This window comes from Neomonachus schauinslandi, chromosome 3 (genome assembly GCF_002201575.2).
Source record: "Neomonachus schauinslandi chromosome 3, ASM220157v2, whole genome shotgun sequence".
Classification (NCBI taxonomy): domain Eukaryota; kingdom Metazoa; phylum Chordata; class Mammalia; order Carnivora; family Phocidae; genus Neomonachus; species Neomonachus schauinslandi.
In genome coordinates this window covers 89,504,987-89,577,075 of record NC_058405.1, presented here as the reverse complement: position 1 = coordinate 89,577,075, position 72,089 = coordinate 89,504,987, and positions in this window count along the sequence as shown.

Sequence of the window (72,089 nt, the reverse complement as noted above, 5' to 3'; positions counted from 1 at the left end):
CCCTTCCTTGTGCTTTTGATTCCATCTTTTGTTCAGAAGAGCTACTTGTTTTTTTTTTAAGATTTACTTATTGGGCGCCTGGGTGGCTCAGTCAGTTAATCGGCTGCCTTCGGCTCAGGTCATGATCCCGGGGTCCTGGGATTGAGTCCTGCGTCGGGCTCCCTGCTCAGCGGGGAGCCTGCTTCTCCCTTTCCCTCTGCCTGCCTCTCTGCCTACTTGTGCTATCTCTCTGTCAAATAAATGGATAAAATCTTTAAAAAAAAAGATTTATTTATTTTAGAGAGAGATAGAGAACCTGAGTGTGGGGAGGGGCAGAGGAAGAGGGAGAGAGAGAGCATTTCAAGCAGACTTTATGCTAAGCGTGGAGCCTGACATGGGGCTCGATCCCAGGACCCTGATATCATGACCTGAGCCAAAATCAAGAGTCGGACGTTTAACTGACTGAGCCACCCAGGTGCCCCCACAAGAGCTACTTTTAATAAAGTTTTTCTCTCCCTCCTTCCCTCACCAACCTAACTCTCTGGACTAAATTTGCTTACTCCTAATTTTCATTTGATACTCATTATTTTAGTAAGAAGTCTGTAGGTTTACACTTACTTGGTATTTTATATCTGACATTGTTTTGATTTTAGCCTTACATTTGAATGACTGTTTGTCCTGACAGGGAATTCTAGGTTGACAGTTGTTTTCTCTAAACCCTTTGGTTCAATTGTTCCATTTTCTTCTGGCATTTACTTTTGGTGATAAGACAGCTACTTTTCTTGGTGATGCACATTCTAATTATCATTCACTGGTAAGTAACATGTCTTTTCTCCATGGGATGTTAAATATTTTTTGTTTTTCTTTTATCTTGTAGGTTTTTTTTTTTATCATTGATGTTCTGTAATTTTATTAGTATGTGTTTATCTTAGGCTTATTTAGATTTATCTTCTTTAATACTCAGCATGTTCTTTCAATCTAAGCCCCATGATTCTTGTACCTTCTAGAAATTCTCTGTCAAAAACCCATTTTGAATATTGATTTTCTGTTATTACCTTCACTATCTTCTTCTGGAATTCTCATTAGGCAGATGTAAAGTCTCTTGGTCTTTCAGTTTTGTATCTTCCTTTTCATAATTTTTATCCTTTTAGTTTTCAGATGGGATTTTGCAGATTGCTATTTATATATTCTAAATTTTACATTATCCTTTGGCTATTTTGGTTTGGGTCATGCTTTTCTTTTCCAGATTTCTCTTTGGCTGGCTTTCTTCTTTTGTTCTGGTCATTTCTCACATCACCATCTCAGGGAGAACTTTTCTTAAAGCCTTTTCTGGAGACCAAAACTTTCATCTCCCATCACTTTTTTTTTTTTGCTTTATTTTTCTTCATAGCTCTTCCTACTACATGAAATGCTTTTTCTTAATTTTCTTCTTTCCTTCCTTCCTTTTTTCCCTTCCTTTCACCCTCCTTCCTTTTTTCTTTCCTTTCTTCCTTTCCTCCCTTCTGTCTTGACTTTCTCCCTCACTACAAGTCATTACTAATAGACTTCTCTGTTTTATTCATGGTTACATTTCTAGCACCCGGAACAAGTGCCTGATAGTAGATAGTCAATATTTAATAAATATTTGAAGAATGGATGGTTCCCTTTTATTTTCCTTTCCACTGGGTCAAATCTGTCATTTTTGTTTTTAAATTTTATTTAAAAAATAATATTGATTTTTCTAACTTTTGGGGATTTACTCTTTTTAGATGTTTCTTTTATTTTTCACCTTTCTCTCTCTCTCTCTTTCTTTCTTCTTTTCTTTCTTTCCTTTTCAATTGAATTAATTTCCTGACTGAATTGGTTGGCTGTCTTACTTTGCCCAACCTTATCCAGTTAGGATACTTGGAATCCAGTTTGTATGCTCCCTGTAAGAATCTGTCCTTTTCTCCCTTGTTTCCTTTGTGCCCTCCTTTATCTCTGCGTAGTGGTCTAGTGATTCCAGACATATACCAGAATCAGGGTTTAGAGGGGCACTTTGGCCTTCCACCATCAGTGCCACCATAGTTCATTTGCTAATCCTGAGGGCACTTGGCAAGGGCCCAGTTATCAGGCTTCGTCAGCTATTTCTCACCATCCTGGTTGTGCAGGTTGATATGAAGCAGCCCTGACAGTAGTAACTACTTTTTCCTCCCACTTTTTCATGGATGGGAGCACTCATTTAGTTCCTCTTTAAGCTCTGAGTCTAGATCTCTTCTCCTTCATGCAGGAACTCCCAGTTACCTCTACCTACTTTGGGCTTCAACTCATTTACTGATGTTCATTTTAAGAGTAGTTCAGTCTTTAACAAAAAGACTACCTATCAGTGTTATGTGCTCAGAGAAGTTGGGGAAGCAGGGATTGAAAAGAAGAATTTATGCAAAGTTTAAAAATGTTACACATAAATAGGAGTGCATAACATATGTATACAGATTAGCAAGTTGTTATAATATGAACACCAGATTAAAGATCAATCAGAAGATAAAATACTGCCAGCACCCCAAGTCACTCTTGTGCCCCTTCTGTTTTCAGATAGAGTTATAATTTGCTTGCACTGCTGTCAACTACATCAGGGAAAACTATGGCCCTTGGGGCAAATCTACCCTAATACTTGTTTTTGTAAATAAAGCTTTATTGGAACATAACCATGCTTTTTCATTTACGTATTGTTTATGGCTGAAAATGTCAGAGTTGACTACTTTTGACAGAGATCATGTAGCTCAGAAGGCTGAAAATATTTGGTATCTAATCCTTTATAGGAAAAGTTTGTCAATCCCTTCATTACATGGTTACACTACAATATTTTATCCATTCTAATATTGATAGAGATAGGGATTGTTATTAACTTCTGATAGTTCAAGTAATGCTGTCATGAACATTCATCTATATTTCTCCTGGGTCACACATGCATGTCTCTGTAGGGGCATATTTAGGAGAATGAGTATATATACCTTCAGTGTTATGAGACAATGCACTTTTCCAAAGTGATTTATCAATTGGAATTCTACTATCAATGTGTTGGAGTTCCTTTTATTCTACATCTTTATAACACTTTCAGACCTTTATCTGTTTATCAGACCTTTATCAGACCTTTCACTGTTAGTCATTTTGATAGGTGTATAGTTTTAATTTGCATTTTTCTGAGAGCTAATGAGATTGATCATCTTTTCTTATGTTTATTGGCCAGTTGTTGGGGTTAATGTGGAGTATGAAACCAACCATAATATCTGGCTTAATAAAATGTAACACGGAGGCTGCTGAGGGCAGGAAAGGTTTCAGAGAAGGGTGTAGGGCTTTGGAATGCTGAGGTCTGCACGACCACTCTGGCCTAGGAATGCCGCAGGGAGTTACCTTCCCCGAAGCTTTCTTAGCCCAAACAGCTGCCCCGTGACCTAAGAGATGTACGCATTGTCCCCTAAAGCTATGTTTAGCAGAACTCATAGAACAAGCTGATCAATGCATTGTATCTTTCCCGTAATCAGACTTCTATTTTCTGTAAGACCCCTTGCCACACATCACTTTCTTGAGAAACAGAGTAATAAAGATTTATGATTATCCTGAAGTACGAATAAAGGTGAGAGTAAAGAAGAGCAAAGGGTGTTCTTCTCTGAGCGTTGACCCCCTTGCCTTCTCCTCTCTTTCACAGCAAATTTGGAGTCATCTTTCATCAGTCGGTACAGGGATTGCTGGCCATTCCCAGCAGCCACTTGCACACTCTCTTTTCTGAAGTCCATATTCGGATTTCTTGCCTACTTTTCATCTGGATTTTTCTTTTATTTCTAGGTTTTGAATGTGTAAGTTATTTGTTAGTTATATATATGACAAATATTGTATTCCATCTTTTCCATTGGCTTTTCATCTTTTAATAGTTTATTTTGATGAAAAAAATATTACAATTTTAATATTGCCCAATCGATCGAGATTTAAGATTATTGCATTCCATTTATTTCGTGTTCAAAAAATATTTCTCAATCTCAAAGTTATGAAAATAATCTTTTATGGTATGCTTTAGTTCTAGAAGCTGTGTTGCTTCACATCAAAACTTTCCCCCACTGTTCCATAATGTCACATTCCTAAAAAAATCACATGTACATAAATTCCTGGGCTCATCATAGTGTACTATATTCTGTTCCCATACCTCACTGTTTTAAGTCTTCATATTTAAGGGAGAAAATCCTCCTGACTTGTTCTTCTTTATGGGTACCTTGTATGTTCTTGAGTCTTTACTTTTCCAATTTAATTTTAGAATTAGCTTTTCAGTTTACACACACACACACACACACACAACCTTCTGTGGTTCTAATGTAGATTATATTTATAGACCATCTTGGGGAAAATGATCAAATTTGGGGAATATTTTCATCAACCTTTGTGCTTTAGCTTCCAGGAAACCCTTAGAATATTGTTTGATTTAATTTTAATCCACATATTTATTTGAACTTTCTCCCTGTCCTTGACCTTTTATTCCAGTTTTGCACATTTCCTTAAAGTTGCTTTAAATTATGTTTAAAATGAAGCAAGGCATATATGCAGTTAAAAATGGAACAAAGGGGTGTGGGGCAATGCACTACCATCCATGTTTATCTGATTAAGAAAATGGTACTCAAGTCCATGTCATTTTAGAAAATATAGATGTTATTTTTGGATTTGAGGCATAGAGATTCTAAATTATAGAGGCCTGCAATTCAACTGAGCTTTCAAAATTTTTATAAGCTTAGCAGGTATTTTTAATAAATAAGTCTAGGTTGAGCATTGCTGGTTTACGATGTTGTATGGAGAACAGGGACTCTTTAAATGCCAATAGCAGCATCCTTTCTAGCCTGGAACAATATATTGAGACTTGTGTTTGGAGTCATACTTAATTAATTTCCAAATAAATGAATCATGAGCCTATCTGCCTAAATCTTTGCATACCATCATAAAATTCTGCCACCCTATGGAGATGGATTGATGTGAACATGGCAGTTTAAGCTTGTTTTGCTTTGTTTTTCTTTTGTGTGTGCATGAATGTAGTTCTCACAAATAAATTCAGTCCTTGGTGAACAATTTTCCAGGTATGTGTCTGTTCTCACTGAACAAACAGAAGAAATATGCCAGGCTAAATTAATGAAGAGAAAACGCAACATATTTGATGCCTGCATAAATTTCCAAAAGTGGATTAAAACCCTTCTTTTCCTCCTTTTGTATCTTCAGATGTATCCGTACAAGAAAAACTCAAAGAGGAAGTTTCAAAGCACTTTGAAAGTAAAGTAATATTTGCTGGGTTTGTGTATCATATTGGGCATGCTATCTGTTACAATTTAATCCCTTCAAGCAGTCTATGTATTAAGCAGTTATTTCTATTTTTTTAAAATAAAGATATTGAAATCAGCAAACAAAGAAAAACTTAAAATCACGGAACAAGTGAGAACAGAGTCTGGATTTGCATCTTAGTTTTGGCCTTAGTCCGTGGCCCTCAGAGCACGTTGTGCTTTCCACCCCTTGTGCTCCAAAGGGACTTTGACGATGAAGGTGGGGGAGACCAGACCTATCTGTGGCATTGGACAATTATTTAACTTCAGTGTGAAACAGATAATAATTATTTCTATTCCCTTCACTGGAGTGTTATGGCTTAATTAACACTTGTAAAGATGTTATCTATGAAATCACTGTAATCTCTAACAGGCATTTATGTCCAACAATCTCTTTGGGCTTTTTGCCTTTTATCTTCCAACCTGCTATAGCAATGGTATTCATTGGATTTATGAACACATAAATGGCTTGGCTTCCTTTCCCTCTGCTTGTTGAGAACACCTACGTGGGAAATTGTCTTCATGCTGAATGAGGTTTGGCTTTTGTGGCAGAAAGGATGTGAATTAAATGAGCCAGAGACAAGTGGTGGCACAGAGAGGAGAGGCAGGCCGGCCTGCCTGGTAAATACACGAGGAAAGCTGTCCTGCTTATGACCACACTGTTAGACAGGGCTGTAGCTGTAAATACATGAGGTAAATACACGAGGAAAGCTGTCCTGCTTATGACCACACTGTTAGACAGGGCTGTAGCTGACATACTCAACCCCTGAAGGGGGGTCATTCTTACACCCTTCATCGTCTACACAGCAACAACCTGTTCAGTAATAATTATTTAGCTACCAGTAAAGATAATTTTTGGACTCATTATTTTGTTTTAAAATGACTAAGAACTTTTTAAAAAAGGGGGACCATTTAAAGAGAACATTCAGTAAAAATATTGCCTGCAGAATTAAACTTGCTAATTACCAAACAAAATTATTACATGTTGCAGTTTGCATTCTGCTTGACTGTGTGACATTTTAAACAGAAATAGAAATTTAAAATGGTCACGAAGAATGGCAGAATGAAAGTCACTTAGGTTCTATCTCTTCCTCTCCATAGTTCTGGGCTATCTGGTTTACTGGACTCTCCTGTTTAAATACAAGCGTATGGAGGGGCGGAGCAAGATGGCGGAGGAGTAGGAGACCTGGATTTCATCTCCTCTCAGGAATTCAGCTGGATAGGGATCAAACCATTCTGAACACCTACAAACTCAACAGGAGATCGAAGAAAAGAAGAGTAACAAATCTCTCATCAAAAAAGCGACCACTTTCTGGAAGGTAGGACGTGCGGAGAAGTGAATCCGAGGCAATATTGGGGAGGATAGATGGCGGGGGAGGGGCCTCTGTCGGCCGCTTCTGGCAAGTGATAGAACCACGGAGCACAAAATCGGAACTTTTAAAAGTCTGCTCCGCCGAGGGACGTCACTCTGGTGGCTAAGCGGGGGGTGGTACCCTCACCGGACAGTGTGGTCTCAGGACCCTCGGGGTCACAGAAAGACCGGGGGTGCCTGAGTGCGGCAGAGCTCCCAGGTAATGGAGCAGGGAAGCCGGCTGCAGAGGCAGAGCCCAGGTGCGGGCTCTCAGCTCAGGGTTGCCATAAACCGTGATCAGTGGCACAGTCGGGCCCCTGCTCCTCCAGCAGGGACCCAACAAGCGGCAGATCCGGGGAGACTCACCTTCCTCCCCCGGGAGGAGCTGCACGAGAGTGCACCGCAGGGATCTGCTGGGTTTGGAGACTCCACACGGGGTCGGGTGCCAGAGATAGAAACGCGCGGTCACAGGCCGGGTGAGTACGGAGTGCGGCCGGAGACCGGGGAGACGGGAGCGACTGACGGCTTTTCTCTGGGGGCTCACTGAGAAGCGGGGCCCCGAGTTCTCGGCTCCTCCAGGGCAGAGATTGGGAGGCCGCCATTTTCACTCTCCACCTCCAAAGCTGTACGGAAAGCTCGCAGGGAACAAAAGCCCCGGAGAGCAAACCCGAGCAGATTACTTAGCCGGGAGGGGGCAAGGGCGGGGCAATTCCGCCTCCGGCAGAGACATTTGGAAACCACGGCAACAGGCCCCTCCCCAGAAGATCAGCGAGAACAGCCAGCCAAGGCCAAGTTTACCGATCAATGAGAATGGCGGAACTCCAGCGCTAGGGGACTACTGCACATAGAATTCATGGCTTTTTTACCATGATTCTTTAGTCTTTGAAAGTTAATTTTTTTTTAACTGTCTTTTTTTCTTTTTTTTTCTTTTTGAATTTTTCTTTTTCCCTTTTTCAACCAACATCTTATCAATCCCTTTTTTTAAAAAAAACATTTTTATTTTTCATTCTTAGAGTCATATTCTATCCCTTCATAGTAGTTACCCGTATTTTTGGCTTATATATATAAGTTGTTCTCTCTTTAAAATTTTGAGATAGTTTCTTCTAACAGATTAAAATATACCCTAAATCTCTAGTATATGGTGTTTTCTATTCCCCTGCCTGATCACATCCTCTCCCTTTTTTCTTCTTTTTTTAAATCCTCTTCTTTCTTTTTTTCAAACAACTTCTTATCAATTCCTTTAATAAAATTTTTTATAATTTCCATCTTTACAGTCATATTCCATCCCTTCATCATATCAATCCTTATTTTTGTACATATATAAGTTTTTCTTTCTTTAACATTTTGGGAGGCACTTTCTTCTAAAAGACCAAAATACACCCCAAATCTAGTGTGTGGCACTGATCTATATACCAGCCTGATCATATTTGATCACATTCTGGTTTTTTTTTTGTTGTTGTTGTTGTTTTGTTTTGTTTATTTTGGTTTTTATCATTATCTTTTTCTTTTTTTCCTTTTTCTTTTTCTTTTTTCTCTCTTTCCCTTTCTTTTCCCACTGCTTCAAGTCTTTTCTGATTTGTTTAGAGTATATTTTCTGGGGACGTTGTTACTCTGCTAGCATTTTGTTCTCTCATTAATCTATTCTCCTCTGCACAAAATGACAAGACAGAAAAAATCACCTCAACAAAAAGAACAAGAGGTAGTACCGACTGCCAGGGACCTACTCAATTCGGACATTAGTACGATGTCAGATCTAGAGTTCAGAATCATCACTTTAAAGATACTAGCTGGGCTTGAAAAAATATGGAAGTTATTAGAGAAACCTTTTCTGGAGAAGTAAAAGAACTAAAATCCAACCAAGTAGAAATCAAAAAGGCTATTAATGAGGTGCAATCAAAAATGGGGGCGCTAACTGCTAGAATAAATGAGGCAGAAGAGAGAATCAGTAATATAGAAGATGAAATGATGGAAAATAAAGAAGCTGAGAAAAAGAGAGATAAACAACTACTGGATCACGAGGGCAGAATTCGAGAGATAAGCGATACCATAAGACGAAACAACATTAGAATAATTGGGATCCCAGAAGAAGAAGAAAGAGAGAGAGGGGCAGAAGGTATAATGGAGCAAATTATAGCAGAGAACTTCCCTAATTTGGGAAAAGAAACAGGCATGAAAATCCAGGAAGCACAGAGAACCCCTCTCAAAATCAATAAAAATAGGTCAACACCCCGACATCTAATAGTAAAACTTAGGAGTCTCACAGACAAAGAGAAAATCCTGAAAGCAGCTCGGGAAAAGAGATATGTAACCTACAAGGGGAGAAACATTAGATTGGCAACAGACCTATCCACAGAGACCTGGCAGGCCAGAAAGGACTGGCAGGATATATTCAGAACACTAAATGAGAAAAATATGCAGCCAAGAATACTATATCCAGCTAGGCTGTCATTGAAAATTGAAGGAGAGATAAAAAGCTTCCAGGACAAACAAAAACTAAAGGAATTTGCAAACACAAAACCAGCCCTACAGGAAATCTTGAAAGGGGTCCTCTAAGCAAAGAGAGAGCCTAAAAGCAATATAGACCAGAAAGGAACACAGACAATATACGGTAACAGTCACCTTACAGGCAATACAATGGCACTAAATTCCTATCTTTCAATAGTTACCCTGAATGTAAATGGGCTCAATGCCCCAATCAAAAGACACAGGCTATCAGACTGGATTAAAAAACAAGGCCCATCGATATGCTGTCTGCAAGAGACTCATTTTAGAACCAAAGACACCCCCAGATTGAAAGTGAGGGGGTGGAAAACCATTTACCATGCTAATGGACACCAAAAGAAAGCTGGGGTGGCAAACCTTATATCAGACAAATTAGATTTTAAACCAAAGACTGTAATAAGAGATGAGGAAGGACACTATATCCTACTTAAAGGATCTATCCAACAAGAAGATCTAACAATTGTAAATATCTATGCCCCTAACATGGGAGCAGCCAATTGTATAAGCCAATTAATAACAAAAGCAAAGAAACACATCGACAACAATACAATAATAGTGGGGGACTTTAACACCCCCCTCACTGAAATGGACAGATCGTCTAAGCAAAAGATCAACAAGGAAATAAAGACTTTAAATGACACACTGGACCAAATGGACTTTACAGACATATTCAGAACATTCCACCCAAAGCAACGGAATACACATTCTTCTCTAGTGCCCATGGAACATTCTCCAGAATAGATCACATCCTAGGTCATAAATCAGGTCTCAACCGGTACCAAAAGATTGGAATCATTCCCTGCCTATTTTCAGACCACAATGCTTTGAAACTAGAACTCAATCACAAGAGGAAAGTCAGAAAGAACTCAAATACATGGAGGCTAAAGAGCATCCTATTGAAGAATGAATGGGTCCACCAGGAAATTAAAGAAGAATTAAAAAAATTCATGGAAACAAATGAAAATGAAAACACAACTGTTCAAAATCTTTGGGATGCAGAAAAGGCAGTCCTAAGAGGAAAGTATATAGCAATACAAGCCTTTCTCAAGAAGCAAGAAAGGTCTCAAGTACACAACCTAACCCTACACCTAAAGGAGCTGGAGAAAGAACAGCAAATAAAGCCTAAACCCAGCAGGAGAAGAGAAATCATAAAGATCAGAGCAGAAATCAATGAAATAGAAACTAAAAGAACAGTAGAACAGATCAACGAAACTGGGAGCTGGTTCTTTGAAAGAATTAACAAGATTGATCAACCCCTGGCCAGACTTATCAAAAAGAGAAGAGAAATGACCCAAATCAACAAAATCATGAATGAAACAGGAGAGATCACCACCAACACAAAAGAAATACAAACAATTATAAGAACATATTATGAGCAACTCTATGCCAGCAAATTAGATAACATGAAAGAAATGGATGCATTCCTAGAGATGTATCAACTACCAAAACTGAACCAGGATGAAATAGAAAACCTGAACAGACCTATAACCACTAAGGAAATTGAAGCAGTCATCAAAAATCTCCCAAAAAACAGAAGCCCAGCCAGATGGCTTCCCAGGGGAATTCTACCAAACAGTTCAAGAAGAATTAATACCTATTCTTCTGAAACTGTTCCAAAAAATAGAAATGGAAGGAAAACTTCCAAACTCATTTTATGAGGCCAGCATTACCTTGATCCCAAAACCAGACAAAGACCCCATCAAAAAGGAGAATTACAGACCAATATCCCTGATGAACATGGATGCAAAAATTCTCACCAAAATACTAGCCAATAGGATCCAACAGTACATTAAAAGGATTATTCACCATGACCAAGTGGGATTTATCCCTGGGCTGCAAGGTTGGTTCAATATCCGCAAATCAATCAATGTGATACAATACCTTAACAAAAGAAAGAACAAGAATCATATGATCCTCTCAATAGATGCAGAAAAAGCATTTGACAAAGTACAGCATCCTTTCTTGATCAAAACTCTTCAGAGTATAGGAATAGAGGGTACATACCTCAATATCATAAAAGCCATCTATGAAAAACCTACAGCGAATATCATTCTCAATGGGGAAAAACTGAGAGCTTTCCCCCTAAGGTCAGGAACGCGGCAGGGATGTCCACTATCACCACTGCTATTCAACATAGTATTGGAAGTCCTAGCCACAGCAATCAGACAACAAAAAGAAATCAAAGGCATCCAAATTGGCCAAGAAGAAGTCAAACTCTCACTCTTTGCAGATGATATGATACTTTATGTGGAAAACCCAAAAGACTCCACCTCAAAACTGCTAGAACTCATACAGGAATTCAGTAAAGTGGCAGGATATAAAATCAATGCACAGAAGTCAGTGGCATTCCTATACACCAACAAGACAGAAGAAAGAGAAATTAAGGAGTCGATCCCATTTACAATTGCACCCAAAACCATAAGATACCTAGGAATAAATCTAACCAAAGAGACAAAGGATCTGTACTCAGAAAACTATAAAATACTCATGAAAGAAATTGAGGAAGACACAAAGAAATGGAAAAACGTTCCATGCTCATGGATTGGAAGAACAAATATTGTGAAGATGTCAATGCTACCTAGAGCCATCTACACATTCAATGCAATCCCCATCAAAATACCATCCACTTTTTTCAAAGAAATGGAACAAATCATCCTAAAATTTGTATGGAACCAGAAAAGACTCCATATAGCCAGAGGAATGTTGAAAAAGAAAAGCAAAGCCGGCGGCATCACAATTCCAGACTTCCAGCTCCATTACAAAGCTGTCATCATCAAGACAGCATGGTATTGGCACAAAAACAGACACATAGATCAATGGAACAGAATAGAGAGCCCAGAAATGGACCCTCAACTCTATCGTCAACTCATCTTTGACAAAGCAGGAAAGAATGTCCAATGGAATAAAGACAGTCTCTTCAACAAATGGTGTTGGGAAAATTGGATAGCCACATGCAGAAGAATGAAACTGGACCATTTCCTTACAGCACACACAAAAATAGACTCCCAATGGTTGAAAGACCTCAATGTGAGACAGGAGTCCATCAAAATCCTAAAGGAGAACACGGGCAGCAACCTCTTCAACCTCAGCCGAAGCAACTTCTTCCTAGAAACATTGCCAAAGGCAAGGGAAGCAAGGGCAAAAATGAACTATTGGGACTTCATCAAGATAAAAAGCTTTTGCAAAGCAAAGGAAACAGTCAACAAAACCAAAAGACAACCAACAGAATGGGAGAAGATATTTGCAAATGACATATCAGATAAAGGGCTAGTATCCAAAATCTATAAAGAACTCATTTGTTCTTTAACAAAGAATCCAATCAAGAAATGGGCAGAAGACATGAACAGACATTTTTCCAAAGAAGACATCCAAATGGCCAACAGGCACATGAAAAAGTGCTCAATATTACTCGGCATCAGGGAAATCCAAATCAAAACCTCAATGAGAGACCCCCTCACACCAGTCAGAATGGCTAAAATTAACAAGTCAGGAAACGACAGATGTTGGCGGGGATGCGGAGAAAGGGGAACCCTCCTTCACTGTTGGTGGGAATGCAAGCTGGTGCAGCCACTGTGGAAAACAGTATGGAGGTTCCTCAAAAAGTTGAAAATAGAACTACCATATGATCCAGCAATTGCACTACTGGGTATTTACCCCAAAGATACAAAAGTAGAGATCCGAAGGGGTACATGCACCCCGATGTTTATAGCAGTAATGTCCACAATAGCCAAACTGTGGAAAGAGCCAAGATGTCCATCGACAGATGAATGGATAAAGAAGAGGTGGTATATATATACAATGGAATATTATGCAGCCATCAAAAGGAATGAGATCTTGCCATTTGCAACGACGTGGATGGAACTGGAGGGTATTATGTTGAGTGAAATAAGTCAAACAGAGAAAGACATGTATCATATGATCTCACTGATATGAGGAATTCTTAATTGCAGGAAACAAACTGAGGGTTGCTGGAGTGGGGGGTGGGGTGGGAGGGATGGGGTGACTGGGTGATAGACACTGGGGAGGGTATGTGCTCTGGTAAGCGCTGTGAATTGTGCAAGACTGTTGAATCTCAGATCTGTACCTCTGAAACAAATAATGCAATATATGTTAAGGAAAAAAAAAAAAAGAAGAAGAAGAAGGTAGCAGGAGGGGAAGAATGAAGTGGGGGAAATCGGAGGGGTAGACGAACCATGAGAGACGATGGACTCTGAAAAACAAACAGGGTTCTAGAGGGGAGGGGGGTGGGAGGATGGGTTAGCCTGGTGGTGGGTATTGAGGAGGGCACATTCTGCATGGAGCACTGGGTGTTATGCACAAACAATGAATCATGGAACACTTCATCTAAAACTAATGATGTAATGTATGGGGATTAACATAAGAATAAAAAAAATTAAAAAAAAATAAATAAAAATAAATAAATACAAGCGTATGCAATACTACAGGCATGGACTCATGAACTGCACCCTGAGTGAATTGTGTGCAGAGTTCAAATGTCTCCAAATTGTTTGGCACTTACTCTCAAAACAAAAACAAAACAAAAACAAAAAAACCACCTGCAGCTGAGGACGTTGTGTCAGCTGCTGACTGTACAAGAGGAAGTTCTTAAACTAACTTCCATGTAGAATACGATGTTCATTAAAAAATTAATAATAAAAATGTGCTCATTTGATACTTACATATGTAGTATCAAAACTTAACAGAAATGGCAACACATTTTTAGAACTTAGGCTAAGAAAATATTTTTTTCAAGGGGGGGGAATATTTTATCTCTGACATTGTTTATCATCGATGAAGCATGGTGATATTAAAAGAAGGCTGATTTTAAGTCAGTATTATTTTTAGTTATCTTCAGACAATGCACACTTTATTGCCTACGTTTGGGGCAGATCACTCCCCACCTCTCAGCCTACTTCTGCTAACAGCATTTTTTTCCCTATAACTGTTTTGTTACCCCAATCCTGGAAATCTTGGAAAAAAGACATTTCCTTACATATAACTTTCAAAGAAACCAACCAAAGATACTAAGTATGCATGGCACATGACAATTTTAAGCAAAAATGGAACCACAATTCTTTAGTAAATCGGGAAGATACAGGGTATGTCAGCAAAAGAATCTGTGAATGAATACAGGGTTAAAAGCAACTTGTGGGCGCCCTGTGTTTTACAAGAAGCTGGGGTATCCACTCTGAAATAAGGTTATGCACAGATGACCAGAAACAGCAGATAACTCAAATTCTTCCCTCTGTGCAAATGCTGTAGGGATAATCCAACTGGATATTGGCTGAGCACTCAGACTTGAGGTTCAGAGAGTCCTGCATAAGGAAACACAGTACATGGATATCATAAGCATAAATAGTGGGGAAATCCAGGCAGACACAGAAGGCAGGACATTCTGAAGCATGCCAGCAGAGTGACAGCATGGATTAGTAAAATGATCATAAAATAAAGTATCAAACAGAGCTGGGCTCCAAGCCAGGCTCTACCATCTATTAGCTGTGTCCCCTTGGACAGTTTACTTAATCTTTCTGACCCTCAGAGTCTTTGTCTACAAAATAAAGTAATGATATCAAATGTTCCTGGATTGTCACTAATATAAGAGAGTAATAGATGCAAACCACCTGCCATGTTGAGTATATTCAGATAATGTTACCTATCTAGCTGAAAGCATGGGTACAAATGATCATGGCAGGAGAGTCAGAACTCAAAGGGGTAGTACAAAGTCATGATTGTAGACCTAGAAGGTGGAAGCCAATAAAGAGGGGGCCCTGAATGATCTTTCTTTTGTGCTGAAAAACTGGAACTGGAGTCAAGAGATTAGATCCCAGGCCCATCTTTGCCAGAGGCTGGCAGTGTGACCTTGGGTCAGAGACCTCTCTTTTCTGGGTTTCAATTTTCTCTAGAGCAAGGTCATTGGGTCATTTTCACTGGGCCATCTTGAACAAGCCATTTTATAACCATTTTTTAAATCACAGATAATTTAAGTACTAATTGTCCCCTTGTTTAAGCTGTGATACTTAAAACAGACTTCCTTAGTTTTTTGTTTGAGTGCCTGCATCACATCCCTAGCCATTATTATATCTGACCCCATGCTAACCACACCCCCACTCTACCCTGGAACCTTAGTACGCTCTCATCCCTCCATCCATGTGGGCTTCAAAGATTGCATTGGACTATCTTTTGGGTGCTGTAGTTAGTAATAAGAGAGAAAATATGGTGCCAATGATTTACTCTCTAGATATTAGGGCCCTTGAGGCTGGGGAATTGGATTTCCTCTGGATGGTGGCTTTTGGGGATGGAGAAAGTTCAGGGATACTGTCAGGATGCCCCTCGTCCATATTATTTGGTAATAAAAAATCTCAGCATTCCAAAGTGGTGAAGTTGTTAAGATTTCCCTGGTGTTCTTCAAAAGGGCAGAGTCTTATTCTTGAATCCCTTCATTTAATCATGCATTCAACAAATATTCATTTAGTGCCTATTACCTCCTTGGTGCTGTCGTAGGTGTTAGCAATAAAGCAATCAACAGTGAAGAAAGAAAATAAAAAGAAATACCTATATACAGCATGTTACATATTAAGTGTTCCTGAATAAACAAACCAAGATAAATAATCAACTGTCTCTGCTACAATATAGCTGCACACTATCTTCAAATTGTGTGGCTTACAATTACAAACTGAGTTCTTTTCCCCACAGACCTATAGTTGGCTGTAATGAGTGACTTCAAGTTGATTTTCAGGTTCATATTTGGCCCAACCCTGTCTCCTCCCCCTTGTACTAGCAGCCTTCCAGGGCACATTCTACTCATGGAGAATGATAGAAACATAAGAGGGTGAATGGAAACTCAGCAAGGACTCACAAAACTCTAGCTTGGGCCCACAATCTATTGATGAAATCAAGTACATGGGCAAGCCCACAATCACTGGGGATGTCAGGGGGGTGGGTACACTCAGTCCACAGTGGGTGGCATGGCCATGTCACATGACCAAGGCATAGATGTATTATCCTATTAAGGGAAGGGGTAGACAACTAGAGGCCACAATGCAATCTACTGCACAGGGTAAGGATGCTCATGGAGTGTCAGGGGAGGGAGCATTTTGACACAGTGGTCAGGGAAAGCCTCACTTAATAGATGACATTTGAGCAGATACCTTAAGAAATTGAGCTGGGTAAATACTGGGGAGGAGAATGTTCTGGATGGAGGGCTCAGCTGGTGTACAATACTTAAGGCAGAGGTTTGCTTTTGAGAGGCCAGTGTTGCTGGAGCAATATCCAAGCTGGAGAGCTGGAGGAGATAAAGTCCAAGATATGTCAGAATAGGGAAGAGTGTGATGGGGAACCAGAGCAGATAACAAGGAAATTGTGTAAAGGGCTCTTAGTCTTCGCTCTGAGTGAGATGGGAAACCATTGGAGGATTCTGAGAAGAGAGATGTGATTTGATTTAAGAGATAAAAATATAATCCTGATGGCTGTATTCAGGAAGAATGCTGGGAGATAGAGGTGGAAGCAAGGAGGCTAATTAAAAGTTTACTGCAGTTGTCCCTACATGGAGTGATGATAGCTCAGTCTATGGTGGTAAAAAGTGATAAGATACTGGATACATTTTGAAGGCAGAGCTGATATGGTTTGCAGATGAATCAGATGTGGGATATGAGAAAGAATGGAGTCAGAGGTGATTCCAAAGTTTTTGGCTTGAGACTGGAAAGATTCATTGTCAATAATTGAGGTGGCGAATGTCAGGAATGTTTTGGGACTCTGATTTTCATTGCGAGTGATGGTGGCCTCTCTTCCCCTGATCCTCGATGCTGAGAAACTTTTGTTAAAACAGCGCTGTTAACAGAATAAAATCATCTTTTAGGTTTTTATATGTTCTACTTAAACCAAACCACTGTATCATATCAGCTGGAATTATATACACATTGACTTCTGTTGTACTTTGAATTTAAAAGTCATGGAAAAAGGATCCTAGACATAAATAATTCATGGAAACTGTATTGTAAAGTTAATTCTAACCAGTAGCGTGCCATTAAAATATGAATGTGCAAATAGTTCAATTTTATTTTTTAATTAACTCTTCAGAAGTAATAGCTGACAATTGTCCTTGAACAGGTCAAATGCTATACTGAAATGCCTGACAGTTTTTAAGTCTTTAATGGAAATCAATGGGAACAACTTCCCGAAATGTATTATTTACTTTTATCTTTCTAGTCTGCTTTTAATAAGGACCAGGACTTAAAAATAGCTTCCAAAGACTCTCTGGCTAAAGTTATCTATTGTTACCCCAGTGAAGAAGTAAGCACGGTAGGCATTTACACCTCAATATCCAACCCTATTCACCAATTCTTTCTTCCTTTTTTCTATCTATACATTGAAGGGCCAACATAAATCACACTTTCTACAATCAATGACCCTTCCTCCAGCCCACACTAATCTCATATACTTTGATGTGATATTTTATATGTAAATTATTATTTTTTCAAATAATATTGAAATATGCTTTGAAAAAAATCGTTGATAAGCAAAACTTCTAAGTAAACAAGTATTTAAATTTTGCATATCATTTCTCCTTTGTGTTCCTTATTTCTAGTGATTCTTGGAATTAGTGTCTTAGAGTGGAAACATGACAAGCTCTAGTTAGCCTCTTCCTGGGATATTCTGAACCACTAGACCATCAGAATGTCTGATCCTGGAGTGTGGAGGGAAGTTGGGGCTGGGAGGCAAGGTGAGACAGTTGGGGTGGGCAACCCATGCTCCCATCATTTGGTGGAGCCCTGGTCTGCTATGAGAAGAGCTTGAGCTATTTTGCTGGTGTCTATGGCATCACTGACTACATGGAATGAGTAAGAAGGGGCTGAGATGTGCATAAGGAAAAGTTGAGCCCAAACTGGCTCTTCCTTGCTAACGAAATAAGGATCTAGCTGTTCTCTCTTCATGCCTGTGCTCCATACCAGGGTGATGGGATATGAGGAGAATGTGAAGAGGTATGGAAAAGAAGACTCTTTACCTCCATGCCAAGTTGCTAGAGCCACAAGACTAGTCATATCTGGGAATTTGGAATGGGAAATGAGATTGAAATTTGTAAGTGAACAACAGTGAGCCTTAAGAAGCAATAACTCTTCAACGGAAGAGTCTTAACTTCTTGCATTCAGGATGAAGTTTTGTTAAAGGAACCCTCTATCCAGTGATTACAGAAGAGTTTGACCTAAAGCAGTTAGTGGTACTTACTAGGACAAATAAAAACATGTCATGCTTGGGCGCCTGGGTGGCTCAGTTGGTTGAGCGACTGCCTTCGGCTCAGGTCATGATCCTGGAGTCCCTGGATGGAGTCCCGCATCGGGCTCCCTGCTCAGCAGGGAGCCTGCTTCTCCCTCTGACCCTCCCCCCTCTCATGTGCTCTCTCTCTCTCAAATAAATAAATAAAATCTTAAAAAAAAAAACATGTCATGCTTATGGCCAAATAATTGAATTTCCTCCTTCAGTCAGTTATTCTCTGAGCCTTGTTTCTTTCTTCAGAAAAGGGGATAACCGGGCCACCTGGGGGGCTCAGTCGGTTAAGCGACTGCCTTCGGCTCAGGTCATGATCTCAGGGTCCTGGGATCGAGCCCCATCAGTCTCCCTGCCCAGAAGGGAGTCTGCTTCTTCCTCTGCCCTCTGCCCCTACCCCCTGCTTGCATGAGCTCACTCTCTCTCTCAAATAAATAAATAAAATCTTAAAAAAAAAAGAAAAAAAGAAAAGGGGATAATAATACCAACCTTGCAAGCTGCTGAAAAGTACTAAGAGCCAGGGGCTACTAATATGATCAGAAAATGCTGACTCCCCATACTTGGTAGTTTCAAGGACACATGTAAGCAATAAGTGGGATTTTATCTCTCAACATTTGTAATGTGCATGTTTTAGTAAATAAATGTCATCTCACAGTTTGTCTTTTCCTAAAACATTCCTATAAGCTACCCCCATCCTGCAAGTGTCACACTCTTAAGTGGTCTGATGCTAAAGCAAAATTGTACCGTTGACCCTTGAACAACTGCATGGGTCCACTGATACGTGGATTTTTTTTGATAAATACAGTACAGTGCTGTTAATGTATTTTCTCTTCCTTATGATTTTCCTAACATTTTTTTTTCTCCAGCTTACCTGATTGTAAGAATACAGTATATGGGGGCTCCTGGGTGGCTCAGTCGGTTAAGCGGCTGCCTTCGGCTCAGGTCATGATCCCAGGGTCCCCGGGATCGAGCCCCGCATCGGGTTCCCTGCTCGGCGGGGAACTTGCCTCTCCCTGTCCCTCTGCCTGCCTCTCTGCCTACCTGTTCTCTCTATCTCTCTGTCAAATAAATAAATAAAAATCTTAAAAAAAAATACAGTATGTGATACATATAGCATACAAAGTATGTGTTTATTGACTATTTAGGTTATTGGCAAGACTTCCAGCCAACTGTAGGTTATTAGTTAAGTTTTGGGGGAGTCAAAATTTATACAGGGATTTTTAAATGAGCAGGAAGTCAGTGCTCCTAACCCCCACGCTGTTTAAGGATCAATCGTACTTCCATCTTTTCATTTATGTTCTTTGTTCTGAACTGTCTCAACACCTCCTATCTTTTGCTTATGTTACAGTGTGCCCAAGTTCTCAAATCATTATTCATTCTCAAATTTCAGGCCTTCACCCTTGGCCCCGATTTCCAGCATAAAACCATGGCCTTTGTTCAATCACCATACAGGTTGTCTGAGTCTCAGCCTGCCTTGCGCTAAGCATCATACCATTGTATTCAGCAGGGCATACCTACGATGCCTGATCAGGCTTGTCAGAAGGTAACTGGTCATGGATGATTTTCCAATACTTTTATATGTGCCAAATCCCCTTATGAATACCTAGAAAAGATTATGGTCTCAATACTCACAATGAAAAAAAAAAATGTTTGCTACTTTTTAATCTGCTTGTGATTATGTTGTGAAGCTTTCCATATAGATTCTAAACATGTAAACATAAGGAATCAACACCAGTTTTATAACATTAATGGAATAAAGAAAAAGAACATTCAGTCTTGTCATAAGTAAATTAAAAAGAAACCACAAAGAAAGTATATTGTTTTTACCCCTCAAGTTTCTTTCTCCTCAACTCTTATTTGGCAATGCCATTTATAATTTCTCAGGTTTAGAAACGACCACCCTCTGATTACTTTAATGTGAGTGGCTTTTCTATCTCTCTTTCTCTCTTTTTAAGTAGTTAGTTTTTAGGACTGAACATCAGGATGCATAGGGCAATTCATCATCTAATCATTCATTTATGGCTAAAACTCTAAATCAAAATGATTAGATGTACTGATTCCAAGTGTATACTTTGATTATTGCTTTTTTCAATTTGTTCTGCTGAAAAGAACATTATTTTATTTCTGAATTTTTTTTTGCTCTACTTTTTTAGTTAAAATATTATAAATTAAAAAAAAGATATTTAATGGAGATAAAATGTGGTTCCTTTGAAAAGGAAAGTTCTCATATAAATTGATAGAAAAAATCTAATCAAAATTTACAAACAACATTGTTTTGGTTAATTCTCTCAGATTATATTCACCCATAGGGTTAGCAAGGAGATTTTTTTTGCCTCATACCTGATATTAGACTAATTCTTGTCTCAGTGTGGAATAAAGAAAGATAAGACATGCTTAGGATGTTGTAAGAGGCAACATGGCAGGTGAAAAATTACAGTCTTTGGAGTTGGCCAAATATGTCTTGAGTTTGTATTTTATTACTTTATAATTTTTTTTTCTGGGACCTCTTTGAGTCCAGTTTCTTATTGTTCAACTGGAGCTACTAATGACTATTCTTCAATAAACATTATTTACTAAGTGACAAGCCTAGGACATTTATGTGGTATGGATTCATTTGGGATATGCTTTCAAGTATATTCTTGAACACACAGAATGGATATATCATATTTTTCATCACCATTTTGAAGGAGCTGATTTGATGGAAACATTTCAATGTAGCTGAAATAGACAAGCCATTGCACATTAACTTTGATGGATAATGCAACAAAACCTTAGAGAAGTAACAGACTTGTTCAAGGTCACATACTAGCAGGGCAGAGGTGATGGAGAAAACCTGGTCTCATGGAGTAATATTCTTTTTATCCTGATCTCAGGCATGTGTAATACAGGTTATGTATGTCCAAAAATAATACAAAATTTAGGGAACCATAGTCTTGGTCACAGCTGGATGTTTGATGAATTGACTAGCTCTTTGCATTGGATAAAATTAACAATAATCTTTCCAAAATAAAATATTGAAAAACAGGGTCAGGAAACTAAACCAAGTGAATAGAATGGTGTTTATGGTTATATTCACAATCTACATATTATCTTTAATATAGTATATGTAATATATTTGACATTTTATGTAATCTTTAAGTAATACATACCAAACAAAAACAATGATAAAGTTGATGTGTAGTTATTTCAGCTTGCCAGTCCTTTCTTCCTTTATGTAAGAGGGGAATTTGGGCTATTTGATCCGTAAGGTTTCTTTTAAGTTTGTCAGTCTTGATCAAAATACTTGGAGCATCTGTCTCTGGGTCAGCTGGTGGGGAAACCCTATCTATTGTTGACTGTCCCATCATGCCTCTTTCTTAGAAATTTCTTCCACCCCACATATTCCTGAAGGTCTGCTACATTTGTACCACATAAAACCAATCCTCTGGTCATGACTGATTACCCCAGGATAGAAACCTGACAGAGAGTGGAACTAACCCACGGCATGCACTGAGCCTTTCAGATAATCTTTCTTGAGAAATCGAATTTGATCTATTCACTGGATTGCAATATCATATAAAAATAAATGGATACAGTTGACAGAAACATAAATGAAAGCTGCTGATATTGGTAGGTTATGGGAGGGTAGCTTAGAGACTTAGGAAGAGTCATTCTGAAGAATTGAGATTGGAGCAGTTGTGACAAGATATGCACAAGTAAGCAGGAATCCTGTACCTTCAGAGAGAGAAGAGAGATGAGGGAGGAAAGAGAGACAGAAAGGTTCTAGTTCCCACTAGACACAGCAGAAATTCCCGTTCTGTGTTTTCTTGACATTTCAGTAAATCTTTCCAATAAACCCTTATTTGGGGGTTAATATGAATCTGTTTTGGTCTTTGCAAACAAGAGTTCACAATCCTAAGACAATCTTTTGATTGCCAATTAAACATATGGCTGTCTTAAATTTAGTGGAGAGAAAAGGTGTTACATAATTCTAGAAATTTCTTCATTTTTGTCACAGAGCCTTGAACTGAGTAGTTTTCCAATAAATATTTGATTTGAATCCTCAACATTGTAAAGAAATGTGTTCTGAAATGATAGGGGCAAAACTTTCATGTAGCCGCCATCTTTCCAAGTCAATTTCTTTGCAACACACAAGAGGGGACTTTCATCAGTTGGTTATTACAATCAGTTGGTTAGAACTATAGAATCATTACCATGACTGGAAAAGAAAAGACACAGTAAAAAGAGCATGAGGTTTTATTTTTGTTTTTGTTTTTGCTTTAACCAGCTTCAAGGAAATTGGATTTTCTGTTGAGTAAAGGATAGAGCAATTCGAACATAAAAGGCTGGGAAAAGGTTGTTTATTAAGAAAAGTGAAAAAAAATTTTGTTTTTTTTCATTTGAAAAATGTTAGTAGATACTAGAACATCTGGTAAAAAAGTGAAATCTTCAGTGACACATCTGGTTGTTTGCTCCATAAGATGTCAAACATGAGGATAATTGAAAATATGGAGCTAAATTACTAAATGTTAAGCTTTCATCCAGATGTTTGATGCTATACTAGACCAAAAAAAATCTCCATGTGTCAGACATTAAAGCAATCAGGAATATCTAAATGTCAATATAAATAAGATAACATTTCTAATATGGTTCATTGGAGAGAAAGTATTAACCAATGATTAGAGACTGCATAAGAAATTTGCTCGTTAGTTACAAGCTTTTTTCATCTGGTCAGCAGTAACTAGTAAAATGTAGGAATATTAGAATGAATATTCCTGGAGGAAATTTGGCCAGACTGATGACAAGTAAACAAGTGTATTTCATTGTCAAATGGATTTTTTGTTGTTGTTGTTTTTATACACAGACATATCAATGAGGTAGAGTTTTAGCTATTAAAGAACAAAGGAGTAGATTTTTTGAAAAGCATTAGAGAAAGTGGACACAATTTTGAATTTCAATCTTTTGGCAGTGTTTATTAGTGAGGAATAAAGTGCAAGTAGGTGTAACTTGCAGCTATAACTCAGCTTCAAGAAATACCCGGTGATATAGCCGGGGTTGGCTCACAAATTATACCCTATGGGAGAATGGGAAGAGCAAGGCCCAGAGAGTCAAGGCTAGCAGAAGGCATCTGGCTGACAATGCAGGTTGATACAGATGAGGTGTTAAATCCAGGCAGGAGAGCAAATGCAGAGAAAGGAGGACTGTATATCTTGGGTGATGCAGGAAGGAATCAAAGTATAGTCCAGGGAGCCAGTGTGCCACCAAGTCATCCTAGTGGATAGAACCGAATACTCCTCAAGGGCAAAGACCCTATATTTCCTGTTTGATTTTTTTTTTTACTGTTTTTATTTATTTAGGCTGAATTAAAGTATCTCCCATCAAAACAGTTCCATCAAAATGTTGGTAACAAATTATGATGTATTCACATGAGTGTCTACTTGTAATGAAGAATAAGCATTTTAAGCCCCATTTACCTAAGAGGAAAAGTGGGGCTCAGACAAGTCCAGTCACACATCCAAGAAGAGCACTCAATTATGAAGCAGCCCAATATGGACACAAATCCAAGTCTGGCTAACTCCAAAGAGCCCTTTTTTTTTTTTTTTTCCACATGTCATACTGCCTCTTAAAATAACAGTTGTCTTTTTTCTGCACAGAGCTGAGAATTGCTACACTGACCATTTTATGGATTGATGTAGATATCTAGATTAAGAGACAGAGGTTCAGGTTTCAGTTTACCACTCACATTTTAACAGATGAACATTTATTTCCAAAATGAAGGTAACTAATATTACTTTTTCTGTAGATGGTCATCCATTTAAAATAAATGTACCTTCATAAACCTGACTCAGTGCGTGCCTCATAGAACTCAATAAATACGGAATGAATGCCCATGTGAGGAGATTAATTTTATATCTCTATTGCTGTAGATACATCTACCTGTTGACCAATATTTTTCTCAAAGGCAAGGTCAGGATCACGTGTGGTGTATTAGAGTCCATATATGTCTTCTCGTTCAAAAAATTGTTTTCGGCTTAGGTCAAGCATTAAACATCTTGCCAGACAAGGCTTGGTTTTGCCCATCCTAGATTCTCCTTCCTGGTTTATGAGGCTTTGGGAGGTGTCCAGGCAGGGGTTTTTGTTGCTTGGAGCCAGTACCTTTAGCTAGACCAATAGCACAGAAAGATTTGAAATTACATTTGCCTGGTTCAGATCCACAGCAGCATAACTCAGATGACTTCTGGGGCCTCTCAGCCCTTCAGAGCAATATTAGAATATTTTAACATTCAATATTCAATGATATCTTCCCATGTTTTGTTTTCCTCTTTGATGGTTTTCAATAGCAACCAAAGTGTGTTTGGGAGGGTGGAATGAGGAGAGAATTGTTTTTATGTTGAACTTTGAATGATCAGAATCTGGCTTGTGCCAATTTAAATTTATTAGTTGATTTTCTTTTTTCTTCTCATGATGCCTGAGTTTTGTGCTAGTAAACCCAGATGTAAAATACAGCCTTTTCTATAATATTGGCAAAATACCCTCACTCACAAGCATTTGTATTTTGCCAGTTATACTAGCGATACAATAAGAGGAGAGGGTGGAAGAGGTGTTGTTCACACAGAAGACAACCAAAGTCCTTCTAAGTGGTTGATAGATTCTGTTCTTTAAAGTCTCATGGCCATGCCCTGCCATTTTATCTACAGCTTCAGAACATGTGCCTGGTCTGTTCTCTCCCCTTTTGTGTTCTCCATCCTCCTTCTTTTCTCTTTTTCTTCTCATTTTCTCATGGAGTACTATCTATCCATTCTTTGTGTTCTCTTGGCTGTTATCTTGAGGGTTTTAACTTCTAGTACAAGGAGATTATTAATTATATTCTTTTTTTTTAAAGATTTTTTATTTATTTGACAGCGATAGAGAGACAGTGAGAGCAGGAACACAAGCAGGGGGAGTGGGAGAGGGAGAAGCAGGCCTCCCGGGGAACAGGGAGCCCGATGAGGGCTCCATCCCAGGACCCTGGGATCATGACCTGAGCCAAAGGCAGACGCTTAATGACTGAGTCACCCAGGCACCCCTATCAATTATATTCTTAAAGAAAGATCTTCCTGGGGCACCTGGGTGGCTCAGTCATTAAGTGTCTGCCTTCGGCTCAGATCATGATCCCAGGGTCCTGCGATCGAACCCCGCATCGGGTTCCCTGCTCCATGGGAGGCCTGCTTCTCTCTCTCCCACTCCCCCTGATTGTGTTCCTGCTCTCGCTCTCTCTCTCTCTCGCTGTCAAATAAATAAATAAAAAATCTTTTCTTTTTTTTTAAGAAAGATCTTCCTAAGTAGATTTTTGGTGAAGCTACTATTTTATTATTTTTCTCTCTGCCTTGGTGTAAATCATCCCATGCTGATATTCACCCAGATACTTTTCAAATATTTAATACAACCAACTGGTGACTTCCAGATTTTCCTTTTTAAAGTTAAGTGGTTTAATATATATTGCCACAGTCTGAATGTTTAATAATACTTAGACCAACTGGTTTGCATAAAGAACAAAGATACAATGATTTGTGCAATTCTGTTATAATTCTATTCTTCCAGTTCTGATGCTTAAATATTCTCATCAAAAAAGTTATCTATGGGTAAGAATTCTGCTTCCTTTTCATTCTTATTTGAGGTAAAAAGTGTGAAAGTCCCAGCTATGTTCAGTAATTGGCTGTCTTACACTATTTAGAATGCTGCTTTTGAAAAGGACCCACTTCCTCTTACCGTTCTCTGTTTGCACCACAAAATATTTGAAATGGACAGATCAGAGTGGAATGTTCAATTTTATTGCTTCTCTCTCTTTTCTGATACTTATTCTAGTCTTTCTTGGAGCAAGAGCCAAAGATTTGGTGAATTGAAACAACAGAATTTGAACAGAGATCGATTGGATCTGTTAGTTGACCAGGAGACTGAAGCCAGACTTTAAAGAATGTAATCCTAACAAATACTTGTAAAACTTGATTGTCTTCATATAGCTGAAAAGAGGAATCTGTCATCTGAGAGAAGGAAGCGCTTGGCCTAGGGAGGAAAAAGGAGAGAGAGACAGTCTCATGAATTTGTTTCCTGGATGATTGGTGGTTATTGATTACGTGCCTGCAGTCAAAAATGGAATTCCATCTCTAAGAGATTGCCTTCACTTGACTTCTGAGTCCCAGGAAGACAGGGATGTGTCTGTAAGAAGACTGGCTTCACTTTGCAGGTACAAGAAAGAATTAGTTTACATCATAATGATTCTCCTTGAACTAACATTTAAAATACTTGCTCTTATTTATAGGTTATTTCACTTTGTATGGCAGACAGAAGGCTTTGTTTGGGTGACTCTCACTGAACAGGAATGCTTGGTGAGAAGTTTCTCTTTCTCTTTCTCTCTTTCCCTACTCTTGCCCTCTTCTCTCTTAATACAATTTGCTTTTCTTCAGAACTTTACCTAATGGCTCAACATAAAACATACTTATTTTGCTTTTTTCCTCTACTGACTACCATAGATGCAGCTAAAATCTTTTTCCTGATGACTGCTAGCTGCCCAGCTAACAGGGATTCGACCCTGGGATGAGCCTGCCATCATCCGCTTTCTTTGTTATTCTTTTCTGGACTGGTCTGTCCTCTGTCTGGTAGGAAATCAGCATTAGTGCACCTGGTAGGTCATGTGGGAGGCATGTCAGGAGACTCCAGCAAAAAGGCAGAGTGCAGAATTCCACATGGAACCAGAAACTGAACTGATGGGCTAGAGAGATGTGTCTGGTGATTGTCAATGTTGTCAAAAGTTGTCAAAATTGACAGAGTAGAACCACATTCTACTTCTTACCTTAGGGATGAATGTGTCATGAACTGGAATGTCAGGAAGGAAATTGGGTGGAGAATATTTCTGAGCAATTGTCTGGTTAAGGGGCAGTTGTCTCCAACTGTTTTTTGATCCCTTTCTTTCTACTTGGAAAACTCCTAGTTTATCTTCAAGATTCGGCCCTCTAACCCAGCTTTGCCTGATGTAAGAAGTAACTTGATTGCCCCATTCCAGTTGCTCCAAGTGAGAGTCAAATGAGGTGGGTCTGGGAATGTGTGCTTCACATGTCACAAATGCTGCAGTTGATTCTTTAAGTCATGACTTGGTGATGTAGGTGTGCACATTCTCCCTTTGACCCCAACTTGCTATTCATCCTTGTGTCCTCAGTGCCACCATAGCTCCTGATATCCAGGTTCTTAATAAATATCTGTTGCATGAACAAAAGACAGCACATGTAGAACTAGTACTTACTAGGGTCCAGATTCCATGCTGTGCTCTGGAGATTCAGTAATAAAGAAGTCACAAATTTGCTTCAAAATATTATTTGTATAATAAGGGCTATTGGTTGTCTGATAAGGAGATGGCATGGGTGGTGGCTATGAGAACCACTGGGTGTTTAGAAGTCAAGGACCTTCTTCCTGAAATCAGAAAACCTTAAGAATGGAGCCCAGTGGCATCTACATAAAAATAACATAAAAGTTATTAGAAAATCTATTAGCACCAATTTGGAAGAAGAGGGATCTTACATTCTAATTTAATTTTTTTAAGGGTAAGAAGGTGAGCTCTGAATAGTGGAGCTAACATTGACCTGCTGTGTTGCCCACCTCCCAAGAGCAGTAGCCCTGGGATTTATGCTAAGCTACAAGGCCAGTGCTCACCACCTTTACCAACTTCTCCTGTCTCAACGAGTCCTAGTTTGGCATGGCCTCACCACATTCAAGAACTTAGCCCACATATTCAAATGGCAACCTGGCAAAGCTGATGTGGAATTCTGCTTATTGTATTTTTGTCCATTGATTTTCATGTATGAAGATATTACTGATGTCTAGATATTCTGAATACCTCCAATACCCCCTTGGGGGGCACAGCTTATACCTTTATAAAATAATGAGAAGGTATGCCCGGAGAGACAGAAGAATTTAATAATGAAAAAAAAAAAGTTTTAAGGACAAAAATTGCTGAATTAAAGTCCTACATGAATTTAGACAAAATATGGAACCTAGCTGATCTTCAGATTCCCCATCTAAACAATAAGAAAATAATATGTACACAATTATTGATAAAATTGAATGTGTGAATTTTGGGCACACTGTATAAAAGCTCAATAAATATTTGTCCTCCTAAATTTCCATTTCCTTTCCTTATATAACTATATATTAGGCTAAGTTAGGACAGTTTTCTAGATACACAGGATGTGAATAACTAGGAAAAGCTGGGATATTGGTAAAAACATTTCGCAGTTTCCTTTTCTCCCTTTTCCTGGGCTCCATCTAATATTGCTGGACTATATCACTCAATGAATTTTTGAGGAAAGATCGTGAGATAAACTACATAAGCTAAGCTGACTATGATTGATAAAAATGAAGGTATTGAAGGTGTTAGTAGTTATTTACTCTCTGACATTAGTGTACAGTTGAATCATCTGTGAAGTTTGCTCAAATTTCATACGTTCAAACCCTATTCTACTCCCCCTCCCCCAAATTCAGCATTAGTTGGTTCCAGTATCAGACTTCGAGAAAACCCAGCTCTAAAGTATATTATCAAGGTCAATAGGTGGAAAAACGACAGGTACTTTAAACATGTTGCTTGAGTGGTAGAAGCTCATGGTTTGGGAACATAATTGTGGAAAAGATTTCTTGTAGGTGAAGGGTGTTTTAGAGCCCTTCACACCACCATGCAGACTACTGTTGGGTAACGTGGAACCCGAGAATAGCATTTGCTAATGTGTGTACAGGATTGCATTTCAGAGTTGCCTTATTATACTTATTAACACTATTCTGAAGAAGCACTCTTAATGCTTTCCAAGTCAATTGAATTTTTGAAGGAAGGTGAAGGGACGGATTTGAGTGATATACTATGTCATATAATGTTGCATAAAAATTGTAAGAATATCAATGCCAGTCTTCTTAGAAATATAATTATTGCCCCTGTAATGCTGCTGAATAAAAGGAAAATGGGGTTTTCTTGTATCTGAGAGTTCTAGGTGTTTTCATGTTCTTCACCCACAGTTTCTTCCTCATGATAATGCATCTGTTTATAATTTGCAAATCACTTTGATGCATTTTTAATCTTCAGTGGGACACAGCAAACTCAAAGGTGATTGGAAATTCCAAAAAGAACGTTTTTTTAAAAACTTCACTGAAATGCCATTTTTCCTTTTTATGCTTTGTTTTCTTTGGAAAATAAAATTTCTGATTCCTCGTACCTACGTCCTTCCAGTGTGTTCTTGCTCTGTGTCAGCCAACAGTTAGCTGGACAAATGTTGGCCCACATCCAAGATGATGATTGCTTTTCATGTGCACTGTCTGTGCTGTTGGCTCTCTGACTAATAGCTTCTGTTTTTAATGGATGAAATTTAGTATGATTAACTCTCAGGTGATTAATAGATGGTATTTCTGAGAGCTAAATAATGAAGAAGGAATTAAACAAATCTGATATGTTGTCTTTACCACAAATCAAATAACAGTTTTTCTTCCTGTTCCTTGGACTGTGGTTTGGAGGTCAGAAGGCTGTTATAACTCAGGGAGGGGAGGCCTAGCCAGGGGTTCTGGGTGTAATAAGGTAGAACACTCTCTTCAGCATAAGACTTCCCTGGGTTTGAGCTCTTACAGTGTTGTATGTGAAAAAAATAGGCAATATATTTAATTCCTGAGCCTAATTTCTTCACCTCTAAAACAGAAATGGTAATACATAATTTGTAGGTTTAAATGAAGATTAATGATGATTAAATAATACAATGTATTTAAAGCAACTTGCAAAATGCCAAGTACACAATGTCCAGTCAGTATACATTAGTTTCAAAGCCGTTCGCTTCTTCCAATCTTAATGCTCAGCATTTTCCCAGGAATGAAGGATGTTACTAGAAGTCTTGTGGATTGTAGGAAGAGTTATTTCCTTCTGTGACCTCTTGTGATGAGGAAAAGAAAGAGAGTGGTGTCCCCTCTCCCCTCAAATATCAAAGTAGTCGCCATTTGCAGCCAGGTCACCCTCATAAGTTATTATTTTAAAATAGCATAAGCCATTGATCTCCATATTTTCAGCTTTCAATATAGTTTCCACACTCCCCGTGACTTGACTTCTCATGTATAGAATATTATAGTATCACTAGGAAGAATAAAACAGTTATATAAGATAACAAGTTAAAAAAAGACATTATAGGTAATTTATAAATTTCATGCTTTAAGTTTTTGAAGATGGTGATATTTTAAAAGATGGCAGAAACAGGAAGGCAGTATGTGTTAGAATAAGTTAAGACTTGATCTGCTTATTAATCACCTTGTCCTGGTTATGCCTCAGTAACGAAGAATTCCAAAATACCCATGGTTGACAACAATAAGGGTAAATTCTTGCTCATAGCACACTGCAGCTTAAAGCAGTTCCCAATCTTAGTTTTTTACCAGATGGAGAAAAGAAATAAATGTACTTATCAAAACTACTATTAATTAGCTAATTCTAACCTGCATCTCTCTTTTCCTTTTTGTGGTGTGAATTACGTATCATAAAATGCACAGTTCAGTGCTCTGATTAATGTGTTTTTACGATAGCATACACCTGTGTAATTACCATTTATAACAATCATCTGAAATATTTTCCACCATCCCCGGAAATGTTCTTTTGTCTTTTTTCAGGCAACCCCTTCTGCTATTGGTTAGTTTCACCTAGTCTAAAAGTTTGTTTAAATAGGATTATAAAATATGAACTTTAAAAAAAAAAGATTTATTTATTTATGTTAGAAAGAGAGAGAGAGACAGACAGACAGACAGAGAGCATGGTGGGGAGGGGCAGAGGGAGAGGGAAAGAGTCCCAAGCAGACTCCACGTTGAGTGTGGAGCCAAAGGCAGGGCTCAATCTCAAAAGCTCAAGATCACGATCTGAGTTGAAACCAAAAGTTGTTTGCTTACCTGACTGTGCCACCCAGGTGCCCCTAAAATATGAACTCATATGTGTCTGACCTTTTTCAGTCAACATAATGTGTGCATCTTGCACATTCATTTTTTCACATGTGTCGTTAGTTGACAACTTTTTGTTGCTAAGAGTGTTCCATCAAATGAATATATAATATCAAAATGTGTTTACTCATTCTCTTGTTATGAACACTTGGGTCATTTCCAGGTGGGGCCATTAAGAATCAAGCTCTATTAATCTTGTAGAAGTCTTTGTGGACATGTTTTTATCTCTCTTGGAAAAATACCTAGGAGTAGAAGTACTGAGTCTTACAGTAGGTATGTTTGACTCTGTGAATAACTCCTAAACTGTTTTCCAAAGTTTTCCAAAGTTGTACCATTTCACATTTTAACCAGCAATGTAATAGAGTTCTGTTTGCTCCACATTCTTATCAACATTTGGCTTGGTGAGTTGTCTTTTTTCTTGAGGAAGGGGAACATTGCGGTGACTAGGAAATCATGTCCTATCATGTATTATCCTTGTTATATATTGTTGGATATTATTTTGCTACAATTTTGTTTAGAATTTTAGCATCTATATTCATGAGGGATAGTGGTCTATAGTTCTCTTTTCTAGTAATGTCTATTTCTGGTTTTGGTATCAAGGTAATACTGGTTCACTGACATAAGATGGCAGATATTGCCTTACTCTTCAATTTTCTGAAGTTTGTACAGATTTGATACTATTTCTTCCTCGATTGTTTGAATTTTATCAGTGAAGCCATTTGGGCCTACAGCATTCTTTATATAAGTACAATTTCTTTAATAAATTTGTGACTATTCAAATGATCTGTGTCTTCTTGAGTGTGCTTTGGTAATTTGTGTCTTTTGAGAAATTTGTGTATTTCATCTAACTTGTAGAGTATATCAGCATACAGGTGATCATTCTATTTTTTAATTATTCTTTCAATATCTTTAGAATCTGTAGTAATATTACTTCTCTTTCGCCTGCTTTGTTAATTTGTACCTTCTTTCTGTTTCATCAGTCTGGCTAACATTTTATCAATTTCATTGATCTTAAATAACTAGCTTTTGGGTTTTTTTTTTTACTTTCTCCTGTTTTTTCTGTTTCATATTTCATTTCTGTCTGTCCTGATATTTATTATTTTCTTTCTTCTACTTACTTTGAGTTTAATTAGCTCTTTTTAAAATGCTTTCTATGGTAAATTCCGAGGACATAATTTTGAGACCATTCTTTTTTTCTAATATAGAGATTTAGTGCTGTAAGTTTCTCCCTCAATATTGCGTTATCAGCATCTCAGAACTTCTGATATGTTGTGTTTCATTTTCACTCAGTTAAACATACTATTTTTCATGTTGATATTTATAAGTTTGCTATTAATTTCTTATTATTTGGACATATTCCAGAGATTTTTTTTCCTGTTTTTGATTCTAATTTAATCATATTGCCAACAAACATCAAATTTTTTCAACTTGAATCTTTTTAAATTTATTGGGAACTGTCTTATTGGCCAGAATGTGACATAATTTGGAAAAACTTTTTTGTATATCTGAAAATTATATGTAATCCACAGTTGCTGGGTAGAGTGTTCAATATATGTTAATTATATCAAGGTGATTGATAGTTTTTCATATCTTCTATATTTTTATTAATTTTCAATCTACTTCTATCAATTACCAAAAGAAGTGCATTGCAATCTCCTATAATAATAGTCAGTTTTTCTATTTCTCTGTGTACTTCTATCATTTTCTGCTTTATATATTTTGTAACTAGGTGCATAAACATTATAAGCTATTATGTTCTCTTCATATATTCACCCCTTCATCTTAATGAAAAGGCTTTTATTCCTTTGCTCTGAAATCTATTTTTTCTGATATTAATATTGTCACTCTAATATCTTTTGCCTGGTGTTATCGTGACATGCTTTTTACCATTATTTTGCCAATATTTATGTATTTGTAATTAACGGAGTTTTCTTGTAGGCAGTTATGTTAGTTTCCTAGAATGGTTACCAAAAGCTGAGTGGCTTAAAACAAGAGAAATTTATTCTCTCACAGTTCTGGAGGTTAGAAGTCTGAGATCAAAGTATCAGCAGGGCATGCTCACTCTGAAGGCCCTAGAGAAGAATCTTTCCTTCCCCCTTCCTAGCTTCTGTTCATTGCTGGCCGTTCTTATCATCCCGTGGCTTATAGCCACATGGCTCCTATCACTGCTTCTGTCTTCATATGCCTGTGTGCCTATGTCTCTCTGTTTTTACATGGCCTTTTTATAAGGACACCAGGCATTGGGTTTAGAGGCTACCCTGACCCAGTATGATCTTGTCTTAACTAATGACATCTGCAAAGACTCTTTCCAAATAAGATTACATCCATAGGTACTGGGGGTTAGGACATCAACATATCTTTTAGGGGGACATATTCAATCCACTACAGTCTACCTTCTGATCCCCCTAGATTCATAGACCCTAAGCAAGTGTGAAACTCAGTGTGGTAAATTCCATTAGGCTTAAATGACTGTGAATAATCCTCTGTGTCTCGATGCTTTTCTGTCGAGGCCCACAGATCCCACGGAAGCCCTGTCAGCCTTGCTAGCCTTTGAGCCATGCTTGTAGTTGTCAATCCTTATTCTTGAACGATAGCACAAGTTCATAATCAATTAGTATTCTCAGCCTATTTCTTGCTGGCAGAATCCCAGAATACTTATAGCCTTCCTTTGTTGGTCTCATCTCTGGCCCATGTAGTCCTAGCTGGCAATGTCTCTGGTGTTACACCATTCTCAAAAATTTGTGTCTTTTCTGTATGTATATTTCTTTTTTTCCTTTTTTTTTTTAAAAAAAGATTTTATTTATTTGACAGAGAAAGAGAGCACACAAGCAGGGGGAATAGCAGGCAGAGGGAGAGGGTGAGGGAGAAGCAGGCTTCCTGCTGAGCAGGGATCCCAGGGTCCTGGGATCATGACCTGAGCCGAAGGCAGTCACTCAACCAACTGAGCCACCCAGGCGCCCCTGTATGTATATTTCTACCAAAAATATGTTCAAGATAATCTAGCTTTTTCCATCAAGCACCTTAAAATTTTTCCAGTCTCTACCATTTACTCAATTCCAAGGCCACTTCCGTATTTTTAGGCATTTATCACAGCAGCACCCCACTTCCTAATACCAACATTGTGTTAACACCCTAAGGTTGCCATAACAAATCACTGCCAGCTGGGGAGTTGAAACAACAGAAATTTTTTCTATCACAGTTTCTGGAGGCTAAAGTCAAAATCAAGGTTTAGGAAGGCTATGGCCCCTCTGAAGGCTCTAGAGAAGAATCTTCCCTTGCTTCTTCTTGGCTTCTGGTGTTTGCCAGAAACTCTTGGCATCCCTTGGCTGTGGTTGCATCACTCTGATTTCTACCTCCATCTTTATATGGCCATCTTTCCTCCATGTCTCTGTGTCTCTGTGTCTTCATGGGGCCTCCTTCTATATATTCCAGCCATTGGATTTGGGGTTCAGTCTAGTCTAATATGACTTCATCTTAATCTAACTACTATATTTGCAAAGATCCTGTTTCCAAATAAGGTCACATTCACAGGAACTTGGGGTTAGAACTTTGAACATCTCTTTGAGAGAGAGAGAACAATTTAACCCACAACAGCAGCCGGATTTGGGATCTTGCATTTTTATCCAATCTGACCATCTCTGCCTTTTGATTAGGGCTTTGTAATTATTTATTTGGTTAGGTTTAAACTATCACCATATTTTGTTTTTTTATTTGTCCCAATTCTGTTCACTTTCCCCCCCTATTTTTCTGTCTTCCTTTGGATTCACTGAGCATTTTTCATGATTCCATTTTATCTTTCATTGGCTCACAAGCTGTAATTCCTTTTGTTTGTGATTTTAGTGATGTTTTTGGGTTTACAATTTACTTTTTAACTTACCCAGTCTACTTTCAAATGATAATATGCTACTTCCAGTATAATACAAGAATCTGATAATAGTATGCTTCCATCTGTCCCCCCTTAACATTTGTGCGGTGGATGTCATGTATTTCCTTTCAATGTGTCTCATAAACACACAATACATTATTTTTTTGATAGTTAGGTTTTTATAATTTATTTTTAAAGATTTTATTTATTTATTTGTCAGAGAGAGAGAGAGAGAGAAAGAAAGAGAGAGGGCGCACACACAAGCAGGGGGAGTGGCAGGCAGAGGGAGAAGCAGGCTCCCCACTGAGCAAGAAGCCTGATGTGGGACTCGATCCTAGGACCCTGAGATCATGACCTGAGCTGAAGGCAGTCACTTAACCAACTGAACCGCCCATCATTCCCAGTTTATTTTTTAAAATATTGTTTATTTACCCCTGTAATTACCAGCTTCAGGGACACCACTGATGTTCCTTTAACTATGAGATTTTCCAGTCAGATTGGTGGGAATAGACTTTTTTTTCTAGCTTGGTATGGGTGCCCAACACTGTTAAACTGTATCCTTTCTCCTGCATTATGAGTGTCCTCACACTCATGTGCTGGTAAGTACTCCACTGAATTCTTGAGGGAGACATTCTGCAGATCTAGAAACCCCCATCTCTGCGTAGAGCTTTCTCCTCTCTGTCTGGCAAACTCTGGGCACCTAGGTCTTGTCTCACTTAGCATTTTCTCCTCAGCTCAGGGAGTCAGCACAGCTCCACCTGGCTTTCCCCTCCCTGCAGCATGACCTGGACACTTTCTCAAGACAGCAAACTGGGAAAATCTGAGAACTGGTGTCTTTTGTTTTTTGTCGATCAGAGATCACAATCCATTGTTACCAGATGTCCAGTGTTGAATGTTGCTCTTTTATGGATTTTTGTCCAACTTTTGTGAGTTTTTTCCATTGAAAGGGAAATCAATCCCTGTTATTTCTATCTTGGTCATCAGAAGAACTTTAGTTCATTTGCATTTTTTTAAGATTTTATTCATTTATTTGTCAGAGAGAGAGAGAGAGAGCACGAGGATGGGGAGCTGCAGGCAGAGGGAGAAGCAGGCTCCCTGCTGAGCAAGGAGGGATCATGACCCGAGTCAAAAGCAGACACTTAACTGACTGAGCCACCCAGGCGTCCCTGCATTTTTTTTTTTAAGTTCACTTATTATTATTACTCTTTTTTAGTAATCTCTACACCCAACACAAGCTTCAAACTCACAGCCCTGAGATCAAGAATTGCACACTCTTTGGGCAGAGCCAGCCAGGCATCCCAGTCCGTTTGCATTTTTTATAATTATCAGTAAGATTGGGTTTAAGTCTAATATCTTGTCACTTGTTTTATATTTATTTATGAAATTTTTCCATGTTAGTCTGTTCCCTCTTTCTTGGATTATTTTGTGTTGATTCTTTTTACTATTCAATTTTAAAACTTAAACTGATTTTTTTCTATTTAGCTTTTTGTCTTTTGTTTTCCTAGTTGCTCTAGAGATTAAAGTACACATCTTTAAATTATCACAGTCTGCTTTCATATAATACTGCTTTGAAATCACACTACTTCATATATAGTGTGAAAATCTTACAACTGATTAATTCCATTTATCCCACTGCCAGCTCCTTGTGCTACAGTTATTTATATTTTACTTCTATAAATATTACACATTCCATAATACATTGTTGTTATTTTTGTTTATATGGTCATCAGTCTCTCAAATCCCTCTCTCTCTTTCTTTCACTAAAATCATTTAAAATACATATATTTTTATATTTACACAGATATTTTCCTCATTGGTGTTATTTATTTTGCCTTACAGGTATATGTACCATTTCCCTCTGATGTGAAGATTTCTTTTAACATTTATTGTAATGCAGGTCTTCTGGAGGTAAAAATCTCTCACCTCTATTTTTATGAGTATATTTATATTCATGTAATTTTTTGTGATGTCATTGTTTGGCTTTGGTATAAGGGTAATACTTGCTTCATAAAATGAATAAGGAAGTATTTTCTCATCCATATTTTGATGAATTAGAGAATTCATCAAAAAATTTTTCTGGGGCACCCTGGTGGCTCAGTCAGTTAAGTGTCCAACTCTTGATTTCTGCTCAGGTCATGATCTCAGGGTTGTGAGATCAAACCCCACGTCAGGCTCATGCACTGGGCATGGAGTCTGCTTAAGATTCTGTCTCCCTCTCCCTCTGCCCCTCCCCACCACTCTCTAAATAAATAAAATTTTCATAAATAATATTTTTTGCTAACTATTCTTTAAATGTTTGGTAGGATTTGGTAGTGAAGCCATCTGCTCATAGACTTTTTTATTTGGGAGGTGTTTTTATTAACGATTCACTCTCTTTACTTGCTATAGGTCTGTTGAGATTTTCTACTTCACTTTTAGTCAGCAGAGTTAATGTGTGTTTATATGAATTTGTCCATTTCATCCAAGACATAGAATTTGTTGGTACACAACTGTTCATAGTATTATTTTATAATACCTTTTATTTCTGTATGGTTGGTAGAAATGTCCCTCCTTTTATTGCTGATTTTAGTTATGTGTGTCTTCTCTCTTTCATTTGTAAGATTTTCCAGTTTTCTGATCTTTAAAAAAAAACCAATTTTTTATTTCACTGATTCTGAAAGAAGAAAAAAATGAAGAAAACAAGCAGAAAACCAAAGAGAGAGAGAGAGAGAGAGAACCCACCTCTCCAAGTCTTTGAGGACTGGCTCAGCACTTAGCCAGGTTTGTACTGACGAGGCATTAGTCCAAGGTGAAAGCTTAAACTTCTCAGGCCTTTACTGAACATGGGGTCTTGCCCTGGGCATACATGTGGTTTTCTAAATTCCCCACCATACATTGCTACTTCCGAATGCCTTAATTTACTAAAGAAAGTCTCTCCAGCTTTTGTTCTGGACCTCATGCAGCTTACTGTATACTCTGACCATAATCTTTAGCCATAGGCATCTGAGGGTTGCTTGTTTGGCTTGCAGGTTTTTTTGTTTTGGTTTGTTTTTGTTTTTTACCATTATTCACTGCTTTTCTAGTCTGAGTTCTGAGTTAGGTGAAACAGAGCTAAGCCCCTTACATCATCTTTCAGGTAGTCCCAGAAAGGTTAGAACTTACATAATGATATTTGCAAATAGTTTCTTCTCTTCTCTATCTAGAACCACAGAAAGGGGACCACAGTGTGAATTCAGGCTGCCACTGCTTCAAGACCAAGGCCACTGCTGCACCAAGGGCAGAGCAGTGGTGGGGTGAAGGACAAATCAAATTGTCACAAGACATGCCTACCACTTTGAAGTGCGTTTTCTTGATTTGGTGTTTGTTTGGTTACTATAAACTTTTGACTGTTTTCCAGAGTTCTAATAATTTCTGCTTGTTCTTCAATGTTGCTGTGGGGAGATGACAGGTTGGAACTGCCTAGTCTACTCTTTTGCTCATGTCTGGGTTAGAACGTTCTTGGTTTTATCCATTCAAGTGTTTCCTGTGTCTCACTCCCCCCACTCCCCTCTAAAACTCTAATTGCATGTATGTTAGATATTTGATGTTGTATCTCAGATCTCTGATATTGTGTCTGTTTTATTCTTTTTTATCTTTGTGTTGCAGTTTTGATAGTTTCCATAGATGTGTTTTCAAGTTCATTGATATTTTCCTCTTCTCTGTATAGTCTGCTGTGAAGCCAAACACATGAATTCATTTAGTATATTTTTCACTTCTGATATTTTCATCTGTTTTTTTATCATTTCCATCTCTCTGCTGAAATTTTCCATTTCTTTGCATCTTGCTTACTAGATAATTTAGCAATTTATGATAATTATTTCATCATAGTGGGTTTTTTTAAAGATTTTATTTATTTATTTGAGAGAGAATGAGAGAGCATGGGGAGGGGAGGGTCAGAGGGAGAAGCAGACTCTCCACTAAGAAGGGACCCCGATGCGGAACTCGATCCTGGGACTCCAGGATCATGACCTAAGCTGAAGCAGTAGCTTAACCAACTGAGCCACCTAGGCACCCATCATAGTGGATTTTGACAGGATATTTTTCTTTTTTTTTTTAATTTTATTTTATAATGTTATGTTAATCATCATACATTACATCATTAGTTTTTGATGTACTGTTCCATGATTCATTGTTTGCATATAACACCCAGTGCTCAATTCAATATGTGCCCTCTTTATTACCCGTCACCAGGCTAACCCATCCCCCCATCCCCCTCCCCTCTAGAACCCTCAGTTTGTTTCTCAGGGTTCATAGTCTCTCATGGTTTGTCTCCCCCACTTATTTCCCCCCTTCATTTGTCCCATCCTACTATCTTCTTCTTCTTCTATTTTTTTTAACATATAATGTATTATTTGTTTCAGAGGTACAAGTCTGTGATTCATCAGTCTTACACAAATCACAGTGCTGACCATAGCACATACCCTCCCCAATGTCCATCACCCAGCCACCCCATCCCTCCCACTCCCAACCACTCCAGCAACCCTCAGTTTGTTTCCTGAGATTAAGAATTCCTTATATCAGTGAGATCATATGATACATGTCTTTCTCTGATTGACTTATTTCGCTTAGGATAATACCCTCTAGTTCCATTCATGTTGTTGCAAATTACAAGATTTCGTTTTTGTTTTTGTTTTTTGTTTTTGATTGCTGCATAATATTCCACTGCATATATATATATATACCAGATCTTCTTTATCCATTCATCTGTTGATGGATATCTTGGCTCTTTCCATAGTTTGGCTATTGTGGACATTGCTGCTATAAACATCGGTGTATATGTACCCCTTCGGATCCCTACATTTGTATCTTTGGGGTAAATACCTAGTAGTGCAATTGCTGGATTGTATGGTAACTCTATTTTCAACTTTTTGGGGAACCTCCATACTGTTTTCCAGAGTGGCTGCACCAGCTTGCATTCCCACCAACAGTGTAAGAGGGTTCCCCTTTCTCTGCATCCTCGCCAACATATGTCATTTCCTGACTTGTTAATTTTAGCCATTCTGACTGGTGTGAGGTGGTATCTCATTGAGGTTTTGATTTGGATTTCCCTGATGCTGAGCAATGTTGAGCACTTTTTCATGTGTCTGTTGGCCATTTGGATGTCTTCTTTGGAAAAATGTCTGTACATGTCTTCTGCCCATTTCTTGATTGGATTTTTTGTTCTTTGGGTGTTGAGTTTGATAAGTTCTTTACAGATTTTGGATACTAGCCCTTTATCTGATATGTCATTTGCAAATATCTTCTCCCATTCTGTTGGTTGTCTTCTGGTTTTGTTGACTGTTTCCTTTGGTGCAAAAGCTTTTTATCTTGATGAAGTCCCAATAGTTCATTTTTGCCCTTGCTTCCCTTGCCTTTGGTGATGTTTCGAGGAAGAAGTTGCTGTGGCTGAGGTCGAAGAGGTTGCTGCCTCTGTTCTCCTTTAGGATTTTGATGGACTCCTGTCTCACATTGACGTCTTTCAACCATTTTGACTCTATTTTTGTGTAGTATAAGGAAATGGTCCAGTTTCATTCTTCTGCATGTGGCTGTCCAATTTTCCCAACACCATTTGTTGAAGAGACTGTCTTTTTTCCATTGGACATTCTTTCCTGCTTTGTTGAGGATTAGTTGACCGTAGAGTTGAGAGTACATTTCTGGGCTCTCTATTCTGTTCCACTGATCTATGTGTCTGTTTTTGTGCCAGTACCGTACTGTCTTGATGATGACAGCTTTGTAATAGAGCTGGAAGTATGGAATTGTGATGCCACCAGCTTTGCTTTTCTTTTTCAACATTCCCTTGGCTATTCGGGGTCTTTTCTGGTTCCATACAAATTTTAGGATTATTTGTTCCCTTGCTTTGAAAAAGGTTGATGGTATTTTGATGGGGTTTGCATTGAATGTGTAGATTGCTCTAGGTAGCATTGACATCTTCACAATATTTGTTCTTCCAATCCATGAGCATGGAATGTTTTTCCATTTCTTTGTGTCTTCCTCAATTTCTTTGATGAGTATTTTATAGTTTTCTGAGTACAGATCCTTTGTCTCTTTGGTTAGATTTATTCCTAGGTATCTTATGGTTTTGGGTGCAATTGTAAATGGGATCGATTCCTTCATTTCTCTTTCTTCTGTCTTGTTGTTGGTGTATAGGAATGCCACTGATTTCTGTACATTGATTTTATATCCTGCCATTTGACTGAATTCCTGTATGAGTTCTAGCAGTTTTGGGGTGGAGTCTTTTGGGTTTTCCACATAAAGTATCCTATCATCTGCAAAGAGTGAGAGTTTGACTTCTTCCTTACTGATTTGGATGCCTTTTCTTTTTGTTGTCTGATTGCTGTGGCTAGGACTTCCAATACTATGTTGAATAGCAGTGGTGAGAGTGGACATCCCTGCCATTTTCCTGACCTGAGGGGGAAAGCTCTGTTTTTCCCCATTGAGAACGAAATTTGCTGTGGGTTTTTCATAGATGACTTTTATGATATTGAGGTATGTACCCTCTCTCCTTAAACTCTGGAGTTTTAATCAAGAAAGAATGCTGTACTTTGTCAAGTGCTTTTTCTGCATCTATTGAGAGGGTCATATGATTCTTGTTCTTTCTTTTATTAATGTATTGTATCATATTCATTGATTTGCAGATGTTGAACCAACCTTGCAGCCCAGGGATAAATCCCACTTGGTCGTGGTGAATAATCCTTTTAATGTACTGTTGGATCCTACTGGCTAGGATTTTGGTGAGAATTTTTGCATCCATGTTCATCAGGGATATTGCTCTGTAGTTCTCCTTTTTAATGGGGTCTTTGTCTGATTTTGGGATCAAGGTATGTTGGCCTCATAAAACGAGTTTGGAAGTTTTCCTTCCATTTCTATTATTTGGAACAGTTTCAGAAGAATAGGTATTAATTCTTCTTTAAATGTTTGGTAGAATTCCCCCTGAGAAGCCGTCTGGCCCTGGGCTCTTGTTTGTTGGGAGATTTTTGGTTACAGCTTCAATTTCCTTAGTGGTTATAGGTCTGTTCAGGTTTTCTATTTCATCCTGGTTCAGTTTTGGTAGTTGATACATCTCTAGGAATGCATTCATTTCTTCCAGATTATCTAATTTGCTGGTATAGAGTTGCTCATAATAAGTTCTTATAATTGTTTGTATTTCTTTGTTGTTCATTGTGATCGCTCCTCTTTCATTCATGATTTCATTTATTTGGGTCCTTTCTCTTTTTTCTTTTTTTGATAAGTCTGGCCAGGGGTTTATCAATCCTGTTAATTCTTTCAAAGAACCAGCTCCTACTTTTGTTGATCTGTTCTACTGTTCTTTAGGTTTCTGTTTCATTGATTTCTACTCTGTCCTTTACTATTTCTCTTCTCCTGCTGGGTTTAGGCTTTATTTGCTGTTCTTTCTCCAGCTCCTTTAGGTGTAGGGTTAGGTTGTGTCTTTGAGACCTTTCTTGTTTCTTGAGAAAGGCTTGTATTGCTATATACTTTCTTCTTAGGACCGCCTTTGCTGCATCCCAAAGATTTTGAACAGTTGTGTTTTCATTTTCATTGGTTTCCATGAATTTTTTTAATTCTTCTTTAATTCCCTCGTTGACCCATTTATTCTTCAGTACAATGCTCTTTAGCCCCCATGTATTTGAGTTCTTTCTGACTTTCCTCTTGTGATTGAGTTCTAGTTTCAAATCATTGTGGTCCAAAAATAGTCAGGGAATGATCCTAATCTTTTAGTATCACTTGAGACCTGATTGGTGACCTAGGATGTGATCTATTCTGGAGAATGTTCCATGGGCACTAGAGAAGAATGTGTATTCCATTGCTTTGGGATGGAATGTTCTGAATATGTCTGTGAAGTCCATTTGGTCCAGTGTGTCATTTAAAGTCTTTATTTCCTTGTTGATCTTTTGCTTAGACGATCTGTCCATTTCAGTGAGGGGGGTGTTAAAGTCCCCCACTATTATTGTATTGTTGTCTGTGTGTTTCTTTGCTTTTGTTATTAATTGGCTTATATAATTGGCTGCTCCCATGTTAGGGGCATAGATATTTACAATTGTTAGATCTTAAAATCCAATTTGTCTGATATAAGCATTGCCACCCCAGCTTTCTTTTGGTGTCCATTAGCATGGTAAATGGTTTTCCACCCCCTCACTTTCAATCTGGGGGTGTCTTTGGGTCTAAAATGAGTCTCTTGCAGACAGCATATCGATGGGTCTTGTCTTTTTATCCAATCTGAGACCCTGTGTCTTTTGATTGGGGCATTTAGCCCATTTACATTCAAGGTAAGTACTGAAAGATATGAATTTAGTGCCATTGTTTTGCCTGTAAGGTTACTGTTACTGTATAATGTCTGTGTTCCTTTTTGGTCTATGCTACTTTTAGGTTCTATCTTTGCTTAGAGGACCCCTTTCAATATTTCTTGTAGGGCTGGTTTCGTGATTGCAAATTCTTTTAGTTTGGGTTTGTCCTAGAAGCTTTTTATCTCTCCTTCTATTTTCAGTGACAGCCTAGCTCGATTAGTATTCTTGGCTGCATATTTTTCTCGTTTAGTGCTCTGAATATATCATGCCAGTCCTTTCTGGCCTGCCAGGTCTCTGTGGATAGGTCTGCTGCCAATCTAATGTTTCTATCATTGTAGGTTATAGACTTCTTGTACCAAGCCGCTTTCAGGATTTTCTCTTTGTATCTGAGACTTGTAAGTTTTACTATTAGATGTCGGGGTGTTGACCTACTTTTATTGATTTTGAGGGGGGTTGTCTGTGCCTCCTGGATTTTCATGCCTGTTTCCTCCCCCAAATTAGGGAAGTTCTCTGCTATAATTTGCTCTAATATACCTTCTGCCCCTCTCTCTCTTTCTTCTTCTTCTGGGATCCCAATTATTCTAATATTGTTTCATCTTATGGTATCACTTATCTCTCGAGTTCTATCCTCATGATCCAGTAGTTGTTTATCTGTCTTTTTCTTAGCTTCTTTATTCTCCATCATTTGGTCTTGTATATCACTAATTCCCTCTTCTGCCTCATTTATCTTAGCTGTTAGAGCCTCCATTTTTTATTGTACCTCTTTAATAGCCTTTTTGAGTTTGACTTGGTTAAATTTTAGTTCTTTTATTTCTCCAGAAAGGGTTTCTCTAGTATGTTCCATGCTTTTTTCAAGCCCAGCTAGTATCTTTAAAATCATCATTCTGAACTCTAGTTCTGACATTTTACTAATGTCCATAGTGATTAGGTCCCTGGCAGTTGGTACTGCCTCTTGTTCTTTTTTTTGAGGTGAGTTTTTCCATCTTGTCATTTTGTCCAAAGGAGAACAGATGAATTAGAGAACAAAATGCTAAAGGGTAAAAATGACCCCAGAAAAAATATACACTAAACAAATCAGAAGAGACCCAAAACCAGGGGGAAAGAAAGGGAAAGAAAGAAAAAAGAAAAAAGGAAAAAAAAAAAAGAAAAAAATATGATCAAATATGATCAGACTGGTGAACAGATCAGTGCCACACACTAGATTTTGGGTGTGTTTTGGTTTGTTAGAAGAAAGTGCCTCCCAAAAGTTTCAAGAAAGAAAAACTTATATATGTACAAAAATAAGGGTAAATATGATGAAGGGATGGAATATGACTGTAAAGATGAAAATTATAAAAGATTTTATAAAAGGAATTGATAGGAAGTTGGTTGAAAAAAGAAAGATGAGAAATTAAAAAAAAAAAGGAGAGAATGTGATCAGGCAGGAGAGTAGAACAAAACCATACACTAGAGATTTAGGGTATATTTTCGTCTGTTAGAAGAAACTGTATTCCAAAATCTTAAAGAGAGAACAACTTATATGTATACCAAAAATAAGGTTAACTACAATGAAGGGATAGAATATGACTCTAAGAATGAAAAATAAAAAAGATTTTTAAGAAAGGAATTGATAAGATGTTGGTTGAAAAAGGGAATAAGAAAAATTTAAAAAATAGAAAAAGAAAAAAGAAAATTAAAATAGTTAAATTTGAAAGACTAAAAAATCATGGTAAAAAAGCCATGGATTCTATGTGCATTATTCCCCTAGCGCTGGAGTTTTGCCGTTCTCATTGATCAGTAAACTTGGTCTTGGCTGGCTGTTCTTGCTGATCTTCTGGGGGAGGGGCCCCTTGCCATGGTTCTCAAATGTCTTTGCTGGAGGTGGAATTGCCCCGCCCTTGCCCTGTCGGGGCTAAGTAATCTGCTTGGGTTTGCCCTCAGGAGCTTTTGTTCCCTGTAAGCTTTACATACAGCTTTGGAGGACTTTGTGCTCCGCTCTCTGCTTGGGTTTGCCCTCAGGAGCTTTTGTTCCCTGTAAGCTTTACATACAGCTTTGGAGGACAGTCAGTGAGACTTCCTTCTTGCACAAAACCTTCTCTGACCTGTGTCTCCCTCCCCCTGCTCTCAGTACACACAGCCCTTTTAGACTGGTATAGTTTCTTATAAGTAGTAAGACACTTAATTACTACAGGGTTATTGAATTAGTTAAAGTGGTTGATACTTATTATAAGCCCTGGAATAGGAGTACCTGGTTTTAAATTGCATCTTCACCTCTAAGAGCTGTTTGATTTGGGTTAAATGACTCCACTCCTTCAAGCCTGAGTTTCTTCACTTGTACAATAAAAATAAATTCATCAATCTTGTAGAATCATTGTAAAGTTTAAAGAAGGAAGAAAGGAACACAGTGCCTGGCATTCATCACAATCTTTAAACTGTACTTGTTATATTTACCTTGTGACTATAACCCCATTGAATTTCCTTCTTTATATGAAACATGAGTTTTACCTTGTGCAATAACATTGCATCGAGTGCCTTTCTGTATAAAATAAGGTGATGCTTTTAGTGAGTGAAATTGGTAACAAAACTTACAAATGACAAAGTATCCTTACGTGGATAACACTCTCATAGAAACCTGAAAGGTGGGTGAGGTTTTCCCAATTCTCTAGATGAAGAAACTGAGCCAGGAGAGAACTGCCATCACTAAGGAGGAGTTGGGGACAGGTTGTAAGCCAGCATCCATGTCTCTTTAATCGTGGTCCTGTGCTTTTTGTACTGCATGACACTAAATGCTGGAGGAGCCTGCCTAGAGGAACTCACTCATCTCCATTCTTCAGGCCAATATACACAAATGGTCTCATGATTTCCTTTCATTTCCCTTAATGCACTATAAACATTGCTGATATGCTGTTTTATGTCCTTCTCAGCTGTATTTCTGAGCATTTTTTCATGCTGCATTTCATTTCATCATGTCTTGTCTCTATTTCCAAATGCAGCTATTTGTTCAGCCTGGTTTTGCTCTGTGAGGTGTTATTTACAATACCTACTAATTTAATCCTTGTTCAGGGAAAACTGAGGAGTAATTTGCATACTTTTGCAGATTGTTGAGAGTTCAAGCCTGGAAGAATTCACTTAGGACTAGAATCCTGCTCTTTATTTGATCAGTGCCCTATGTATATATGCCATATATACATATATCTCCCTGACTACAAAACAGAAATGGGTAAGCATCATTCACAAAATGGTGATTGATTGCAAGCACTGTTCACCATACATCTAATATAAACCATATTCCTTAATCACAGACTCAGAGCCAATAATGTGTGACAGGATCTGAAAATAGCAAAGCTAAAAGGGAGGTGATCCAGCTATCCCTCTGGACACCGTGGAGCAAACTGACCCCAGAGAGTTGCAAGGAGTCACTTATCACATGTGGCATATGGGGTTGAACCGGAACCCGTGGCAAGCCCAATCCACGTCCACTCCAAACCATCCCCCCACCTTCCAGGAAAACATCCTTTTGGGTAGGTGTGTTTTGACTTCATTCTTGTATGATTTCCCTGCCTATGTCTCCATCTAGGTGGAGTTGGAGTCTTTATCAAAGAGAAAGGCACTCCTGATACTCATTTCAAGTACGTTTTCCATTGTAACACATCCCTCAGGACCAATTTCATTTAGAAGCTCCACATTGATGAAGTACTTCAATTAGATCATGGAATTTAACATTTGATTCAAATATATATTTATTTAATTAGAAATAACATACCTTTATGGGAAGAGCCTAGCCTTTAGAAAAATTTTGAATTTCTGATCTCTGGGGTTGGCTACTACTAATGAAGCTGGCATTCAGGCATCGGTCTTGTCAGTTGGATGAAAGAAAGACCTTAGAAGTTATGGACCCCAGACATGACTGGACCTGCCAAGGAGCGTGGAGGCATAGGCTCAAGAGACAGAAGCTTTTGCTTATCATCAAAGGAACCCATGGGGCAGGTAGTTAATCAGCACTACCTTAAAGACCTAATGAAATCTTTAAAGACTAAACATATTTTTCAGATTCCAAGTCCTTAGAGATGGAAAAGACCTGCAGGGGGCTAGACCAAGTGGCATCAGAACACATGCTAGCATGACCTCATGGGCCCCCAATACAAGGTGTCTACCTTTTCTTCTGAGACCCCTGCCCCAAATTTGCCCATAAAAACCCTCACAAGCCATGGGGGAGTTCGGGACTTTTTGAGCATTAGCTCCCGGTTTTCCTAGGTGGTGTCACATCAATAAATAGCATATTTTCTTTCACTGCCAAAGCTCACTCTCAGTTTTCATTGGCTTGCTGAACATCAGGCATAGGAACTCTCCTTTGGTTCAGTTACACCAACAAAACCAGTGTTTGCTACCATCTTTTGCACATTATCAGGCACTCTACCAAATACTTTCTATGAGTTAGGTCAGTGAATTGTCAGGATAAGGCTCTAACTTGTGATTCTGGACAAGTCACCTGACTTCTCTGTGATTATTGCCACTCAGAAAAGTAGGGATATTGAGACCTGCCTTTCTTTAGTAGGAATTGGTGAAGATAAAATGAAATGATTTCTGTATAAAGCAATTGAATGGTATTTGGTGGCTTAGATCATTAGCAAGATGGTGCCCCTGCTGAGTCAGGTAAATTTATCATGTGTATTTTGCTTTCTCCCCTAAATGTGGATTTAGAGAGCAGTGTCTACTAAGTGTTGCTTCTTTTAGGGAAATGTTTCTTTTTTGTCCAAAAATTAGCAAGGGAAGCTCTGAAGCAGAGTTTTGGAAGATGACACAAGGAGGTGTAGGCTCAGTTTTTTTTTGTTTTTTTTTTTATTTATTTGTTTGACAGAGAGAGAGACACAGTGAGAGCGGGAACACAAGCACAGGGAATGGGAGAGGGAGAAGCAGGCTTCCCGCGGAGCAGGGAGCCCGATGTGGGGCTCGATCCCAGGACCCCGGGACCATGACCTGAGCCGAAGGCAGACGCTTAACGACTGAGCCACCCAGGCGCCCCTCAGTTTTGCTCTGCAGCACTCTAAGGGACCAGTTGGCGGCCCTGTCCCACCCACCCTGATCTGTTCTATCCACAACCCACAGGGGATAATTTTCAGTAAAAAAAAATCCCTGATGCTGAGGGAAAAACAAAAACAAAAACTATTGAATACTTTGTGTGCCTTATTTGGGCCAGAAGGGATTGGCAGGGGAGGGTGTGGCCCTTGCTTCCCAGCCTGAGAGATTGCTTGTTGCTAGTTTTTCTTGTAAACTACTAAGACATTTGTAAACGGAGGGACACTCCAGTCTTGCTGGATGTTGATCTCTGTTAGTTAACCATTTGTGTGTTTTGTCGTTGTGGCTGCTGTTTTCCTTTCCCTTAGCTTTAGGGTAGCCGGGAGTGCCTGAGGAATGTCACACAGATCCCACGGGGGGGAGAGGAGGGGTTTGTGGGGGTGTCAGCTTGTGCTTTGTCCTCAGCTTGCCTTCTGTTCCCTCATCAAGAGGACAGAGGAGAAAAGCCAGAGAGCAAACTTCCAAGGAATGTGTGGCTTCACACTCCTACATGGGGCCACCACTGCCAGTGCATCTGGATATTTGTTTTTGCAACTATGGTCATATTTTCTGGGACTGTGACAATCATTTGTTTCAAGTGTTCTTCAGTAGAGTTTAAAAGGCAAAGAAAGGCAAAATCAGTGAATCTTAAATCTTATTGTTCCAGATATAAAAACCTTTTATAGAACAAAATAGAACAACAAAAAAGCAAATAAACAAACAACCCCTCATCACCAGCAACAAAATAAGTAAACCCACCAAAAGGATCATGACCTTGGAAAAGAAATGGACGGTTTCTCATATTCATGCTAGATATCTGTGATACTTAGTATTAACATTTATCTCCTATTCAGCTTTTGTTAAATATCTATCAACTTTCTTTCAATAAATGTGGTATTTTTTTTTCTGAAAAGTACTGCACCATACTGTCTCTGACCTTCACCCCATCATTTTTTGAACAAGTATCATGTTACAGGAAAGAGATCAAGTTTCTAGTCTTAGCTTAGCTATTGTACCAAGCATTTTATACCCCCCCCTTTTTTTTTTCATTGAATGTCCCTAACACCCCTGTGAAGTTGGCTTTGTTAGCGACATTTTGTGGTTGAGGCAACCAAAGCTTAATGGCATTCAGTAATTCTGTGCAGACTGAGTACATAAATGGCTGAGCTGGGCCCAAAGCCAAGTCTATTGGCTGCCATACTACATGTTCATAACCCCTGTGCTTTACACCTCCTGGGTAAGAGCATTTTTGACTCCAGCTTCTGTGATTCTAGGACGATCATGAGAACATCTTGGGTTTTCTGCTCTCAACCCAAACTTTGTGTCACGTCTTTGGATCTTTCTTTAACCAATTATGAATGTTTTGATTCATAAAAGTCATTCATAGTTTTGACTTTTGGGGGGAAATTTGTATTTTGAGTAGATACCTCTTAAGGATGATGATTGCTATGTGATGAGATCTAAAAAATTAGAATAGCTAAGCCTTTGTACATTAGGAAAGTACATAATTATCTTCAGGAAAATGAACTAATATGTTTGGGAAAATCCAAATACACCATTAATATTATTCTTGACAACAGACATTTATTATTATGTAGACACCATTGTGCTTTACTTCTCTGAAGATCATCTTTGAGGAATGTCATAGTGTTTGGACCAAATAGTATTTTGCCCAAATGGTGTGAATCAAAGGTCCACATTATTTACCTTAAGTACAAAAAATAAAATTTTTTGCTTTCTCCCAGTTTTTTAAAAGATATGATCATTCATTCAGCATTTACTTTGTAGTATTTTTTTTAAAAGATTTATTTATTTTAGAGAGAGAGAGCAGGAGCAGGAGGGCAGAGGGAGAGAGCAGCTCAAGCGGACTCCACACTGAGCCTGCCATGGGGCTCAATCCCAGGTCTGAGATCACTACCTGAGCTAAAACCAAGTCTGTGCCACTGTGCCACTAGGCGCCCCTACTTTGTAGTATTTAATGACAAAAATAGAAGAAAGAATAATACAATAATCCTGAAAACAATTACAGCAGTGAACATTTGCTGAAGGCTTATGATACGTCAAGCTCTGTATTAGTGGTTTATATGTGTTATTCCATTTCATTTTTATAGCATCTCTAAGAGATAGGGGCTATTGAAACCATTTTACAGTTAGACCAAATTTTTAAAGATTATTAGCTTGCCTAAATTTATGCAGGTTAGAAGTGACAATTCCAGGTTTTTCCACAGCCCATGATTTTAGCCATTAGGCATATTGCCTTCAATAGAGAAAGCAAAAATACGATCAAAGGATTGTGTGGTACTTTGTGATTGAGCTGCCATCTTGAAATTAAATGTTAAGTGGAAACTTCATTTGGAAATATTTTCAATATTTAAAATACATTTAATACAAATTTGGGCTGTGTTAACGTCATTGGTCATATATTGAGACTACTGTAAGTATTTGTAGATTGAATTATGAAAAAAATGGGGAAAGACTTTTTCTGTCAATATGAAAAGTGAAGCAAAGGGAAAGAGGGAAAGAAGGAAAGGCATAGAGAAAAATGTTTTCTCCCCTACCTTGTATATTGTGGGCAATGACATCTACATTCAATTTTTACAAAGTTTGCATTTCATCCTTGGTTTATATTGTATTGTGATCACGTGGAATGCCTATTTATGTTGTTTGAAATTAATGTATAAATCATATCTCCTAATTTGACATCAACTATAGTAATAATAATAGTTGACGGAAAATCATAATACTCTAGATGCCTTGTTAAGATTATTTCCGATTATCCAAACTCATACCAGGGAGCTATGCCTAGCTTTGTTTTACAGATGAGTTAGGTAATTTGCAGAAGTATCCAGAACAAATGAGTATTAGAACTGAACTAGGATTTAACACAGCTTTAGAACAAGCCTAGCTTCCTTCTAGTGCACATTGCCCCTCCACAAAGAAAGACCAGCATCACCCCTGGGAGGGGATAGACATCTTTGAAGAGCACCCAGATCTTTTTGAACAATTGTGTTAATAATCCAGCAATTCACACTTTTCCAAATTGTTAGGCTCCCTTTGGATGCAATCAAAGCTTTTAGGAGGCTTATGCCCAAGGCTGCCGGCTCTTTGTTACTGATTACAGAGCTCCATTTCCCCTGGGCTCAGTTTATCCATGGATGCTTCATGCTCCCTGGCCATGCCCACCCTGGGCCAGTGGGCAGCCCGCCAGCCAGTTGCTGCTGCTTTGCCTTTGTCAGCTCTTCTTCCAGATTGTATGCTGAGATCCCCCTTGTGGGTTTTTTTCTCCCCTTTTGTGTTTTTAACATTTTTATGAAGAAGATGATTACTTTTAGTACAACAAAATGTGTAGAATTGGCACTCTTTGGAAATTAAAAATCTCATGTTTTTTCCCTCAAAGAAAATGACCTTTTAGAGAGGCAAGGACATGCTCATCTCATTGCTCAGACTTTAAGTTGACTATATGTATATACAAGCTACGGGACAAAGAAGAACTCCACTCAAATTCCAGGAAATCCAGACATATATTCAAAACATTTTTTTATGTGCCAGACATTATTCAAAGTGCTAGAAACATAGCAACTGAACATAAACAGAATTCTGATCTCCATGGAGAGTATACCTAATGAGAGAAACATAGAATAAACACATAAGCAAATAAATTCACAGTGTCATGTCAGATAATAATAAGTACTATAAAAATATATCAGAGTTAAGTGGATATAGGACGATGGTTGCAAATGTTACATCGGTGGTCAGAGAATTCCTTATTTTTTGATTGGCAGCTTCCGTTATCAAGAGTTATATATGAAATTATTGTTTTCCAAATGTTAGGTTAAGTATAACAAAAAAGGAGGGAAGAGAGAGTATCTCACAGTCTCTGAACCAGTTCCTCACTTCTGACTTGATTTTAAGGGTTTTTCAGAGCTCTTGGATTTTTTTCCTGTCTTGCACCCAGCCTGCTTTCCAAAAAAGTTTGTATTAGTTCCACTGCAGGGCTTTCTTACACATTTTTCTTGGGGGATGGGTTTCATATCTAAAATTACTTCCCTAGACCAAATATGCATTTCACACAGAAAGAAAATGAACTCCAAAGCAGAGAAGTAACTTCACTGAGGATGTCTGTGCTCCTAGGGGCCAAGGAAGCCCCACGTTGAGGTCCTGTCCATACGTGATCTGTGGTCGGCCCCTGGTCCTGGGGTAGCCAACCGTTAGGCACTGAACGGCAATCTAGTTTTTCCTGACTGGGGAAGGCTGAGTCCCCAGCCCCAGCCAGAGGTAACCAGCAGCTTTTATCAGAACTTTCTTCCCTGGGGCTCAGCACTCTGCTCCTCCCAGGCTGCAATTCAGACGCCTACCGGCCAGAACAAAAATACAAACAAATGCCTAACGCGGAACAAAGCAAGGGTCAGAGGGGAATAGGCCTGGGGCCCGTGGCCCATACTTCTGATTTCTGTGATCCTCTAGAGTGGATCTGGCTGCGCCGCTGCACACAAAGCACTGCCTCTCAAAGAGGCTGCTGCGAGCGCGGGACGCGGTGCCGGCCGCACTGCTCTTCCGCGCCCCACCACCCCCCTGCCCCCGACCCCAGCCCGCCAGTGATGAATCGCTATTCATCCCTTCTTCTTGTGGCAGCTATTATTTTGTGACTGCCTCAGTGTTTGGCTGAATTGTCACAATTCCTCCCTGACTTCTTTTTTTGCCTTCTGAATACAGAAGAAGCGGAGCGGGTAGGGGGAGGCTCCTCTGAGGAGCCTCCGCCCCCTTTTGGTGAGGTCCCCCCCCCCGGGAGACCGAGCCCGGCACACCTGCGGGGAGCTTGCGGGATCCGCTAGCGCCACAATAGGCAGGCAGTGAATGATTTTCTGAACTAGGAGCACAGGGGAATAAGCAAGGAACGTGGAAGAGATGCAGTAGGTATTCAAAGCAGCAAGCACGAGTGGGAGTTATCCCGGATTTCCTTCCCCTTTCTGTTCTTAATCATCTTTTCTTTATCCCCTCAGTGAGGATGCTAATATTGTGAATACCGGGGCGGTCCAGGAGAAGAATCAGTGGAGACTCAGTAAAAGGAAATGTAATCTGGGGTGAAAAATAGCTTCCCTTTCACTCACGCGCGCGCGCGCATGTGTGTGTGTGTGTACCTGTGTGTGTGTCTGTGTGTGTGTGCGTGCGCGCCCGAGTTAATGCTTTGCCATCTACGGGGCAGTGTATTAAAAACAGGACAAACACTGAGCTTGGACCACAGCCCATTCTATGAAAGTTTTGGTTCAGCCACTAGCTTACTGTGTGTCTTACTGTGGGTTATTCAGCACCACCCTGCAGGGTTGAGTGCTTCTGTAAAAAATAAAGAAGAGTTTGACTAATAGGAAGGATCTCTAGGCCTCTTTACAGTTTTAAATTTTCACTATCAATTATAGTTTTATTTATTTTATTTATTTTATTTTTTAAAGATTTTATTTATTTATTTAATTGACAGGGAGAGAGAGAGAGACAGCATGAGAGGGAACACAAGCGGGGGAAGTGGGAGAGGAAGAAGCAGGCTTCCGGCTGAGCAGAGAGCCCCATGTGGGGCTCGATCCCAGGACCCTGGGATCATGACCTGAGCTGAAGGCAGTTGCTTAACCAACTGAGCCACCCAGGTGTCCCTCAATTATAGTTTTAAAAGTCACATTTCTAGACAGAGTAAGGTGGTGTGATTCGAAAAGCATTGAAATCACTGCATTCTTTAAAGTATATATTTTTATATACATATGTACACACAAGTGTACACGGACAAGGATACACACATTTACATATACACACAGTCATTTTCAAGTGCCTGAAATTCTATCATTAAAGCCACTCGTGAATCCCAATTCTAACAGCTTGTGACTGTGGCCTTCTTAGCACTGCTTGAGCTCTGCAAGACTGTTTTTCTTTCTTTTTTTCTCTTCATGACGGGAAGAAATATTGCCTGCTTTATAACTTTGTTAGAGGATTTAAATGAGAAAACTTATATAATGCTAGTTATTTTTGCCTGAAAGGTAGGAACACTTGGGTGTCATCATCTGGTCTCAAAATCATTGGAATTTGAGAGTAAACAGTGGGATGGGTGATTATGCCATTTCCCCAAAGTCATTAGGAACTTGAAGATATATTTTTTTTAAGCTTGTCTTTCACACACCTGTGTTGGCTAGATCACAGAACATGGGCTTGTCTTCACGTGGGAGGTTATCTGTGTCAACCTTCAATTCCTCCCACATGTCGTTATCACCGCCTTACAAATGCATGTTACTTGCTCGCACTGGAAGGTGCATAGTAATGACAACACTGACCTGAAGGCTTCTAGAGGCTCTTTCTTCCACACTGGCCTTCCAACGTGATTGGTATCCATAGATGTCGGTCCAGGATTTCACTGCTGAAAGTGTACACAACTGGAAAAAAACAAAAACAAAAACAAAAAAAACAGAGGTTTCTGGTTTGTTCCTTCAGAGTTGATTTTCTAGATTGAACATTGGTAACTCAGAGTGTCCTGTCTTTTTGGAATTCAGAAGTCAGGGGGAGCAGAAATTGACATATACTCTGATACAGATGGAGGTTTTCTGCAATCTTCCAAATGTAGAGTCTTGAGAGTTTTACTCCATGCCTCAATTCATAACTCATGAGGCTTTACTTTTCAGGCAAATGCCCCACAGCAGAGGTGCAGTGGGCTGCTGTTTCTTAACAAGATGGAGCTAGTCATAGGAACACGTGGACACATACAAGCTGTGATGTTAGAGCCCCCTTGACTAGAATTCTCTCCATCATTTCCCTTCGGTTAACCTCGGGCAAGGTACATATGCAATCAATCCGACTCAGTTTTCTCTTTGGTAATCTGAAGAAAGTATCTCTTAATATGATTACTGCATTAAATAGAAAAAGAAAACCTTACAGAACATACCTAGTACAGTGTCACTTTAATCACAGGTATGAGTTCCGTATTCTCAGTGCCGTATACCCACTGCTTCCTGGTGAATGAAATGTGACCACACATCAGCATGCAATGTCGGCCAAAATATCAGAATCCTCACCATAGTTCAGGAACCAGAGTGAAGGACAATGAACACTCTCGTACTTTTTCTTCTTTTTTTCAAGGAAGAGGACATTGGTGTGTGGTTCAGCTGCAAGGATTGCATTTATGATGTTTCCTGTTGTTATGCCGGCTAGCCTCCAGGATCTTATCTTCCAAAAATCAGTTCAACAACCGTCCAAATTGACTGGATCAGCCAAGTATGGAACAGGGAAAGTTGCTTTCCTCTTAAGGTAGTGGCCCCTGGACAGGGGCCGTGCAGCAGAATGTTTATTGCCTGCGGCATTTTTAGGAGTTAAACCCACCATAGTGCTCAGCGGGAGGCTGGTGATTCATTAATTCATTGCAACGATTAGTCCTAATTATTCTAATTACTGCCTTGTCTTCTCAGACCAGCTGGTGCCTGGAAGTGGAGAGTAACTCACCAGCCCTGAGCTTGGCGGGAGCTGCAGAATCCCGGGTGCCCAGACCTGCAGGAGTCATGGACATGGCGTCAGGAGGGCCTCGCCGCTGCTCCTGGGCCTGGCTTCTCTGTGCTGCTGCCTTAGCTTGTGTGTGGGTCCCTGCCGTTTTGCTCTGTGTGCATCCTTTTCCACCGTGCCTCTTCTAACATTTCTGGGGAGAGAAAACACCTGATAAATGGTGCTTTTCCCTATCTGAATGGCTCTTAAACTTGGTCTGGCCTTCTAATAACTGTTGATAATAAAAAAGATCTATCACTTACTGCACACTACCAAGTGCCACGCTGGGTGTGGACTGCTTTGCCTGGGCAGCCTCTAAGTGTCTTGGTGAGGGAGTGACACTGGGGATTGGATCCCACGTTGCTGACCCTGCAATCCTGGGCCGGCCACACATCAGTCTCTCCCCCTCACACAAGCCTTACTGTTCCTTTCTGTGCGCATGCAGGCCTCTTATATGGGACCTTCCCTGCTTCTTGCATCCCTGAACTCTTTTGCTACAATCGATCATTCACACTCTGTCCTGGCTAACAGCCCCTGGCAGCCATCCATGCTGACTCTGCAGGTCAGTGTAGAGTCTGTGGTCAGGCTTCCTTAGGCCAGAGTCTTGCTGCCCGCAGAGCCTGGGTTGGAGAGCTCGGGTCTGTGCGTTCTTGGCATGCTTCATCATCTTATGCTGCCCGATCCTTTTCTGATCAGTGGCCACACAGGGTATTTTCACACATTCCACTTGAATATTTGAAATGCCCTTTAAGTTATTTATACCTTATTTCTCTGGACAGAGTACATTCCAGAAAAATGCTGGAGCTGTGGCTCATCCCTTAGGAAATGAGCTAATACTCATCAGTATCTCTGACGTAGGGCCAAGTTTGGAATCGGAAGTCCCAACATGATGCTGGTTGACAACAAAGCAAGGTGTTGCAATAAGGCAATGCTGATATTTCAAAGACTTGACAGAGAAGGAGTGAGTGCATCTTGTAGTTAAAATAATTTCTTGAGGAGTCATCACAACCCTGACTGGCTTTTCTTGACCAACTTCTATTCTTACTCACATCTTAGCTTTCCTCTCATTTCCCCAAAGAAGACCTTCCCAGCTCTACACACTATAGGCCGCACTGCTTTCTTGCATTCTAAGGATGGTTGAATTGCCTCACACTTAAATTTATTTTTCTTCATGTTTGCTTCCCAGGTAGGCTGGAAGTTTTGTGAGGTCCGAGGCTCCATCTTGCCATTACCCTGACATTCCCGGCACCAAGAGAGGAGCTGCTTCAGAGTGGGCCTCTGTCCAAGTGCTCCCCAAGACTGCAAGTTGTGTGCCCACAGACAAGTCCCTTACTTCTAGGTGACCAGGTCCTCTCGGGGACTCCCAGCCATGGTTGGAGGTCACCTGTACAGCCTGCACAGAAGAAGCGGAATAGGACTTGGGATGGCGTGAAGTGGGAAGATGGTACGAGTAGAAGAAATGCTGGAAAACCCCACTGGACAGAGAAGCTTCAGGAAGAATGGTGATGCCCAGGAAAAAACAAAAATGAAAGAGGAGCGAGATGGCAATGAGTAGGAGACCTGGATTTCATCTGGTCCCAGGAATTCAGCTAGATAGCTATCAAACCATTCTGAACACCTATGAACTCAACAGGAGATTGAAGAAAAGAATAGCAGCAACTCTCTGAACAGAAAAGTGACCACTTTCTGGAAGGTAGGACAGTAGGAGAAGTGAATCTGAGGTGATATTTGGGAAGATAGATGGCAGGGGAGGGGGCCTCCGTCGGCCGCTATTGACAAGTGATAGAGCCGTGGAGCACAAAATTGGAATTTCTGGAAGTCTGCTCTGCTGAGGGACGTCTCTCCAGTGGCTAAGCAGGGGGTGGAACCCTCACGGGACAGTGTGGGCTCAGGACCCTTGGGGTCACAGAAAGACCAAGGGTGCCTGAGTGCAGCAGAGCTCCCAGGTATTGGAGCGGGGAAGCTGGCTGCAGAAATGGAGCCGAGGTGCGGGCTGTCAGCTCAGGGTTGCCATAAACAACCAGTGGCACAGTCGGGCCACTGCTTTTCCAGCAGGGACCCAACAAATGGCAGATCTGGGGAGACTCCCCTTCCTCCCCTGGGGAGGAGTGGTGCGGGAGCATATGGCAAGGATCTGCTGGGTTTGGAGACTCCACAGGGGGTCGGGTGCCAGAGATAGAAATGCTGGGTCACAGGCCAGGTGAGCAGGAAGTGAAGCCAGAGACCAGGGAGACGGGAGTGATTGACTGTTTTTCTCTGGGGCGCACTGAAGAGTGGGGCCCTGAGCTCTCAGCTCCTCTGGGGCAGAGATTGGGAGGCCACCATTTTCACTCTCATCCCCCAAATCTGTATGGAAAGCTTGCAGGGAACAAAAGCTCCTGAGAGCAAACCTGAGTAGATTACTTAGCCCCTACAGGGCAAGGGCGGGGCAATTCCGCCTCCAGCAAAGACATTTGGAAACCACGGCAACAGGCCCCTTCCCAGAAGATCAGCAAGAACAGCCAGCCAAGACCAAGTTTACCAAGTAATGAGAACGGCAGAATTCCAGCACTAGGGGAATACAGCACATAGAATCCATGGCTTTTTTTTTTTTAAGATTTTATTTATTTATTTGAGAGAGAGAATGAGACAGAGAGAGCATGAGAGGGGGGAAGGTCAGAGGGAGAAGCAGGCTCCTTGCCGAGCAGGGAGCCCGATGCGGGACTCGATCCCGGGACTCCAGGATCATGACCTGAGCCGAAGGCAGTCGCTTAACCAACTGAGCCACCCAGGCGCCCTAATCCATGGCTTTTTTACCATGAATTGGTATGATTCTTTAGTCTTTCAAAGTTAATTTTTTTAATTTTTTTTCTTTTTCTTTTTTGAATTTTTCTTTTTCCCTTTTTCAACCAATATCTTATATCCCCCTTTTTAAAATCTTTTTTATTTTTCATTTTTAGAGTCATATTCTATCCCTTCATTGTAGTTAACCTTATTTTTGGTATATATATATATATATATATATATACCAAATTTTTAAGATTTTGGTATACAGTTTCTCCTTAAAATTTTGGGATACAGTTTCTTCTAACAGACCAAAATATGCCCTAAATCTCTAGTGTATGGCTTTGTTCTAGTCTTCTGCCCAATCACATTCTCTCCCCCCCCCCTTTTTTAAATTTCTCTTCTTTCTTTTTTCCACCGACTTCTTATCAATTCCTTTTATAAAATCTTTTATAATTTTCATCTTTACAGTCATATTCTATCCCTTCATTGTATTTACCCTTATTTTCGAAATATATATAAGTTTTTCTTTCTTTAAAATTTTGGGAGGCAGTTTTTTTTAACAGACCAAAATACACCCAAAATCTAGTGTGTGGCACTGATCTATTAACCAGCCTGATCATATTTGATCATATTCTGTTTTTTTTTTCTTTTTCTTTTTTCTTTCTTTCTCTTTCTTTCCCCAGGTTTCAGGTCTCTTTTCATTTCTTTTTTTTTTTATAGATTTTTTTATTTATTTGAGAGAGAGAGCACAAGCAGGGGAAAGAGACAGAGGGAGAGGGAGAAACAGACTCCCTGGTGAGCAGGGAGCCCGATGCAGGACTTGATCCCAAGACCCTGAGATCATGACCTGAGCCAAAGGCAGACGCTTAACTGACTGAGCCACCCAGGCGTCCCTCTTTTGATTTCTTTAGTGTATATTTCTCTAGGGTCGTTGTTACCCTGTTAGCATTTTTTTCTCTCATTCATCTGTTCTCCTCTGGACAAAATGACAAGATGGAAAAACTCACCTCAAAAAAAAGAACAAGAGGCAGTACTGACTGCCAGGGACCTAATCAGTACAGACATTAGTAAGATGTTGGACTAGAGTTCAGAATGACGATTATAAAGATACTAGCTGGGCTTGATAAAAGCATGGAAGATACTAGAGAAACCCTTTCTGGAGAAATAAAAGAACTAAAATCTAACCAAGTCCAACTCAAAAAGGCTTTTAATGAGGTGCAATAAAAATTGGAGGCTCTAACTGCTAGGATAAATGAGGCAGAAGAGAGAATTAGTGATATAGAAGACCAAATGATGGAGAATAAAGAAGCTGAGAAAAAGACAGATAAACAACTACTGGATCATGAGGATAGAACTCAAGAGATAAGTGATACCATAAGATGAAACAATATTAGAATAATTGGGATCCCAGAAGAAGGAGAGAGAGGGGCAGAAGTATATTGGAGCAAATTATAGCAGAGAACTTCCCTAATTTGGGGAAGAAATCAGGCATTAAAATCCAGGAGACACAGAAAACCCCCCTAAAAATCAATAAAAATAGGTCAACACCCTGACACCTAATAGTAAACTTACAAGTCTCAGAGACAAAGAGAAAATCCTGAAAGCAGCTTAGGACAAGAGGTCTGTAACCTACAATTGTAGAAACATTAGATTGGCAGCAGACCTATCTACAGAGACCTGGCAGGACAGAAAGGACTGGCATGATATAATCAGAGCACTAAATGAGAAAAATATGCAGCCAGGAATACTATATCCAGCTAGACTGTCATCAAAAATAGGAGAGATAAAAAGCTTCCAGGACACACAAAAACTAAAGGAATTTGCAAACACGAAACCAGCCCTACAAGAAATATTGAAAGGGGTCCTCTAAGCAAAGAGAGAACCTAAAAGCGACATAGACCAGAAAGGAACACAGACAATATACGGTAACAGTCACCTTACAGGCAATACAATGGTACTAAGTTCATATCTTTCAATAGTTACCCTGAATGTAAATGGGCTAAATGCCCCAATCAAAAGACACAGGCTATCAGATTGGATAAAAAAAACAAGACCTATTAATATGCTGTCTGCAAGAGACTCATTTTAGACCCAAAGACACCCCCAGATTGAAAGTGAGGGGGTGGAAAACCATTTATCATGCTAATGGACACCAAAAGAAAGCTGGGGTGGCAATCCTTATAGCAGATAAATTAGATTTTAAACCAAAGACTGTAATAAGAGATGAGGAAGGACACTATATCCTACTTAAAGGATCTATCCAACAAGAAGATCTAACAATTGTAAATATCTATGCCTCTAACATGGGAGCAGCCATTTAATAATAAAGGGAATACATCCACAACAATACAGTAATAGTAGGGGACTTTAACACCCCCCTCACTGAAATGGACAGATCATCTAAGCAAAAGATCAACAAGGAAATAAAGACTTTAAATGACACACTGGACCAAATGGACTTCACAGATATATTAAGAACATTCCATCCCAAAGCAACAGAATACACATTCTTCTCTAGTGCCCATGGAACATTCTCCAGAATAGATCACATCCTAGGTCATAAATCAGGTCTCAACTGGTACCAAAAGACTGGGATCATTCCCTGCCTATTTTCAGACCACAATGCTTTGAAACTAGAGCTCAATCACAAGAGGAAAGTCAGAAAGAAGTCAAATTCATGGAGGCTAAAGGGCATCCTACTAAACAATAAATGGGTCAACCAGGAAATTAAAGAAGATTAAAAAAATTCATGGAAACCAATGAAAATGAAAACACAACTGTTCAAAATCTTGGGATGCAGCAAAGGCGGTCCTAAGAGGAAAGTATATAGCAATACAGGCTTTTCTCAAGAAACAAGAAAGATCTCAAAGACACAACCTAACCCTACACCTAAAGGAGCTGGAGAAAGAACAGCAAATAAAGCCTAAACCCAGCAGGAGAAGAGAAGAGAAATAGTAAAGGACAGAGCAGGAATCAATGAAATAGAAACCGAAAGAACAGTAGAATAGATCAACGAAACTAGGAGCTGGTTCTTTGAAAGAATTAACAAGATTGATAAACCCCTGGCCAGACTTATCAAAAAGAAAAGAGAAATGACCCAAATCAACAAAATCATGAATGAAAGAGGAGAGATCACAACCAACACCAAAGAAATACAAACAATTATAAGAACATATTATGAGCAACTCTATGCCAGCAAATTAGATAATCTGGAAGAAATGGATGCATTCCTAGAGATGTATCAACTACCAAAACTGAACCAGGATGAAATAGAAAACCTGACCCATAGCCACTAAGGAAATTGAAGCTGTAATCAAAAATCTCCCAACAAACAAGAGCCCAGGGCCAGATGGCTTCCCAGGGGAGTTCTACCAAACATTTAAAGAAGAATTAATACCTATTCTTCTGCAACTGTTCCAAAAAATAGTAATGGAAGGAAAACTTCCGAACTCGTTTTATGAGGCCAGCATTACCTTGATCCCCAAACCAAAGACCCCATCAAAAAGGAAAACTACACACCACTATCCCTGATGAAGATGGATCCAAAAATTCTCACCAAAATACTAGCCAATAGGATCCAACAGTACATTAAAAGGATTATTCACCACAACCCCAAGAGGGATTTATCCCTGGGCTGCAAGTTGGTTCAACATCCACAAATCAATCAATGTGATACAAAACATTAATAAAAGAAAGAACAAGAATCATATGATCCTCTCAATAGATGCAGAAAAAGCATTTGACAAAGTATAGCATCCTTTCTTGATTAAAACTCTTCAGAGTATAAGGAGAGAGGGTACATACCTCAATATCATAAAAGTCATCTATGAAAAACCCACAGCGAATATCATTCTCAATGGGGAAAAACTGAGAGCTTTCCCCCTAAGGTCAGGAACACGGCAGGGATGTCCACTATCACCACCGCTATTCAACATAGTATTAGAAGTCCTAGCCACAGCAATCAGACAACAAAAAGAAATAAAAGACATCCGAATCAGCCAAGAAGAAGTCAAACTCTCACTGTTTGCAGATGATAGGATACTTTATGTGGAAAACCCCAAAGACTCCACCCCAAAACTGCTAGAACTCATACAGGAATTCAGTCAAGTGGCAGGATATAAAATCAATGCACAGAAATCAGTAGCATTCCTATACACCAACAACAAGACAGAAGAAAGAGAAATTAAGGAGTCGATCCCATTTACAATTGCACCCAAAACCATAAGATACCTAGGAATAAATCTAACCAAAGAAGCAAAGGATCTGTACTCAGAAAACTATAGAGTACTCATGAAAAAAATTGAGGAAGACACAAAGAAATGGAAAAACGTTCCATGCTCATAGATTGGAAGAACAAATATTGTGAAGATGTCAATGCTACCTAGAGCAATCTACACATTCAATGCAAACCTCATCAAAATACCATCCACTTTTTTCAAAGAAATGGAACAAATAATCCTAAAATGTGTATGGAACCAGAAAAGACCCTGAATAGCTAGGGGAATGTTTAAAAAGAAAAGAAAGCTGGTGGCATCACAATTCCATACTTCCAGCTCTATTACAAAGCTGTCATCATCAAGACAGTACGGTACTGGCACAAAAAAAGACACATAGATCAGTGGAACAGAATAGAGAGCCCAGTAATGGACCTTCAACTCTATGGTCAACTAATCTTCGACAAAGCAGGAAAGAATATTCAATGGAAAAAAGACAGTCTCTTCAACAAATGGTGTTGGGAAAACTGGACAGCCACATGCAGAAGAATGAAACTGGACCATTTCCTTACACCACACACAAAAATAGACTCAAAATGGTTGAATGACCTAAATGTGAGAAAGGAGTCCATCAAAATCCTAGAGGAGAACACAGGCAGCAATCTCTTTGACCTCAGCCGAAGCAACTTCTTCCTAGAAACATCGCCAAAGGCAAGGGAAGCAAGGGCAAAAATGAACTATTGGGACTTCATCAAGATAAAAAGCTTTTGCACAGCAAAGGAAACAGTCAACAAAACCAAAAGACAACCGACAGAATGGGAGAAGATATTTGCAAATGACATATCAGATAAAGGGCTGGTAATCAAAATCTATAAAGAACTTATCAAACTCAACACCCAAAGAACAAATGATCCAATCAAGAAATGGACAGAAGACATGAACAGACATTTCTGCAAAGAAGACATCCAAATGGCCAACAGACACATGGAAAAGTGCTCAACATCCACTCGGCATCAGGGAAATCCAAATCAAAACCTCAGTGAGATACCACCTCAGAGCAGTCAGAATGGCTAAAATTAACAAGTCAGGAAATGACAGATTTAGTCGAGGATGGGGAGAAAGGGGAACCCTCCTACACTTTTCGTGGGAATGCAAGCTGGTGCAGCCACGCTGGAAAACAGTATGGAGGTTCCTCAAAAAGTTGAAAATAGAGCTACCATATGACCCAGCAATTGCACTACTGGGTATTTACTCCAAAGATACAAATGTAGGGATCCAAAAGGGTACGTGCACCCCAATGTTTATAGCAGCAATGTCCACAATAGCCAACCTGTGGAAAGAGCCAAGATATCCATCAACAGATGAATGGATAATGGTATATACCACATCTTCTTTATATGTATATATATATATGTTCTATATATATGCATATATATATATACACACACAGACACACAGACACACATGCACACACACAGACACACACAATGCAATATTATGCAGCCATCAAAAAACCCAAAATCTTGCCATTTGCAACAATGTGGATGGAACTAGAGGGTTTTATGCTAAGTGAAATAAGTTAATCAGAGAAAGACATGTGTCATATGATCTCACTGATATGAGGAATTCTTTTTTTTTTTTTTTAAAGATTTTATTTATTTATTTGACAGAGAGATAGAGCCAGAGAGCACAGGTGGAGAGAATGGCAGAGGGAGAGGGAGAAGCAGGCTCCCCACTTGAGCAGGGAGCCTGATGCGGGGCTCGATCCCAGGACCCCGGGATCATGACCTGAGCCGAAGGCAGACGCCCAACCATCTGAGCCACCCAGGCACCCCGATATGAGGAATTCTTAATCTCAGGAAACAAACTGAGGGTTGCTGGAGTGGTGGGGGATGGGAGGCATGGGGTGGCTGGGTGATAGACATATGTGCTATGGTGAGTGCTGTGAACTGTGTAAGACTGATGAATCACAGACCTGTACGTCTGAAACAAATAATACATTACATGTTAAAAAAAAAAGATAGTAGGAAGTGAAGAATGAAGGGGGGAATCGGAGGGGGGAGATGAACCTTGAGAGACTATGGACTCTGAGAAACAAACTGAGGGTTCTAGAGGGGAGGGGAATGGGGGGATGGGTTAGCCTGGTGATGGGTATTAAAGAGGGCACATTCTGCATGGAGCACTGGGTGTTATACACAAACAATGAACCATGGAACACTACATCAAAAACTGATGATGTAATGTATGGTGATTAACATAACATAATAAAATAAAATTTAAAAAAATAAAAAGAAGAGAAAATCTCTTGAGGCTCCTGGCTGCCTCAGTCAGTGGAACATTGAAGTCTTGATCTCGAGGTTGTGAGTTTGAGCCCCATATTGGGTGTAGAGTTTACTTAAAAATAAAATCTTTAAAATATAAAAGAAAAAGAAAAAAGGGAAAAAATGAGGAAAAGAGTGAAGGAACCTCTGTTGTTAGCACCCCTGGGTGCGTCCATACCCTCACGTGTGGAGCATCCCTCAACTGACTCTTTATGTGGTCTTTGGCTGACCTTGCTGAGACCTCGATGCTGATTTCTCTATCTGAAGACTTTGGTAGCACCTGGCCTGTTTCTTTTCCAAAGATGTTAGATGACAAACAAATGCAGAAAACATGAAGAGCTATCTACATGTAAGAGGTTTTATATTGAGTTGTACTTCATTTTGCTAACCCAACTGAAGACTGGTTTGCTGGGCTCTGTTTCACTCCATGAGCTGTTGGCTATGTACATTTATGAGCCCGATGCTAATAAGACCCAGACTGATCTCATATGCAACTTGCAACCTTCAGCCTGGACCGATAAGCATGATGTGTTGTGCTCATGAGGAACAGATGGTTTAAATTTAAATTCAAATGTTAAAGGGAACACAAAGCTGAAATGAAACTCTTTGAATACTTGATAAAAACATTTGATATTTATTAATAATGAAATCAAACTTAATGGAATTCCATTGAACCCTTAAACTGTCCAGTGAGTACAAATTAATGCTGGTTTATCTTTTTATGTAATTACAGTAATGATTTAGACTTTTCTAGACTGCGGCTTTAGGGAGAAATACTGATAAAAAAATAAAACAAACTTCAGGACATCATTCAGCATGATGTCTGAAAAATTAATACTCTTGATAGTAATTTGAAACAGAAACAGAAACTTTGTAAGTTCCAAGGTGGTAATGACTCCATTTCCTACCCGCTCTGGGTTATTTCCTCTCTGCTCTACCATAGCAAAGATGGTCCTGGCTGAGATTGGATGTTAATTTCTTGAAGGAGTAGGTGTATCTAAATCCAGCTGGGTACAGTGGAAGGGGCATGAGATGGAGACCCAGGGGATGTGTTTTCCAGCTCAGGTGATCACGGAATCAGTCCGATTCCTTTTGAAGATGAGGAGGATTATTTCATAATTATGCTGGCTCAGCATGTGTTAATTGGAACCGCCTTTGGCCAAATCAACACTCTAGCTTTAGTCCCGAACCCATCACTCATTCTCTGATCTCATGAAATTCTCTTCCCCTTCCTGTGTCTCCGTTTCCTCACCCTGTCTCAATTCCTGCCTATGAACCATCAACTGTGTTGAGAATTCAGTGTGAGAATGTGTGTCTGAGAGCTTTGAAACAGAGAAGAGAAAATAGCATTTAGCAGTATTGTCACTGTGAAGTGGGTAGAGGTAGCTCCTAGAAACCACTTATTGGTCCTCTATGGAAAAGAAGAATGAGATATAATTGAGAAACGAAATTTAAATTATTAGGTAGTATTATGTGTCCACAAATTCTAAATGTTCAAGCCTTAGATGTGAGTCAGTAGTTTCCATTTTAGCACCAAAGTTCCTTTTTTATTATGCCCCCTCTAGGACTTTCAGGATTTAAGCATCTTGACAGCTGCCAAATGCCAAAATTAACTTTATTTATCAAAAGCACATATGACTATCAATCCTGAACTTTGGGTTTTAATGAAAAACCAGTGTGAACACCTTTATACCTATAATTCCAGCTGAATGGAAAGAAAACTAATTAACTTGTGTAGTATTGTTTTGTGACAAATCACCATTTTTGGGGGGAGGGCTATTGCTGAATACTGAGAAAAGAGGCTGAGGACCTAGAATCCCTCCCCACCCGCAAACAAAAATATATTATTGTCTTCTCTCTCTTATGTTTTCTAAGGGCCCCATGTGCTGTGTTAGCCAAACTTCAGAGCCAGCATTTTGAGAGATGTGTGGCTCAGGGGGTTTCAGCGATGCTACCCAAGGTCAAAGAGCTAACAAGGAAAGAAGCAGAGATGTGAATCAGGCCACAAATCGTCTACTCTCTCTTCTAATTCAATCACTAAATCTCAGTTCTGCTAGGAATCTAGGAAAAAGCTCAAAAATCAAGTACATTTTAAAATTGATGCAAGACAGGGATTTTCTGTGATTTAGGATACTGTGAATGAGTATTGAAAATGTGCTGAAGGATGCTTGAAACCAGAACAAAATTCAAGGGTGAGACAATTTAAAAAACAACACCATTGTACCCAACGGGGTGATATACTATTTTAATGTTAGCAACGATACCTACTATCTTTGATTTTGCCAGACTCCTCAAAATCAGCTTAGCTTCAAGAAATTGGATAGCTACATATGTCTTTTTGTCTTAATCATCTCTAAAATAAAACTGATCTAATGTATTATATAACTTTGAACAGGTTTTACATGCTGATTCTATATAGATCACCAATATTTAAGTAGACAGATGTTCCAGTTAAGAATATGTGCAAGAGAAAAATATTGACATTGCATTTCAAATCAAATTATTTTCCCTTTATTTTTATTTATTTTTTTAAAAGATTTTATTTATTTATTTGACAGAGAGAGAGAGACAGCTAGAGAGGGAACACAAGCAGGGGGAGTGGGAGAGGGAGAAGCAGGCTTCCCGCCGAGCAGGGAGCCTGATGCGGGGCTCGATCCCAGGACCCTGGGATCATGACCTGAGCCGAAGGCAGACGCTGAACGACTGAGCCACCCAGGCGCCCCTATTTTCCCTTTAAACATGACCATCACCATACTTTGAGACCTGAAATGAGCCAGTTCATTTTACACATGAGACCAGTGAAAGGTGAAGTATGTAACTTCATTTTGTAAACCGCTATGAGGGTGACCATCACCTGGAGATCTATTCAAGGAGTCTAAAAGCACCTGGCTGGGCTTGCCTGGAGTGAGGATGCTCAGTGGGAGGATATGGTGGTGCTTCAGTCAGTAGGAGGCCAGTGTGTCCTACTTGGGGGGATTGGAGGATGACAGATGCTAGCAGAGACAAAGGCTCTCTGCCTCAGGAAAGGGGCCTTAACCAAACACAGGGAGCCCACGGGTGGTGACAAGAACATATAATACTACATAATAATGCCGGCGACAGGAGAGTTTGCTGAGCACTTGATATAAGCCACACACCGAGACTTTTCCTATACTTCCTCTTTGCTGCAACCCTAAGAAATAGGTACTGTTTTATAAATGAGGAATTCAGAAAGTCCTGAAAGAAGGTGTGATTAAATTCCTTGCTCAAGATTACAATTGTGGGGGGCCTGGGTGGCTCAGACATTTAAGCGTCTGCCTTTAGCTCTGGTCGTGATCCCAGGGTCCTGGGATCGAGCCCCGCATTGGGCTCCCTCCTCAGCAGGGAACCTGCTTCTCCCTCTCCCTCTGCCTGCTTCTTCCCCTGCTTGTACACACTCTCTCTCTGTCAAAAATAAAAAAATCTTAAAAAAAAAATTACAGTTGTAAGTAGGCAAGATTTGTCCACTTGTATATGACTTCATCTTCTGAACTTTTAACCATGCCACAAAGATAAATGTTTTAAAACTTAGAGGACTTGGGGATTGTAATGGTTATTAGGGGAAAGAGATGAAGAGGAAGGAAATGGGGCAAAGATTTTTATTTTTGACCGTTCATTATATTATATTCTAAAGGAATTTTTTAATGTCTTAGGTTATTTCATCATTGGTTATATTTTATTTATTTATTTATTTATTTATTTATTTATTTATTTATTTATTTATAGAGCACACATGCCAGCAGGAAGAGGGGCAGAGGAGAGGGAGAGAGAGAATCTGAAGCAGGCTCATGCTCAGTGAGAGCCCGACCCAGAGATCTCACAACCCTGAGATCATGACCTGAGCTGAAATCAGGAGTTGGAGGCTTAAGCAACTGAGCCTACCCAGGCGCCCCTGGTTATATATTTTTTTGAAATGACAACCGAGGGGCTCAGAAATATTAAACAACTTTTCAATGTCACTCAGCTAATATAATGATGAAAGGGATTTTGCCTGATGGCAAAGTCAATATTCTTTACACTATTCCATGCTGTTGACATATAATCCTCCACAAAATAATGGAATAGAAAACATTGGCCTCATTCTCTCATTGAAGTCCTGGGGTACTGGCTGGTGCATCATCTTTCCATCCTGCTTCTAGGAATACCAACTCTAGGGACCTTATTCAATGCTCCTCTGACTCTGCTCTCCCAGAGTCTTTGAATCTACTCATCATCTAACCAGCAACACGTATCCATGCTATGCCACAGTCTCTTAGACCTTTACTGGGGGACTCATTACCTAAATTTATAGACACATTGGTTTAATAGGATGTGCTGCATCTGAGGCAGTTGGTTTTAAATGATGTCTTCATGAGAGAAAATGGCTTATTTATTCAATAATACTGTCAGGTAAATAGGTTCCTTCCTTGCATGTTGGCATTCCTGATACTGTGGTCTATTCAGTGGAACATTTATAGTCATGTTTGCCATTCCAGTGTTTAAGAGTATGGATGATACAGCTTCTCTCTACGTGGAATCATCTCTCCCTACTATGCAACCTACATATTCTCAGATTCTCCAAACATGTCATTCTTGGTTTCTGATTCTTGGTTTTGAAGGCTAATCAGGAAAAAGAAAGTTTGGTCCCAACTCTGCCACTAAAGAGTCTGAGGTCACTTGCAGAAGCTCTCTGACTTATAGTTTCTTTGTTAATAAAATGTGGTTAAATATCTGTATTTCTGATTTTCTAAGATTTCCATGAAGGTTCAAGGTAAGGGATGAGAAAGCACTATAAGTACAGAAATGTATTGCAACATATGTAACATTAGTATTTAATATAATAAATCAAGTCCTCTGTGCTACATCCCTGAGAATGTTTTTTGAACCTGTTTACCTATCAGGGCTTTTCAACATGTGTGGGGGCAGAAATACACCATTTCCTCTAGAAAGTAGACAACAGAAAAAATACTTTGGGGAGCCGGGCTGGCTCAGTTGCTAGAGCATGTAACTCTTGATCTTGGGGTCATGAGTTTGAGCCCCACGTTGGGTGTAGAGATTACTTAAAAATAAAATATTTAAAAAAATAAAAATATTATTATTTTTTTAAAAAAGAATAAATATCTTGTCGATGACTTTTTCCCACCTTCCCTATAAAGTGACCACGGTAACCAGCTCCCTGCCTATTCCTCCTACCTGCAGTGGACTTCTCAGTAATCAATAACAACAGTCCAGCAATGGTGCAGCTAATGTGGCAGAGAAATTGTAGAAAAACATTCAGGATGAAGCTAATGAGAACATGTGAGAAAGGGAAGCGGGTTGAATTGATGTTGAAACTAATTTATTTCATTAGCGGGCACTAGATGTAAATTGCAGTGTAATGGAATTAATCATTTAAAATGGATTGTTCACATAGAAGTTATAAAAATACCAACATTCCACTTGGTGCTATTTTTTTTCCCCCAGCTGAATCAATTTGGTTTTAAAGGATTTGTTTGTATTTAAAGTATAAAAAGAAGCAAGGGTTCATGTGGCTCTGCTCAGAAACAGGAATAGATGGGAAAATAGCTGGAGCAGGAGGATATCAATAAGCCAAAAACCTGAGCAGATTATAAGGGGCATTCAGTGATTTCTACCTGGAGTAAGTGAACATGGCAGAATAAACTCCTTTAAAAGAAAGTCTCCTAAGGATTTAATCCATTCAGAGCCGAGCTGAAAGCAGCAGTTCTTAATCCTAGATATACATTATAATCTCTTGAGAAACTTAAGAGATACCAATGCCCAGGCCTCACCCTAATTTAATTAAATCAGAATTGTTTAGAGCTGGTGCTATAGAGCAAATACAATGCCACCCCTTTTTTTTTCTAAAAAAAAAAAATCAGATGGGGTTTGAACAACAAAATAAAGTGTATTAATCAAAGAAAGAAATACTTACATATTCTTTGCGTTGTATAAGGATCTGTGAGTGTAAGGAGGCATTAGATTCTTTCAACAAGGCAATTACTACCAGATTAGGGATATAAAAATATATGCAGGTACTCCAAGCATTGATTGCCAACTTGTGGTGAAAATTCTGTGTTCCATAGACATCCAGAGGAAGGAGAAATGATTTTGGACCAGGAGAATTAGGGAAATCTGAGAATCAGTAGGAGATGGACAAGGATTTAGAGGACAGCGTATCAGTAAGCTACTGTGGCATAACAAGGTCTTAAAGACTTAAAAATAGCCATTTATCACATTTTTTTTAAGAATTTAAATCCACCTTGATGACTTGGGTGTTCTAGGTTGATCTTGATTGGTCAGTGCTTGGATTTTTTTTTTTTTTTTGCTAATGATCACAAATTGTTGCAGCACACAATCTATTTCAAAAACAAAGATGCTCAAAAATTCATGTGATGGATGTGGCCAAAGTCATTTTACAAATGTTACTGTCATGACATCTGAACAGTTTTCATCAGCAGTTTTGACTACAGGACAATTAAGAAGATATTTGTGAAGAAAAGGGTCTCCTAGACTCACATTTTTGCACAGACGATGAAGCTAAATGGTGAAATTATTCCACCCATGATACTATTTGGTCAATTTCAGCTCAAACCCGAGATTCTTACTTTCAAGTTTAGGCTTCTTTCTCCTCTACAAAGACAGATGGGGCAGGAGAAAAGACTTTGTGTACTATCTCCTTCATATAAGAAATTAAAGTTAATTAACCTGAATTCAAGAAGAAATTATTGCCCAGACAGAGGAGGTAAGACAA